The sequence below is a fragment of the Mustela nivalis genome, assembly GCF_964662115.1.
Source record: "Mustela nivalis genome assembly, chromosome: 8".
In the NCBI taxonomy this organism is placed as follows: domain Eukaryota; kingdom Metazoa; phylum Chordata; class Mammalia; order Carnivora; family Mustelidae; genus Mustela; species Mustela nivalis.
The window spans coordinates 28,530,990-28,591,937 of record NC_139027.1 but is presented as its reverse complement, the minus strand read 5'-3'; the positions used below and the strand labels follow the sequence as shown (position 1 = coordinate 28,591,937).

The 60,948-nt window shown below is 39.8% G+C and overlaps 1 protein-coding gene across 3 annotated transcripts; it reads right to left on the bottom strand.

The window, feature by feature from the left end:
- Positions 1–4,473: 4,473 nt before the first annotated feature.
- Positions 4,474–21,260, bottom strand: FAM98A (family with sequence similarity 98 member A). Of its 3 annotated transcripts, XM_082745550.1 has the most exons (8): positions 21,087–21,260; positions 17,285–17,433; positions 13,995–14,129; positions 10,370–10,554; positions 9,280–9,360; positions 8,618–8,734; positions 6,372–6,539; positions 4,474–6,283 (listed from the first exon to the last, which is right to left on the bottom strand). In XM_082745550.1, the coding sequence occupies exons 1-8, from the start codon at positions 21,137–21,139 to the stop codon at positions 5,618–5,620; spliced, it is 1,554 nt and encodes a 517-aa protein (XP_082601676.1). In that variant the 5' UTR covers positions 21,140–21,260; the 3' UTR covers positions 4,474–5,617. The 3 variants fall into 3 exon arrangements, with proteins under 3 accessions (XP_082601676.1, XP_082601678.1, XP_082601677.1); XM_082745552.1 differs by lacking the exon at positions 10,370–10,554 and having other exon boundaries at positions 21,087–21,209; XM_082745551.1 differs by lacking the exon at positions 17,285–17,433 and having other exon boundaries at positions 21,087–21,178.
- Between the last annotated feature and the right edge of the window lie 39,688 nt (positions 21,261–60,948).

Below are 60,948 nucleotides of genomic sequence, written 5' to 3'. Positions count from 1 at the left end.
GCTGGTGTATAGAAATGCAACTGATTTTTGTGCATTGATTTTATACCCTGACTCTTTACTGAATTCTTGTGTGTTCTAGCAGTTTTGGGGTGGAGTCTTTTGGGTTGTTCACATACAGTATCCTATCATCTGCAGAGTGAGCGTTTGACTTTTTCTTTGCCTATTCAGATGACTTTTCTTTCTTTTTGTTGTCTGATTGCTGAGGCTAGGACTTCCAGTACTGTGTTGGTCAGCAGTGGTGATAATGGACATCCCTGCCATGTTCCTGACCTTAGGGGAAAACTTCTTTTTCCCCACAGAATGATATTCGTTGATGGATTTTATGATATTGAGGTATGTACCCTTTATCCCTACACTGTCAAGAAAGGACAAATGCTTTTATCAAATGCTTTTTCTGCATCTATTGGGAGGATCATATGGTTCTTGTCTTTTCTTTAATGTATTGTATCACATTGATTGATTTGTGGATGTTGAACTAAACTTGCAGCCCAGGAATAAATCCCACTTGGTTGTGGTGAATAATCCTTTTAATGTATTGTTGGATCCTATTGGCTAGTATTTTGGTGAGAAGGAAACATGCTTTCCATTACTTTTGTTTTTGCATGGTAAGTACTAAAATAACAGGGGAAGAAGGCAACTGTTCTCGGCACTGGAAGATTTAAAACTATTATATCTCATGATCATTGTAAATGAGATTACAAAATAGCTCACCTTAAGGTTGGGGCTTACTTTCTACTTGTTTCATTAAGATTTTTTTTTCACTAATCTCTGATAATTGAAGATCAGTTAGAATGAAACAAATTTCTCTGTAGTTTATAAATGAGGTTGATTTGTGATTGATCTTCTATACCCCACAACTGGTCTCCATTGAGAAAGAGGATTCTGAAGCTGGAATGCCTTAGGAAACATTAGAGCCAGTGCTGATTAAGGCTGTGGTGAGTGCTGGAAACTATGCAAAACTGGGAGTAAACCCATCTGTTCTGAGGAATTGTTTGTACTTTTCACAACTTTTCCCCATGAAAATCTAATTTATCTCAACCATCTTGTAAATGCCTCATTTAAAAAAAAAGGCATTAAGATATAATCAATGAAAGATAGGATTGCTTTGAATTCCTAGAGAATTATGCAATTGACTATCTCGGGTTCTTGTGGATATTAACTATTTTCTTGAAAATTTCCTTGCCTTTTTGTAACCTCTCAGAATACACTTCATCCCATTAAGCTTTACATTATTGTTTTGCTCTGTCCTTCTCTTCCAGTGAAGCTTCTGGAAAGTCTAAACTTTACTTTCATGTCTTTCCTTCCTTAAACTCCAGTAAGCTGGCTTTAGTTTATTCCGAAAGTTCTATTGAAAAGATCTCAAGATGTAATGGATATTTTACTGAATCTCTGTAGCATCTGGAATTGTTGGTTACTGAGCTCTGGAGCCAGATGGCCTAGGTTTGGTTTCAGCTTCCTGCTTACTGGCTACATGAATGTGGGCAGTCTACTCAACCATCCTGGCCTTTATTCTATGTGTCAAACTGGGGTAACACAAGGCTCTTGAAGTGTATCAAGACTACTGCCCTTACTACTAAACCTAGATTCCCATGCTGCTCTTGATTTCCTCTTGCAGGGGGACCCTGCTCCATCATCCTTTAAGTGATTCCCCAAGATCCTATCATTGGTTGGTGCTATTTTCCCTTCTTGGGTAATTTAATACAGAATCACTATTCTGATTATTCCAATGCAAAATCACTGGATGCTGTTAATTCCCAAATCTGTCTCCAGACATTTCCCCAAGTTTCAGGTTGAAATCATCCCTCATCCCTGTCATTATATACATTAGTTTAAGCTCTGTGCTTCTGATTCCAGTCTTTGTCCCTCCTTAAATTTATTGTCCTTTGGCCAATGATTTATATAGAATCCAGAGCTGACCATGTTGCATACCCTCATATACTGAGGTACATAAACCAGGTAAAAGTTACTCAGGAAGATGTGTACAGCCTCCTAGTAACCAGCCGCTACCACCTTTCCAACTTCTGCCCATTTCCATCTCATATGAGCAATACTGAACACTGCTACCCTAGGTCCCCGGCATAACTTTCATTTCTTATTATTTTAGGTGATGATTATCTGTTTCTGGGTCTGCACATTTTCCAAGGCAAGACTTTCTAACTTACCTTTGTATTTTTTTAATGTTTCCCCTCAAATTCCTGGGGAACATGTGAAAAAAATGTTTTACTCCAGTTCCATCCCAGTCTCTTCATTTACATTTAGTGGGAAGAAAAGGATATACTGGGTAAGTACTCATGCCAACAGCTGTGTTTATGCAACATCTTTACCAACATACTTTTACAGGTGACTAAAAGTACCTGAGGTAAATGAGTGAGTTCAAACACTGACATGCGTATCTGCTTTCATCAGGGGTTTGAACTGTGGGCATATGTTAATGTATCCAAATGTGGAAATGGAGCACTGAACAAAAAGAGCAGGAAAAAAAAAGACATTTTATACACAACATTAGGTGACCCTGTGATATATTTTTTAATTAAACCCAATGGCCCTATTAAAATTAATCAAATACCATTCAAAGTACTTAAGAGAGTTAAATGATATACATACATTCAAAAACTATTTTCAAAAGGATAGAATACAGGTAAATAATACTTCATATTCACTATTTCACCTACCAGGAAGGTAGGTAGGGCACTACCTAAAATAAAAAGAATACAAGTGATTTGAGAAGTGGGAAGACAGGTTAGGTATACATAGAAATGATTTCAAATGCTTTCCCTTAGCAAGAATTTATTTAATTCTTCTATGTCCAGCATAGTTGGACACTAGCTCAGTTTGGATCCAGATCAAGAAATCAAAATGACAGTGGCATCTCTCTGATAATTTTCATAGAGAATGCTGACATCCTGTTTTAGTTCCTGGTGTAGGGAAGAAGCAAAGCACTACCAACAGGCACGGTTTTTCTCAATCTGTCCAAGTAATAGCATTTTGAGATTTCAAACCTTAAAGGAGTTTTTTGTTTTGTTTTTCTTAAAGATTTTATTTATTTATCAGAGAGAGGGAGCGAACACAGGCAGACAGAATGGCAGGCAGAGGCAGAGGGAGAAACAGGCTCCCTGCTGAGTAAGGAGCCTGATGTGGGACTCGATCCCAGGATGCTGGTATCATGACCTGAGCCGAAGGCAGCTGCTTAACCAACTGAGCCACCCAAGCGTCCCCATTTTGAGATTTCATATACCAAAAATTCCCTCCTAAAATTTTTGTTTTCCTGTTTCTCCAAGAAATTCCCACATTCCCACTAAGTTCTTCCTTACTTCAAGTTAAAAAGTTAAGAATGTGTGTAAAATCAAGACACGTTCTACACAAAATGTTAAGAACTTTATTTTGATATAATAACAAACTAACTAGTGGTTTGAAATCCTATCTGAGAACTTAATTTGTGTCAAAAGAGGAGAAACTAAGAGACAGTTCTCTTTTGGTATTATAATGGGGGGGGGTGGATTCTAGTTTGAAACAGTAAATGAAATGCAAATTTGAGCCATCATGGAGAAATGTATAATTTGCTTGCTTGTATGTGCAAATTTGAAAAGCAATCTATTAACCATGAAAATAAATCAATTATATTTGTCAAAAGAATGAAACATATTCATTAGCTATATTGTGGAGTCTTTGGTTACAAAACAGATTAAAGCAAAAGCTAAGGAAAATGTGAATACATTCTAAGATATGAAATCTTGACAATTTTATCTGTAATAGGAAACTCCTATACATACTAAACATATTTAACAGCATGGAGATTAATACAACTTTCAAGACAGACCTTAAAATCTTTAATGATAAGAAAAAGTATTTTAAATTTTCTTCGTTTGAACATTTTAGAATGGTGAAAGCTAGCCAAAAAAATCTAATATACAAGTAAAATTAACAAAATGATCGAGGCAGGCTTTCAAAGTGGTTTTTAGGTACCAAAAGAATGTGCTTATCTCAATAGCAAATAGAATATTGCTATTCTAATGTAAGACATGACTTGATTCTTTACTCTAAAAGGCCTAAATTAGTAGGAAAAGGAAATACTATTTCTGTTTTTACAAATATATTTTTAATTCACTTCCTTTTAAGAGAAATGTCCCTCATTCTTAGGAAAAAGGGAGAAACAAAACCAAAAACATGCTGAAAGATTAGGGTCATTAATTTAGCTTTGCCTAATACATTGTGTAACAACAGCTACACCCAGTGGCCAGAAATGAGTAGTGACGTTTTGTAGCTATAATGTTATGGTAAAAGGTAAATTTAGAAACAGGGATTTTTCAATTTATTTACTGTTGTAGGGTAAGGGTTATTTTTCATTACAAATTGTTTTAAAGAAACACTCAAGAATTTGGGGGGGGCAGATGCCTTGGCTCATAAGCTTGAAACAAGCTTGAAACATGAATTCAGTTTTTAGAAGTAGCTAAAATAAAACTCAAACCAGAGAGAGAACATACAGATACTTTATTGCTCACCTTTCACACAAAGCACACCTCCAGCCATTTTCTTTCACAGCTTGACAATGTTTATGTATACAAAAACCCAGCAAGAAGCTTCATGTCGATTTCAGTAAAGGAGAATGTAAAACATCAACTCAGCCAGGCTTTTGTTTTCTGCAGCAATAATAAAGGGCCTCCTGCACTAAGCAAAAATCTGTCCTCTTACTTGGTAGTGCATTTCTTCCATTACAAAAAAAGTCTCCTGCCCAAGGCAAACTAACTTGTGTTTGTTGAGCCAGTGGTATTAACTCGTGCATAAAACAAATTTCAGTTTGCTGTTTCTTCTAACAGATTTCAAGTAAAAATAAAGTTTAAGGAGGAACTTGTTTTGAATGGATGCAGGTCAGTCTGAATTGCTATACTATATAAATGCCTACATGTACTATAGGTTCACAACTTAGTTTTTGCTTTTATAATCTTTACGGATTTTGGCCATGTTCAAGGTTTTCAGAATTGAGCATATGGTACAGTATTCCATCAAAAGGATAAGGCTACTGAATGTGCTATCTGCAGAAGAGCTCATTTAATAGGAACTGACTTAAGAGTCTATCATGAAGCAAATGTGGCATAACCTCTCTGAATAAAAAGCCAATCAGGGCAGAACTGTGCTTGGAAAATAGGTGTTAGAATACTTTCAGGAAAACACATACAAATGGACTGTTAATATGAGGAAGGTTTCCTAGTTGAAAATCTAAAAAAATCTAGGAGAATCCTCATTTCCAAAAAACCGCTTTTTGAAAACTACTTATTCAAGTAATTTCTTCCCCAAAAAGTATGCATGTTCTGACTGTGGAATTAGTCTACTGGTCAGTTAAAGGCAATTTTAATTACCTTTTAAAAAATTCTTTATATAAAGGAGATGTTGTACGTGTTTCTCAAACTTCATTATGTAAGTCCTTTAAAAAAAAAACAAAAACAACAAGCCCACAAACAAACCCAACTGAACCGAATGAAGACCTACAAATACTTATCCCAAGCAGGAATCTGCCTGCCACCTGTGGTCTCTCATTAATTCAAAATTGATGCTGGACTCAGGATTCTGAAACTAAGTTTCTATTACGTGAGCTCTAGCAAAAGTATAAGGTTTTGTAGCCTCAACTAGTATAATGTCTTCCCTGTCCAAATCCAGAATGATTATACTGATAACCTCCATGCTGGAAGTGCTGTTCAAATTGTCCCCCCTGGTGATAATTCTGGCTCCCCCTTCCCCCCCAACCTCCTCCCTGGCCTCCACGTCCACCTCGGCCTCCGCGACCCCCTCTCCCTCCACGACCACTGCCTCGATCATTATGGTGCCCACCATCTTGGTATCTATTGTCCTGCTGATATCCACCACCCTGGTATCCACTTCCTGTATATGTTGATGTTTGGAAGCCACCATAACCGCCGCCTTGATAGCTACCACTGTGGCTACCACCATGATAGCCACCTGGCTGGAAACCCGAATCCCGATAACCACCATCTTGGTAGCCACCTCCTCCTCCACTCCCTCCATCTGTCCAGCCTCCTTGATGCTTATTTCCTCTTCCTCCCCCTCGGCTACCATGGTCGTAGCCACCACGTCCACCTCTCCCTCCTCCTTGTTCATGACCTCCTCGTCCTCCGTATGAGGAATGTTCATAACCACCTCTCCCTCCTCCTCGGCCTCCTGCTTGCTGCTGGGGCCCATCTTGCCTTTTCTGCCATGGTGGCATCTCTGGAGGTGGAGGTTCAATTTCATTGGGTCTACCTCCTCTGTCAGGCACCCTGCCCATCAACACCTATGGGATAAGAAAGCTATTTTAAACTACTGTATTTTATAAATAGAAATGAATGTATCTGAAAGAAAATTAAAGGTACTTCAATCACCTTATTGATGGCACAGGCAGTTTTTTCTCTTATAGAGCCACTGCTTGTCCTTAAAATCTTCGACAAGTCTTGTCTTGCAGCCAAAAGGTGGGCAACAGAAATAGTACTTTTAGGAGACAAAACTGAACGTTTTGGCTGATAAACCTTTGCTAATTTTTCTGTCTGACTCTGTTGAAACAAAGTGTTCAAAGACAAAAGTCAATTTTCAAAATGACAACACTGATTTTTTTTTTTTTTAGTTTAAGAGAATGAGAGCTAGAGAGAGAAAGGGCATTCTTTCTTTTCTTTTTTAAAGATTTTATTTGAGAGAGAGAGAGAGAGAGAATGAGAGGAGAGATGTCAGAGAGAGAAGCAGACTCCCTGCTGAGCAGGCAGCCTGATGTGGGACTGGATCCCAGGACTCCAGGATCATGACCTGAACCAAAGGCAGTTGCTTAACCAATTGAGCCACCCAGGCACCCAAGAGAGCGGACATTCTTACAGAGGGAGAGACAGAGGGAGAGAAGCAGACTCCCCACTGAGCAGGGAGCCCAGTATTGGGCTCAATCCCAGGACCCCGGGATCACGACCCAAGCTGAAGGCAGACGCTTCATCAATGGAGCCACCCAGGTGCCCCAGAAACACTGATATTAAATAAGCTAAAGACTTCCAAAATGTCTGATAATAATAGTTATTAGGCTTAAGATGGGAGGATAAAAGTTATACTCACCAGTGTTCCTACCTAGTCAAGAAATACTGTAAGACACAGCTGTTAAGAACCACAGTATTACTGCCTCACTCTCTGCACATTATCAAGTAGACAGTTTTTTAGCTAAGAGGTGCAGTCTGTTGTTTTTGAATGATTATTTCTATCAAAGATAACATAGGAAAGGACAGCTGTTTCCTACACGACCGCCACAGGAGAGAACAATTTGCTACTGACTAGCTGTGAGATCTCAGACAAAGCCTCCCATTTACTGGTCTCCAGTTGTTTTTTGTTTTGTTTTGTTTTGGTTTTTTAGTTGCAAAATGAGGGGAGTTAAGAATGATCTTTGACGCCCTTTTCCAACAAATACCCTCCAACAATTTTGCAGCCAAACAGGGCTGTACCAAGGTTTAAAGATTTTAGGCGAAAATAATATATTTAGGAGAACTACATAGGGCACTTGGGTGGCTCAGGCTCAGTTGGTTGGGTGACTGCCTTTGGCTCAGGTCATGTCTCCAGAGTACCGGGTTCGAGTCCCACATGGGGCTCCCAGCTCTGCAGGGAGTCTGGTTCTCCCTCTGACCTCCCCTATCAAGCTCTCTCTCCCTCTTAAAAAAAATAAAATCTTAAAAAACAAAAAGACTACATAAAAAATTTTTTTGGAGTCAACTAAAAAAATAATCTGTTTTCAAACATGAATGCACTATTATGGGAACATATAATACACAAATGGACCAACCTCCCCATAAATTCAAGGATTAATTCCATTTCAGGGTCCTAAGGATGTGAAGTCATTTGTACCAATTACTTTCTGCTCACTGATCATACAGTAGATACTTAATAAATACCCATTGAATGACCAAGATCTTTACCTGGATTATCTCATTTAGTCTGAAGTAAAACTGAAGTCTTACTAGATTCTCCAATTCTCTATAAATATTTAGTAATGTCTGGTCTTGCTAAATCCAGTATTTCTAATTATAATTAGCAAATGAAACTGTTATTTTTAAGTATAATAAATGAGAAATATAAAAATTGTTTTAGTGGAAAAAAATTATTTTAGTGATATTTAGTCTTTTAGTGATTTTTAAATACTCTCTGTTTCTCTTACAAGTAAGTCCTCCCAGTAGGGTCTAAAAGATATCATTTTGTTAAAAAATATTAAAAAGCTGAAAAATAATGTTTTCATTATTCCTGGAAGGCTGAAAGAATTGCTACGCAACAACTCACTGAAGAAAACTTCCTGTGTGTCTCATGCATTTCTCTTTAGTCTTCACTGTACCTAACCTGTGCTATGAATGTTGAAGTCTCATGTCTATAAATATTCTGCTCTTTTAAAATATTTACTATGGGGTGCTGGGTGGCTCAGTGGGCTAAGCAGAAGCCTTTGGTTCAAGTCATGAACTGAGGGTACCGGGGATGGAGCAGTAAATCATCAGGCTCCCCATTCAGAGGGAGTCGGCTTCACCCCTCCTTCTGCCCCTCCCCCCAGCTTGTGTACTCTCTCTCAAATATAAATAAATAAATAAGTAAGTAAGTAAATAAAATATTTAATATGTACCTTAGCTCTATCAGACCAGCCAAAAGACTGGACAGTGACATCCAAACGTTTTATTAGCAGCTTTCTCCGAACTTCATATTCATTGGCTATGGCTTGGTTAATTGCTTCTATCTTTTCCTAAAAAGGAAATTTGAAAGACCAGTTAGAATTTAAATGTGCCTGACACACTGTTCCAAAAAGGCAGAGACCGTGTCTCTTTTATTCATAACTGATTCCCCAGCACTTAACACAAAACAAATTACTTAATATACTACTAAAAGTTATTATAAATTCATTAAATAATAGGCTAAATAATGCCTCAAAACATAATAAAGATTAAGTATGAATTCTTATTTAGCCTTCCCATAATTTGCTGTGTGAAGTTGAGCCCAATGACGGTTTTGGCTTGAAGGCAACCCATTTGGCAATTAAAAACATACTGAACTTCAATTTATTTGGACCAGCTATGTGAAATATTTACAAATTATGAGGTAAGTATTTCTAACCTTCCACAAATGAAATTATTCTGAATAAATCTTCAGATTCACCAAAATGGAGTCTAAGAATGTCCACCTAGGAAGCTACATATTGGAAAACATAACCTCAACAGCACAAACTGTGTCAGCATCATGAGATAGGTAAGTGGTTCTTCACCAAGAGTACTCAAGATGACTGCTACTCACCCAGTGGGCTGGTCCCATTGGCTTCTTCAATAAAGGCTTTCCCACATGGTTAGGTGGAACTTTTGCTAATGTCTCCTTTAACTGACACAAACACATAAATGAATGAATAAACAAATCTAAAAGTACAACATATCCTCCTCATCTTCCCAATTCCCATCATATCTTGCCATCAAAAGAAGATTCCTGACAGAGGCAAAGGTGGAGGATGTTTTGAAATGTACAGGACCCACACGATAAAGACACTCACTTGTCCCACTCCTCACGTGCCTAAGGAAGCATGATTCCTTCACTGTACCTAGAACAGTGCCTGACAACAGTAGGCACTCAATGTGTATTTGTTGAATAGATGAATGAACACACAGAAAGATATGGACTATGGATACAGTGCTGCTCCCCTGTAGAGTTCAGCCAAATTTGTGCATCATGGTGTCCATCTACCCCACAATGCAAATGTACCAATTCTTGGAGTCCAGCAGATATGCATACAGAGAGTAACTCTGCTATAATAAATATCATTCTTACAGTCATTAATTTATTAAAGTTGCTTAGTCCTAGTAAATTATATTTAAAAAACCTCTTAACTATTAATGTGTGGCATAAAAATAATTCTGACTTATTTTCACATACTAGATTATGTTAGTAGTCAATAAACTTAGTTTGCCAATTGAAACATAAGATTCAAATGACTGGATTAAAAACCAACAACATTTACATCCCTTTCTGTCCAGTCAATGAAAGGAGGGTGGTAACATTTAATGATCGAGAACTTAAAAATTGCGTCAAAGTTCAATGATAAGATTTTAAAAAGGACTTAAGTCTTCATTCTTTTTACATTATACCTAGTTTATTTCAGCTTATAAATCAAAGTGTAAATTTTCCTGTTTGAAAAAGAAACATGCTAACAAGTTAAAAAAAAATAGCAAAATACTAATTTCTCTTTAAGGTATTGAGGATTTAAAACCCAAAACTCATTTAGTACAATGAATAATATGCACATTAGGTTCCCATTAAGAGAAATTAACTTGCTTCATTTCAAACAAATGTAGGACTATGCCTTTAATACACTACAATCTGGTACTAAAGGTCTTACTTTTTTTTCAATCCCGCTGAAGAATTGGAACATAGTTATATTGGCTGGAGGTTTGGACATTCCTAGAGCAATACATATGCCTTTCAACTCTTGAAAGACCTCACTACCGCCTCCTTCTTGAGCTTTTTTTGGAGGAGTATTCACACAGAGCATTCTGGCAGCTTCTAGTTCTGAGATGAGGTATGCTGAAGTAAACAAAATAAGATTTCAAAATGAGATACAGCTACAGTTAATAATCATAAGTCTGGAGTCACAACTCTATAGACCTAATGATATGTAACTTTTAAAGCTGCAAGAATGGATAAAAACAAGAAAAGAAAACCATTTTTACCTGCAAATGACATAACATATAAACTGGTTCTGTAATTCAGGTATTTAATCCATATATGTTTAAAGGGTAATTTATAAATAAGTGATTCTTCTTCGAAACCAAAGTATCAAGGTAGATCACATCTAAAAATCTGGATTCTTATAACCCACTATTTAGGAACTCCAGAACAGGGGTTGGCATCTGTTAACAAATCTGCAAAAGGTGGAAGGTAGCCAACTTCAGCAACAGTTGGAACCGGCTTTTATTATTTACTTCTCACCACTGACATGCACCAGTGATACAACTCTCTTGTTCTCTTACCTTCCAATACTTAGGCAGTCTGTTCAGAACTGGCATAAAATATTTACAAGTGGTCAAACTTAACTTACAAAAGGGGGAAGACATGAAACTCCCCAAAGCTCCTTTCTCATGGCTTCCAGTAGCTTAATGCCACCCTCTCTGTTTAAAGAAAACTTTCTTTCATCTATAAAACCCTCTTCTCGGTATTCCCTTTCTTCCTACCTTCCTCACTCTCCCCCAACTCCCGAAAAATAGTATCAACAAAACTTTCTAATCTTTTCTTAACAGAAAATATCAATGGTATCAATATCATCCCCTTGTGTGTTGATTTCAGCCAGGCATAATGGACAGCTGCAATCTGCTTCAGGTAATTGAGGGTATAAATATCCAATCTTATTCCTTTAACTTTTAAACTTTTATGAAAGGACATTTAAATTTTTATGAAAGATCTTTTATGAAAGATGGGATCTCAGGATTTCAGGTTATGTGACAAAGTGAGAACCTTCTGATAACATTAGAATGATAGCTTTGGAAAAAATATTTTCTGGGCTCTTAAGTCCTATTAAAAGTTCAAAAGAATGATCAGCTTGAGTATCTCATTTCCTACACCTAAGATGTAATGCTAGAACAATAAATACAGCTAAGTTTCTGCAAAGGTCACTCTAAATGGCTTTGATAAAATCTTAGTGTGTTCTGTTACAGCAAACTGTAGGAGTTAAAAGATCAAAAAAGTAAAACACTACTGTCATGAAAATAACCACACTTTTCCTAAGTAAGATATTACTGGAACATTACCACACTCGTTTCCATAATCTCTATGACTAGTACATGCTACAATAGTGGAAGTTAAGCAGTTGTGACAAAGACCCTATGGCTCACAAAGCTGAAAATATTTACTGTCCCAACCTTTAAAGTAAAAGTTTGCCAACCCTTGTTCTAGAAAATCATATGATTTAATAAACTGATTCTCTAAATTTGGGACATTAACTCAGGCATCCACAAAATTAGTTCACCAATACAATACAATTACCATCAAAAAACATTATCTGTTACTGATGTGTTCAAAGTACCAGGAAGGGCACTGGAGATATAATATAAAGCAAACAAAACAGATGATCTCTACTGACAATCTAGTTAGGAATAAAGAATATACGCATTCGCGATGAGGAATTCTTCATCTATTAGGAACTCAGATTATCGGACTTTTTTTTTTTTTTTTAAACCTAAGGGAAATAATCTGACAACCAGAGAGGCAATAAATAGCCAAAACTTCTTCACCAGACACAAGAGTTTTTTAGCCACCCATTCAAAGACTAATCTATTTTACTGACAATTCAATGAGATTGGTTATTTTCCCCCTTGGACCAGCATACTAAAAAACTCAAATCAGTAAGGTAAAGGGTGCTGGAGAAATAAGTGAAATTATAGCACCAAAAGATAACAACTGAACTTGGAAAGATGAGAAATATTTATACAGAGAAAATAAGAGAATGAGCACATAAATACTAGCACGACAGAGAATACAAACTGAGGGAAACATTTTAAAAGGGAAACAGCCAAAAGCAAAGAAAAGGAGGAGTGAATAGTGTACGTGTCCATGAATTCCAAGAGCAGCATAACCTTTAGTTGGTTTTAGTCATTCAGTTGAGAAGCAAATAGTTGTGTATTACTGAAGAGCTTCTGAAGTGATAAATTATTAAAGTCTGTAAGTTGTAACCCCAAATCCAAAATAATATTCAGGGCAGTCTTTTTATTTAACAGGAAGGAGTCAAAGGCATTTTATAATGATTTATATTCAAAGTGGTTTTTGTAAGTCAGAACACTAAATAAGGCCAAACTCTGAGCTCCTTGAAAGAATTAGTTATTCACGGTCATTAGCAAGTTTTCCATGAAGTTCTTATCTTCCTATGTAAGATAACATATCCTGAGTGCCAAATGTTAGGTTTTGGTAAGCAGTGTTACAAAGGAAGAATGAGTGAGTACACTGTGGCTGAGCCAGTGACAGAAATCACACAATCTGAAGGATACTGAATGCATGCGTAACAACATGCAGCAATATCAGTATTTAAAGTAGTATCTAACCTATGTATCCACCTCCCGTCCTCCACAATGATTCAACAAAGGGGAAATTATGTGAAGTGACTCTGGAATAACTCGGTGCCTTGGTATAATGGCAATGAATACATTTTCTTTTTTTTTTTTTCAAAAACTGAACCTTCAATATGGGAGCTGTCTCGTTTTCCCAAAACCAGTACAGTTGGAAAGACAGTATTTTAAAAATCCTCTGTACTGTGTTTGTCATATAAGAACTATAATATTCAAAGCTTATTCTGAATGTGTCTCAGACTGCTATAAAAATTCTGAGTTAAGACTATTGGTTGTGGTTGCTGGAGAGTTCATTTAAGGCAATAAAATTTGTGAGTTTACTTACTGTTTTTTGGGGTGAAGAAAGAAATAGTAGTTAGTATATAAAAAACATGGAAGGAAAGAATTTTCATAACAATTTACTTCCCAGAATGATCAGTAAGCACAGGAACAATTCGAATACTATTCTAGAAAATTTTACACTGTAATTTGATATATTTACAAACAAAACCAAAACCTCCAAACAATTACCCAACCACAAAGAAATATCCACAATATAAAACACTTTAATTTTACTAAAAAATCTTCACCATTCCCACACTACCTTCCTAGTCTATTTTAAAATGTGTTTCCAGTCTAGAATGCTAAGGTTTAGTGATCACACACTTGAACCCGTGGCACTAACTTTCGTCATATTAGGTGACGCACAATAGTACCAGCAAAGTTAAATGATAGAGGAGTAGAAATTATGAAACAATGCTGCTACCAGTGCAGAGGCCCTCCACTAGCCTCTAAGTTAGAAATGTAATAGTTTTTTTTAAGAAGCATTCTGAAATAAATCCATAATGAAATAGTGTAACAGTCAGTTTATTAGTCAAAGAAAACATGAATATAAAAATAATAGCTACATTCTAGTAGCCATGAACTTACTGAGCAAAAGGAGGCAGTTCTTCTGAACGAGAAGGCGCTTGGTCACATCCCCAGATGTCAGTGATAGATATGGACAGTTCATCTCCCCTAGTAGCCCACTCACCTCAAGCTGGAATTCTTCAGCTTCACTTGGGCCTTTTAAAAATTAAAAGAACTTTAATAAAAATGACTTTTTCCCATTAGCATAAAAGTTATATACAAATGGAGAGTTCTAATAGTATTTTCCTAGCACAAGTTACTTTACTAATTCATCCTTTCTCACACCACTGCCAATTTTCTTAAGACGTTTTCATTACAGGGGCGCCTGGGTGGCTCAGTGGGTTAAAGCCTCTGCCTTCAGCTCAGGTCATGATCTCAGGGTCCTGGGATCACACCCCACCTTGGGCTCTCTGCTCAGTGGTGAGCCTGCTTCCTCCTTTCTCTCTGCCTACTTGTGATCTCTGTCAAATAAATAAATAAAATCTTTTAAAAAAAAGTTTTCATTACCTAAGTCCCTTATTTGAGAATCTTTAATTATTTCCTAATTTCTACCCCATCTAATCCAATAATTTGTTTGCCTTCAAAGATTTCTTCATAACTTCTATGCTTTACCTTCCCACGCCCATTGCTGTAGTAGTACCTATGACATGTATGTACTAGTTACCTTTTATCTCCATACATATTCTATTTGTGCCAGGTCAGTCTCCTCACTGTCCCAAGAACAGTGTTATTTCTACTTCTGTGCCTTCATTTAAGTTATTCCCTGTGGCTGATATACCCTCTACTTTCCCTTCACCTATCAAATCCCACCTCCCCATTAAAGCCCATTGGCTCCTTGACAAGACCTTCCCCAAGTCCTGTTATACTCACTCATTTCCTCCCCCTGTGAGCTGCAAAGTTAGATTACTGTACTAATCTCCAGTTTCATTTGTGCCTAATATTCCCACTGAGATTAAAGTTAGCAAACATGACTTGTAGTTCTATATTCCCAAACATGTTAAGTAGAGAGTTCATTTTGTGAACCAAGAAGAAACAACGCTCCTTCTCCCTTACTTTCTGATGGTTCTCTATCACGCAAGGGCAAAAATTAACTTGACCTGGGTTCATTTTCTTTTCTTTTTTCTTTTTTTTTTTTAATTTTATTTATTTGCAAGAGAGAGCACACAGTAGAGAGAGCAACTGTGAGCAGGAGGGAGAGGGAGAGAGGGAGCAGCAGACTCCCTGCTGAGCAGGGAGCCTGATGCAGGACTTGATCCCAGGACCCTGGGATCATGACCTGAGCCAAAGGCATTTAATTGACTGAGCCAACCAGGTTCTGTGGGTGCATTTTCTCATCTGTAAAATGGGAAGGCTCTATTATCAATGTTTTGCAAGCTGTTCTGTGAACTCAAATTCCACAGAACTCCTTTAGAAACAGCTGTGGAGGATGAGGAGTGTTGTGTAAGAAGCACTCCCTCTTAACTTCAACTAAACCGGTACACCGTTACCTGTTTTGTATGCTGGCGTCTACGTTTTTGTTTGAACAAAGGGGTTCCAGGTTACAAATAGTTGTCATCTATTGAAGGTGTTTTCCCAAGTCCCTACAATCTCATAAATGTTAGGTCAAGAGGCAGCGTTAAAGAGTACTGGCTCCCAAACTTGACTGCTGGGGTTGAATTCTGGCGGTATCACGTACTAGTTGTGTGACCTCAGGCAGTGAGTTGTGTGTATCATGTACTAGTTGTGTGACCTCAGACAGTTTAACCTAGCTGTGCTTCCTTTTTTAACATATAAAAGAGTAATAAAACCAGGGCACCTGGGTGGCTCAGTGGGTTAAGCCTCTGCCTTCAGCTCAAGTCATGGTCTCAGGGTCCTGGGATCAAGTCCCACATTTTGGGCTATGTGCTCAACAGGGAACCTGCTACCTGCTTCTCTTTCTCTGCCCTCCCTCTTTACCGACTTGTGATCTCTTATCTGTCAAATAAATAAGTTAGTTCTTTAAAAAAAAAAAGTAATAAAACCTGCTTCAGGTTTTAAATGACTTAACAAATGGAAACTGCTAACAACATATTGTTCAATAAATGTAAGCTGCTGCCATCATTACTGTTACCTGATAGTGTCCTTAGTAATCGGAACTGGCTGCAACTAACATGAGCACATTAAATATCCTGAATATGCAAGAAAGTGAGCTCTTCAAAATGGGATTCTGGGGGCACCTGGGTGGCTCAGAGGGTTAAGCCTCTGCCTTCGGGTCAGGTCATGATCTCAGGGTCCTGGGATCGAGCCCTGCATCAGGCTCTCTGCTCAGAAAGGGAGCCTGCTTCCCCCTCCCCCTCTGCCTGCCTCTCTGCCTGCTTGTGATCTCTGTCTCTCTCTGTCAAATAAGTAAATATTTACAAAAAAAAAAAAATGGGATTCTGTGCGGGGAGGGGGGGGGATTATGTGTATAGTTCTCCATGAGGGGAAGTTAACAAGAGAGCATTTTTCTTTGTCTCCTATTGTAGGTTTACCTACAGTAGGAGGAAACCAGATGGTCAAGTGTTGGGTTCCAAGCTTTTGTCTCTTTTGCAGAGTCAACAAACTAGTGCTAATACAATAACAAAATTGGCAAATATAAAACAGCTCTCAATGCCTTATGAGATTTATCTCATAAATCTGACAGAGCTGCATCTGGTTGTGACAGACCTGACAATACATTCCCAACTTCTTAAGAAAGTGTTCTTTCTCCCCATATATAACAGGATTATAATGCATTTATTTTACATGCTATATGTACCTTTGGAATCTAAGAAAAACATCCCAATTTCCAGTTCTAGCCACTGGTTTAAGAACTAACAAGCCAGGGTGCCTGGGTAGCTCATTGGGTTAAAGTCTCTGCCTTCTGTTCAGGTCATGATCTCGGGGGGCTCTCTGCTCAGCATGAAGCCTACTTCCCCCTCTCCCTGTGCCTGCCTCTCTGCCCACTTGTGATCTCTGTCAAATAAATAAATAAAAATCTTAAAAAAAATAAATCTAACTAACAAGCCATGTTTCACAAAGAATGGAAAGTTCATATATGCTATACTTGTCTCCCATTTCTATATATCTTAGTAATGTGGTCTTTTCAACCACTACAATGTTTTAGTACTTGCCCAACTATAATCTGTTTTCTCAACTTCCAAAATCACTTTATCTCTGAAAATAATGGAGGAAGAAAGTATTTGGGTTTCTTCATAAATCTTTTTTTTTAATTCACAAAAACTTAAAAACTTCAGGTTTAGTACTAAAATGTTCAACTGACAATACCCCAATTTTACTTTATATTTTGTATCTAACACTGAATGTTTACTTACTGTTAGTTGCTTGCACATTTTCCTCTAATTTACAGAATACTCTTAATTCAGACACCAGCCAAGCACAGAGTTTGGTAAACTCGGGGGAACTGGCTCCAGCAGAGACTGCCTGAGATAGAGCGCCATCTTCCAACAATGGACCCTTGTAACTGGTGAATAAAAAATTATACTTCAGAAAATAAAAAAAACCACACCTAATATTTTATACAAACACTATGTACATATTATTTGTATGAATAAACAATCATTTCACAAGTTACGAGAACCACTTTGCAAACTTAAAAATGTAAATAAAATTTATAGAAAACTAAATCTAAAATTTAAATTTTAATCTAATAAAATCTATTAGAAAAATAAGTTACACAACTGCATTTCCACCCTTCAAAATATACATAAATATTTAAGAATCATATATACTACTAAATTATGTCAAGTTCTGTACATTATACTGAAAGCTCTTGCTATACAAAGATTTTCTTAACCGAATTGAATATTAAAACCCCAGTAACAAGTAACATACTGTAACATTAACAAGTGATTATACTATAGTTTACGATTTCAGAAATAAAATTTAAGTTACCTTTTCTAGAAATTTTTCCAGAAATCAATTAGGTTAGTTTTGTTTTGTTACTTTTTTTAAAAGCAAAAAACTTTCCAGTTAATCATTTATTTCCTTTTACCATATTTAATGACAGTTAAAGCTATTAAGACATACTAGTACCAGAGAAATGTCTGGATTAATTTAAAAGATTAGTAATTGCTGGCAAGTTGATATCTAGGTGAACTGGTGCATCTGAATCCTATTCCTTTGAAAATGATTCAAGCATAATTCTGAAGTATTATTAAATATCCAAACATTCATAAAAGACAATAGTGATAATGAATCACCTAGAATACATCTAGAACTAAAGATCCTGTCATTTTCAGGCTAATTAAAAAATATATATTTTCCAGAAGATTATTTTAACTTTTAAGTGAAATATTGATAAAAAGTTATTGAAGGTGAAACATTAAATATACTTAAGATGATTTGATGTTTGAAAGTATAGAGATGTTAGAGAAATGACAATACTTGATTCTTTTAAAATGCACCTATGTATTTATACACTGAATGGAATGGGAAAAAAATCTTACAAAAGAAATGAGATTATAGGGGCATCTGGGAGGCTCAGTGGGTTAAGCCTCTGCCTTCAGCTCAGGTCATGGTCTCAGGTTCCTGGGATGGAGCCCCTCATTGGGCTTCCTGTTCAGGAGGGAGCCTGCTTCCTCCCCTCTCTCTGCCTGCCTCTCTGCCTACTTGTCATCTCTCTCACTCTGTTCAATAAATAAAATCTTCAAGGGAAAAAAAAGTGAGATTATATATAGTCTGACATCTAGATTCAAACCACATATAATTAGACACTGTAATAAAGACACTAGGCCTAGAAATCTCTCCTTGTGTTACATATTTATAATTTGTTAGTTTATTCTATAAGTAGATACTGAATTCCCATGTGCCACATTAAAGACAAAAGATAGACATTTAAAATTCTAGTATTTCTCAGTGAATCCTTTAAAAGTACATGTCAATTAATTAAGCCTGAATTTTAATGAGTGAGTACCACCAAACTAAGTGGTTAGGCTTAAAATTTATAGCAAAGTTTTCAGAAAATCTGACGGTTTACCTTATAACCCATCTTGAGTATTTACTTGATTTACAATTACTATAGTAAACTTTTTTTTTTAAGATTTTGTTTATTGGGGCGCCTGCGCAGCTCAGTGGGCTAAAGCCTCTGCCTTTGGCTCAGGTCATGATCTTAGGGTCCTGGAATAGAGCCCCACCCACATCAGGCTCTCTACTTGGCGAGGGTCCTGCTTCCCTTCCTCTCTCTCTGCCTGCCTCTCTGCCTACTTGTGATCTCTCTGTCAAATTAATAAATAAAATCTCAAAAAAAAGATTTTGTTTATTTGACAGAGAGAAAGATCACAAATGGGCAGAGAGGCAGGTGGGGGTGGGGAGAAGTAGGGTCCCCCCCATGCAGGGCTGGATCCCAGGACCCTGAGATCATGACCTGAGCTGAAGGCAGTCTTTGTGCCCATATATGATCAGCCCAACACTGCCACAGAGCAGGTGTTCCTCAAGAAAATGTTTATTGAATGGATTTATATGTGAGCCAGCAATTTAGTCTGAGATGTCCACCAAAGAGACCATTTTGCTAAATGTGACTTTTACCTATGCTCTAATCAAAGAAATAAGTCCCCTAAAGTCTGGAATATTCATGAAAATTCAGAGCAAGTTCCAAAGAAAAGAACAATGGTAATTCACTTAAAGAAAAAAGATTTAAGGGTGCCTGGGTGGCTCAGTGGGTTAAAGCCTCTGCCTTCGGCTCAGGTCTTGATCCCAGGGTCCTGGGATCAAGCCCCGCATCAGGCTCTCTGCTCAGCAAGGAGCCTGCTTCCTCCTCTCTCTCTGCCTACTTGTGATCTCTCTGTCAAATAAATAAAATCTTTAAAAAAGAAAAAGAAAAGAAAAAAGATTTAAGCACTACCACTTCTTTTTCCAAAAACTTCCATCAGGACAGCAAATGACTTAATCAGCAGACGCTGAGAACCTGATGGTGTCCCTTCCTAAAGAAAGGTTCCCCCAAAGGTTTCCATGTCATGGAAAAACTTTTGCGGAGGGTTTTGATGAAGGACTTGTTACTTTATAAATATAGCTAGCTAAATCTATCTATCTATCTCTATATTTTGGGTACCATTTACCTGTAGACAAATATTTAATCACACAATTTGTTTCTGGAAACACACTTAGACCAAAAGTTTCTAAATTCTCATTTTTCATTTTTTTTTTTTTTAAAGGTTTTATTTATTTGACAAAGAGGGAGAGAGAACAGGAACACAAGCAGGGCGAGTGAGAGAAGGAAAGCAGGCCTCCTGCTGAGCAGGGAGCCCATGCAGGGCTCCATCCCAGGACCCTGGGATCACGACCCGAGCCAAAGGCAGACACTTAAGGACTGAGCCAACCAGGCGCCCCTAAATTCTCAAGTTTTAAAGAGAACACTAATCTCAGGGACCCAGTGAGGTAAAAAGCCCTATTTCCAGCTTCTAGGTACCGCATTATGGTTGGGTGATTGTCAGAATGGACGAAATGCACAACAAACATGTAGGGACTTGGTGGCTAAAGATGCCTCATAGAGTAAGGGCTAATGGTGGCTCGACGAAGTACTGTGTCACTGTTAAGGGAAACAGCCAGTGAATGGTTCCCATGAAGGTGGTGACAGGTGAGATGCCTAAGAGAGCTGGCTAGCGGAACAGAGGCAGACATGTGGCTCAGAGAAGCCCGAGTGCATGCAGAGATGACTGGGCAAAGGAGATTTTTTGGAGAGAAATGGGGTGGGGTAGCAAGACGGGCTCAAGAGAGGGGCAGGAAGTTTGGAGGACAACCAGGGAAAAAAGAGAATCAACTTCAGCAACCTCTGGAGTGAGGGGGTAGGGCAAGAAGATGGGGAGCAAGACGAGCAGCTCAGGGAGGGGGGTGGCAAGAACCCAGAGCCCAGACAATGACACGCATGACTGACAAACGCTGCGGGTTAACTCGGCTGCAGGGAGCACACAGCAGGCCTAGGGTCGTCGCTTTAGGAGGGCCCCGACCCGGCAGGGCTGACAGCGGACGTGGCATTGGGGTCCCAGAGCCGTAAGGAGGCGACAGTCAGGAGCCACCGGGTGCGGCGTGCAGAGGCAGGTGTCCCTGACTGGGGCGGAGGACGTGTTCCCGGGGGCCGGCAGTGTGAGGTTTAGGAGACCCGTACCCTGGCAGTCTTACCCTAGATCTTCCAACGACTCCAAGATGTCAGTCTCCATGAGGTCACACTCCATGCTACTGTGGTATTCAAATTTCCGAGTCGTCAGGGTCCCCTCTTCGCCGGCAACGCGTACACTCGCGCATGCGCTGCTTCCCCGGAACTTCCAAATCGACAGCTGGCGCCTCAACCGCTGCACTGCGCATGTCCCGAGCGTGCGCAAGAAACTCGGTCCCGCCTTCCGCCCCACCCCTGCCGGCTAAGGGGGTGCCGGGCGGTACCGTGTTACACATGCGTAGTACTGAATTGCGAAGCCGGCGGCCCGAAGAAGGGCAGGAGGACTGGCTGCGTGGCAGATGGGCGTGGGGACCCACACCGAGGGGGAGCGCTCTAACCTCTATTAATTGGGTGTACGCATGTGCGAATCTTGGGGCGAGGCGGGCGCGGACAGAGCTTGGGGTGAGGGGGTCTCAAGACGTGGTGGGTGTGGGCTGTGAAAACGGAGTCTCGGGATATCTGGGAGTCACCCGAGTGGGTCCCCGCCGCGTGCTGGCCTGTCTCGCCTGAGCTCTGGGTCGTGCAGAAAGGGAAAAGTCCAGTTTAATTTCTTAGGACAGGCGCCGACTGGCCAGCGCCCAGATCCGCGGATCCCATGCCGTTTGTGGCCGCAGTAGCTTTAGTTCGGGATCAGAGAGGCGGCAACTTTCCGTGGCCACGGATGGGTTCAGGAAGTTATTTAATTCCGTTGCTTTTTCTCCCTGATTTCTTAAGCCCTTTCCAGGCGTCCTCGATTTTAAAGAGGGGGTCGAGGGTAGGTGGGGCGTCATACCGTATCCGATAGAGTAACCTACATTTAAATCCACACAATTGAGAGAGAGGAAACTTTTCTGTTTTTGACGTTTGTCTCTCTGGGACATTCAACTCACGATGGCTTATGATTCCTTGTCCGTTATTGATTGGGTATGTACATAGAAATTACTGATAAATGAGGAAAGTTGTTTCAAAAGTGATGGCACATTTGGAAAATTACATTTAACCACGAGTTGGCATAATGTTGAATTGGGTAGGCATTTAGAGAATTCTCACACTCTGCCAGTAAATTTTATTTTATATTCTCAAACATTTTTGTCTTAATGGCTAAATGCTCCTATTCCTAACAGTACTCCTTTTTTATTTTCTTATTTTGCATTATTTGCAGTGGGGAAAGGAATTCATATTTATTATGTACCTACCCTGGGATTGACATGGTATTACCCCTTTGATCCATATTATTTCATGCAACCATAAGCCTGTGTAGGTTTTACTCCCATTTTACAGATAATGACACTAAGGCTCAGAAGCTTAACGATCTGTTAAAAATCATAAGGCTATTAAGGAACTAGATTTTGAGACTGAGTTATATGTGAATCCTTACTCCTTCTGATTTGATTTAACTGGTTTAATAAGGATTTATATGTAGGATATGATAAAATGGGAAGATGTAGCTAGTGGAATTTGTTTAAGCCTATGTACTGTATATACTAATTATAATGCAAATGGAATTATTATTTGTTCTTCTAGGGTTGTTGAAGAAGCTAACAAAAATAATGCTTAATGCAAATTCAACTGGGAAAATAAAGGGTATCATTCTTGACTCACTTGATGTAGGTTGTAACATATAATGTTTGTGAGTGAACAAGTGAAAATTCCCCCTAAATTTCTTCTTCTCTCTCTAATGCAATTAAATTATTTATTTTTTTAATTTTTTTTTTTTAAGATTTTATTTATTTATTTGACAGACAGAGATCATAGAGATAGAGAGAGGAGGAAGCAGGCTCCCTGCTGAGAAGAGAGCAGATGCCTGGCTGGATCCCAGGACCCTGAGATCATGACCTGAGCCAAAGGCAGAGGCTTAACCCACTGAGCCACCCAGGCACCCCTAAATTATTTAATTTAAATTGAGGGTAGCCAACATAGTTTTTATTTTTTTTTTATTTATTTTTAAAGATTTTATTTTATTTATTTGTCAGAGAGAGAGTGAGTGAGAGCGAGCACAGGCAGACAGAGTGGAAGGAAGAGTCAGAGGGAGAAGCAGGCTCCCTGCGGAGCAAGGAGCCCGATGTGGGACTCGATCCCAGGACGCCGGGATCATGACCTGAGCCGAAGGCAGCTGCTTAACCAACGGAGCCACCCAGGCGTCCCGCCAACATAGTTTTTAAAAATACTTTTATATTTGCCTCAATAAAACCGATGCTTTAAAAAGTAAATATTGCCATTCCTATAGGATCTACTAGGAATCTTGTGCACTTTATTTTGAAATATTTTATATTGTAAACTTGTTATCTAAAGACCTCATTCAGGCTGAATTTAATTGAATGAAAAGAACACTGATCTGGGAGTCAAGTAAGGAGCCCAAGTTTTGGCCTCAGATTAGTATGGGAATGAATTTTCTAATATTTAAAGGTATCTGAAATCCATCAGTTATTTATGAGAGATGATCAGTTTTCTGTGTAGAAGGTGTTCCGCCAGAGGCTGGATGATGACTCGTGGAGAGTCTTACGAGAAGGGAGGCACAGGGCTTTTTACTAACCCTGGTGACCTTTGATTAGACTCTTACCCCCAAAAGAATGTAAAATACCAGTTAAAACCCCTCCTAGTATCTATCCCTGGGGAGGGCTGGTTGCTGTCTGTTTTAGTTTTCTGTGGCTACTATAACAGGTGACCACAAACTTAGTGGCTTACAACAAGACAAACTGATTACCTTTCAGTTCCGAAGGTCAGATGTCTGAAAGGGATCACAGGCCTAAAGTCAGCAAGGCTACATTCCTTCTGGAGTTTTTAGGGGAAAAACTATTTTCTTCCCTTTCCTAGCTTCTAGGAGCTGTCCTTATACCTTGGCTTGTGACCCCTCTCCTTCTTCAACAATCACATCACTCCAGTCTCTGCTTCCTTGATGTCAAAACTCTCTTACTCTCCTCCCAATCTTTCACTTATGAGGACCCTTGTGGTTCCATTGGGCCAACCCAGATACTCCAGAATCATCTCCCCACTTCAAGATCCTTAATTAGGGGCGCCTGGGTGGCTCAGTGGGTTAAAGCCTCTGCCTTCGGCTCAGGTCATGATCCCAGGGTCCTGGGATCGAGCCCCGCATCGGGCTCTCTGCTCAGCGGGGAGCCTGCTTCCTCCTATCTCTCTGCCTGCCTCTCTGCCTACTTGTGATCTCAGTCTGTCAAATAAATAAAATCTTAAAAAAAAAAATGTTAAAAAAAAAAAAGATCCTTAATTAAACCACTCCTACAGAGTCTCTTTTTCTGCTTAAAGTAACATATTAATAAATTCTGAGGATTAGGACACAGATAACTTTGGGGGATTCATCATTCTGCCTTTCCTAGGTAGTAGAAATCTTGAAGAATGATCTTAAAGACCAGCCTTTCTGAAAAGGCTTTCCAGATTTTCTTGAGAAGTGTAAAGAGAAATCGTATTTCATACTTGTGAAAAAAAATACAGAAGGGAAAATTGAAATGAAAACTGATTTCAGTTTTCAGAGGAAAAATTTTTTATGTCATAATCTTGAAGAATATTATAAGGGAAGTTTTGAATTATATAGTACTTAAAAATTTATGCAGCTCACCTTCTTAAGAAAATTACTTCTAAAATCTATAAAAAGGTAACTTGTATTATGGCAATGAAGTAGGTACAAACTTGAACATGAGATTTGTCGTTTGTCAAAGAATGGTCTTCTAAGAGTATCTAGGAGTCAAAAAATAGGCACCTAAAATAAATTATTTTTCTTTTTCAAAAGAATTTGAACAATAACAGCATTTTCCAGTTTTAATGAAATTTCCTTTCGAATAACCTTCCAACAAGGAAAAAATAAAGACCATAGATTTGTTCATATTGCTTATGAAATGAGAGTTTATATATGCACTAAATAAAGTCCTTTTCAACTTGCACAGCAGAACAGTACTCTTCTCCCCTAACTATTTGCATTTAGAATTTATCTTATAGGGTCTCAAGTACTCCTACTTTATTTTTTAAATATTCTATTTATTTATTTATTATTTTAAAAAGATTTTATTTATTTATTTGACAGACAGAGATCACAAGTAGGCAGAGAGGTAGGCAGAGAGAGAGGGAGAGGGAAGCAGGCTCCCTGCTGAGCTGAGAGCCCAATGTGGGACTCTATCCCAGAACCCTGAGATCATGACCCAAACCGAAGGAAGCAGCTTAATCCACTGAGCCACGCAGGTGCCCCTATATTTATTTTTTTTAAGTATGCTCCATACCCAACATGGGGCTTGAATTCAACAACCCCAAGATTAAGAGTTATATGCTACACCAACTGAGCCAGCCAGGTGTCCCTTAAATACTCTTCTTACTTTAGTGAAGAATGCTTGTTTTCAAATCATTCCCCTGGCTATATCAGTATATTTTCAGTTAGTATATAGTTAGTCTTAGTATATTTCTGACCACGTTAGTAAATAGTTGGGCAATTTTAAGAGACTGCTAGGAAATTTGAGAACAATTTGTTGTCTGTGTTTGAGGAAGAGGTATAGGTGTTGATGATATAAATGATATAACCAGGTCTTTAAAAAAATTTTTTTTTAATTAATTAATTAATTAGGTTGGTTGGTTTGTTTATTGAGAGAGAAAATGCCAGGGGGAGGAGCAGAGGGAGAAGTAAAGAATCTTTTTTCTTGGGGCGCCTGGGTGGCTCAGTGGGTTAAGCTGCTGCCTTCAGCTCAGGTCATGATCTCAGGGTTCTGGGATCGAGTCCTGCATCGGGCTCTCTGCTCAGCAGGGAGCCTGCTTCCCTCTCTCTCTCTCTGCCTGCCTCTCCATCTACTTGTGATCTCTCTCTGTCAAATAAATAAATAAAATCTTAAAAAAAAAAGAATCTTTTTTCTTTTAAAGATTTTAATTTATTTTTTTAAAAGATTTTATTTATTTATTTGACAGAGATCACAAGTAGGCAGGGGGGGGGGGGCGGCAGGGAAGCAGGCTCCTTGCTGAGTGGAGAGCCTGATACACCCTGAGATCATGATCTGAGCCAATGGCAGAAGCTTTAACCCATTGAGCCACCCAGCCCCCCCCCCCCTTAAAGATTATTTATTTATTTATTTGAGAGAGCAAGTGAGAGAGCATGGGTGGAGAGAGTGGCAGAGATAGAGGGAGAAGCAGATTCCCTGCTGAGCAAGATCAAACCAGGGCTTGATCTCAGGACCTGAGCCAAAGTCAGATGCTTAACTTACTGAGCCTAGTTGCCATGTCCTGCCAACATGTAAATCAGGCACTTGGTGAACCAGACAGACACTGGTCTAATTTGGGTGCAGTAAAGAGTTTTTTAGACTCTAGCCTAGAAGTAATAAACTAGTATCCGAATCAGCCCAAGAGTCATTTTTTTGTGTTTGGCGTAAGTAATATCTTAAAGAATTTTGAGTCGTTTAAAAGTTTGAGGATATTATCTAAAAATGCAGATTGCTGGATTTTCTTGAAAACATAACTCAGAGAACTTGGCAGCACCAAACTCCTATTGCTCATGAAGGCAATGAGAAGGCTGACCCTTATAGATCTGGCACGAATTTACCACTTCTGTATGGTTTTTGGAGCCTATCACTCACACAATATATAATATACATATATACCCAGCAATTTACTTGCCTTCCTGTGAGTTTGAGATTTCCAATTCTTTTTATTTGTTTATGTCTTCATCCTGTTGATCACTTATCCTACCCTACCTCTCGTAGGGCTCCTCTCCTTACTTCTCTGCCTATTCTAGTGTAGAGGAAGGAAATTTTTTCCTCTGTACTCTCAGTTAATGAATGAGACCTATAAATTAAACTGACAAAGACAGATTAATAGGAGAAAAGTCCTACACATTTTTATTAATGTTGCTTTTTTTTTTTTAAAGATTTTATATATTTATTTGTCAGAGAGAGCGAGTGAGAGCAAGCACAGGCAGACAGAGTGGCAGGCAGAGTCAGAGGGAGAAGCAGGCTCCCTGCGGAGCAAGGAACCAGATGTGGGACTCGATCCCATGACGCTGGGATGATGACCTGAGCTGAAGGCAGCTGCTTAACCAACTAAGCCACCCAGATGTCCCTAATGTTGCTTTTTTTAATGTTCATGGTGCTTCACAGGAAAGAAGTGAAAACCCCCAAAAGATAGACTGGAGGGTTTGTAGACCATTTTAACAATGAGTGATAAATTGTGGAAAGTGACTACAGAGAGGAGGGATTGGAGCTCCTGGGGTGGTAATTGTGGGAAGCTGAATATATGGGGAAAACTAATGGAAGATAAGGGTTATTTTAGAAAGGTTTGTGGTGACTCAACTTGGTGGCAACTTTCTTGACGGCTGTAAAACTCTCCAGAGGGGGATAAATGGCAGGCCTAGTTTCTCAGAGTTTCTGTTTGTAGTCAGCTACTGGAAGCTCTGAGACTTCTTTCTGCAACTGTTGAGTCTCAGTTGCCTTCAGCTCAAAATAATCCAAATGCCAAAGTGGCACAGTTTGATTCTTTTCACTAGTTACATGGAACTTCTACTATTCACTCAACACACCTTGCCCTTCCATTCCTCTGTACTTTGTACAAGTTGTTTCCTCTGCCTGGCATCCCCTTTCCCTCATTCTCGGACTGGCAGTTCAATCTTTAAGACTTGGGTGCCTGGGTGGCTCAGTGGGTTAAGCCGCTGCCTTTGGCTCAGGTCATGATCTCAGGGTCCTGGGATCGAGTCCCGCATCGGGCTCTCTGCTCAGCAGGGAGTCTGCTTCCTCCTCTCTCTCTCTCTGCCTGCCTCTCTGCCTACCTGTGATCTCTCTCTGTCAAATAAATAAATAAAATCTTTAAAAAAAAAAAAGAACAATCTTTAAGACTCCGTTTGAGGGAAGCCTTCCCTGACTGCAGTAGGCACTCAGTCTCTACCTCTCAAAGATTCCTTAGTGTTTCATCCCAGATAACATTCCTGTTCCAGACAAGTGCACAGAGATCCTCTCTACTCTCTCTGCTTACTTTGCTCACATTCTACCAGATCCTCAAAGTTTAGTTCAGCTTCACTGCCCCATAAAGAAGGAGCTCTCTCACTGCACTGATTAAAATTAACTTTCTTCTTTGGATTTCTAAGGTGGTGGTCCCTAACGTGATTGACTATCATGACTATCTGGGCGACTTAAATGCAGATTCCTGGGCCTTGCCTCTGATGCATCTTATGGCAACATTTCTGAGGTGGACTTAGAAATCTATTTTTCTTGGGGCGCCTGGGTGGCTTGGTGCATTAAGCCTCTGTCTTCAGCTCAGGTCATGATCTCGGGGTTCTGGGATCGAGCCCCATGTGGGGCTCTCTGTTCAGTGGGGAGCCTGCTTCCCCCTCTCTCTCTCTGCTTCTCTGCCTATCTGAGATCTCTCTCTGTGTCAAATAAATAAAAATCTTAAAAAATATATATTTTTCTTAAAGCCACCTCAAAAGGTTTCATAATTAGTCCTTCATAATTTAACATATATTAATATATTTTTATGTTGCTTATTTAATATGTTCTGATTTTTTCTATCCAGTTGTGATAAAACCATGCATATCCTACATATTGTCTAGTACATTGATGCATACACAATAGGCATAAAAATGTTGATTATTTGATTGACAAGAAAATTTTTCCTTTCTCGTGACCAGATTTTGCTTTCTTCTGAAAGAATAAAGTGCTTCTTTGAAAGGAATAAATAAGTATACAATGATGAATTATGTTCTGAGCTCTTGTATCATCCTGGAACTCATTCAATGCCTATTTAACACTAGGCTATTCTGGTAGGATGGCATGTTCTCTGCTGACTTAGATTATTATTAGCAACTTTGTCTCTTATCCTAGTGTAGCGATTCTTTATGGTATAAGGCATTAGAGTCTTTAAGGATTCAAGCCCACCTCCCCCCCCCCCCCACCAGCCATAACTCCCCAGGAGAATCACAGCACTGTGATGAGAGATGCTGATTGGCAATGTGCTGTGAAGAAAACAGGGTGGAAACAGAATAAAGGCTGTAAATCACTGTCCTAAGGCGAGCATATCAATATGGCCATTATGATTAGATAAATGAACATGATGCTAATTCTGCATATCCTCAGAAATCTTAGTTTCCAATTGTTAGTAATAATTATTTACTTAATTTCTTTTTTTAAAAGTTTTTACTTAAATTCCATTTAGTTAACATACAATGTAATATTAGTGTCACATGTACAATATAGTGATTCCATACTTCCATACAGGACCTGATGCTCATCACAGCCCGTGCCCTCCTTAATCCCCATCACCTGTTTTCACCCATACCCCCACCCCTCTCCTTCCAGGTCAGTTCTCTATAGTTGGGAGTTAATTTCTTTATTATCAGATGAGATCATTGTTTACAAACACAATAAATATAAGTAGAAAATATATTTGAAGCAGAAATAATGGTACTTTTGTTGTTGTTGTTGTTGGGTCACTTTATGTTTTGGAAAATTTGGGTAAAGTCACATGAATTTGACTCTGTAGGGAATCTTGGGACAGTATTCTAGAGCAGTTGTTCTCAGTCATTTGCAAGAGAGAATTAAGCCCTAATGCCCTAAGGCATCCAGCATATGTAATCATTAGCTTTTCTTGTATGCATCTAGAATACACTCTGTCTGTGTATCATACTTGGAGAAATGAGAAAAAAGTCACTGAAATCATTTTCTCTAGGGCTCTAACCACTTCCGTGATTGAGAAAGGCTGTATCATATAAAGCCCAGTGGTTTTCACACTTCTGTATCAGAGTTACCTGGAGGATTTTTAAAATACAGATTTCCAGGCCCCATGCCTAAAGGTTTGGACTCAGTGGTTCCAGGATGAAGCCCCCAAATTTGTATTTCTAATGAGTTCCCAGGTAATAGCTGACACTGCTGGTATAGCAACCATAACTTGAGAACCACTGATCTAGACCAACACTTACCTTATTAAAAAAGGCTGATGTCAGGTACCTGGGTGGCTCAGTGGATTAAGCCTCAGCCTTTGGCTCAAGTCATGATCTCAGGGTCCTGGGATGGAGTTCTACATCGGGCTCTCTGCTCCTTGGGATACCTGCTTTCTCCTCTCTCTCTCTGCCTGCCTCTCTCCCTACTTGTGATCTCTCTCTGTCAAATAAATGAATAAAATCTTAAAAAAAGACTGATGTCAGTCGGTAAGAAAATAAATATGTGACCCAGGACACACAGGTGTATGCACACACACCCACACAGCTGAAACAGTTTCGTGGTAAAGACACACTCCTTGCTAAGTGCTGTGCCCTGATTTACTTGTTTTTTAAAACTATTCTATTTATTAACAAATGCTGATTGGAAGCCACTAAATTGATCTTCCAGGTCACAAACAAATTGTGAGCAGCAGTCTAAAAAAACAGTAGATAAGGAAGTCTCAGTGTCTTTTTGCTTTAGTATTTTCACCCTACGGCTTAACGGCCTTCATTTTACAGGTAAGTACAAGAGGCTCCAAGCACAAGAGTCTAGAAGATGGCTACCCATTACGGATTCAGACACCTATGGGGAGGCCAATGGGAAGATATTTGGGACCCATTGAGCAAACACCTGAGACAGAAAGCTCACCTTCAGCATGGTTTAACAGTGAAAAACCAACATCCAGGTGCTCAATTAGATTGGTCAAACAACTTACCTTAATAGAGAGCATAACCGTACAGACTTAATCAGAGACTGACTAGAGCTTGTCCGGGAGAAATGGTTCTGAGTATATTGTAAGGCAATGACTCCTAAGTGGACTTCTGACTTGGCTTAAAGGAAAACCGAGTCTAATTCTAAATGTAGGAAAAGAGAGCTACAGGAGACCTGTAAACAATCTTTAAAAAAAAAAGACAAACATTATAGGAGTATCATACTGTGACCTTGGAAATGGGAAACTATGGATGATGATGTTGATGAAGTTTTAGAATTTAAATGAGGTCTGGAGCCTACAATCAAGAAAGAATTCTTGAGACATTTGTGGTGCAAAATATTGGTTTATTAAAGCACAGGGACAGTACTGGTGGGCAGAAAAAGCTGGCTGTCCTAGGGTTGTGAGGGGTGGCTGATCATATATTATGGGGTTGTGGGAGGTAAGGAAAGGGGAGGTTTCAAAAGAACTTTCATATGCTGAAGAAGACCTACAGGATATCAGATGCCTTGCCATTGTCAAGTTAAGGTTGCTTTTCCCCTCTAGCAAGGCATTAACATTGAGATAGTTGGGAGATTCCAGGAAGAATGTCACACCTGTCCCACTCAGGAGTGGGGGGTGGGGAGAGGTTGCAGGGTGTTAGCATCTTCTTTGTCCTCAGCTAGCCTTCTGTTCCCTCATCATATCAGTAGTATGTGAACATTGTCTGCACCAGAAGTGATGTCAGGAGCTATGCTAAGATGTAAGAATGAATGGCCATCTGGATTTCATTGAGGACTGTCTAGAGACTGAGGATTTTTAGGGAGATTCGCAATCTGTGATTGTTCACCAGGCTGATGCTGGGCAATATATTTAGTTAGGAAAGAGAGTTCCTGCTTTGTGCGAATTGACTGACAGAGGCTGCGCGTAATAATGAACCGATACCTAAACCTATAATCGCTGATTCTCAGTTTGTGCATAGGGACCCTGGCAGAACAGCGTGACCCCCAGTGCTGCCTGCTTGTGACTGTGACTATCCCTCCACCACCGCCAAGAGCGGACGGATTCCTTGGAGCCGGAAGGCCGCGCACACGCGCATGCGCAATCGCAGTTCGCTCTGCAAGCGCTTGCCCCACGACCCCTAGACCTGTGTGAACGTGGGCGTCCCAGCTCAGCAGCCCACCTTCTCCGACCTTGGAGCTGCAGTACAGATGTGGAGCTGGAGCGGGGAAGTTGGTTTGGTCGGATCCCCTCTGGCTCTAAGTAGGGAAGATACCCAGGACCTCGGTGGGCATTGGGTGTCCCCAGTGTCTCTCGTAAGCGGACTTCCCGCCAGGCCAGGGAGTGCTGGTGAGATCCCGCTCCAGAGAAGAAGTAAGTAACAGTTTGGGAGCGGGGTGGAACTTGGCACGGACGTGTGTCCTCTGGACGTTTCTGCCGATGGCCTGATCGTTCTCTACACGTCCGACCTCAAACAGATCCTGGGTACCTGGGTACCCACGTGGGCTGCAAAATGTAGTTTGGTCTTCACACTTGCCCTCGGGCACTAGGCATTTTAGGCCAACTAAACAGGGCCTGCCCTCTCCCTCCAGACCACCCTCTTGGTGCTGTGGTTCCCCTCACTATGCCATTGATGAGAAGGTTTGAATGATAGTTACCATCGGGCCCCATATGACTTTGCTCTTCTAATGGTATAGGGGCCAGTCTGGCAATTCTTGTTTTTAGTCCGGAGTGTTTTCCCTGTGTAAAAATACTTCCTCGTGAGTACAATTTTTTGTAAGATACTTAGTTAATAGAGTAAGATTTTGGGTTGTTGCCTGGCTGGCTCACTGAATAGAGCACGAGCCCCTTGATCTCCGTGTTTCAGGATTTCTTTTCCTTTAGTTAGTGCCCCCAGTTCTTGGTCATGCAGCCTGGAAGAATGAAGAGCTAGACCAGGTGAAGAGTGGTGGGCAGCAAAGCAAAGTTTATTGAGCAATAGTACAGAGCACCCAAGCAGAGAAAGAACCCTGAGAGGGTTGCCGTTTCAGTGGTTTTATGGCTTGTTCGAAGGCTACTTTAATCTGATTAACCCTCCCTGAGCCTATCACCTGATCAGGTGTTTGTTCATAGGCTCACCTACGTAAAGGGTGGAGTCCCTCCAGGGTGGTGTCAAATCCTTTTAAGGGTGGTTTCGTTTTAGGGTGGGGACCACTGGTCCCTGCTTAAGTTTCTTCCAACTACCCTTCATCGGGGTTGTGAGTTCAACCCCATGTTAGATGTAGAGATTACTCAAAAAATAAAAATCTTTGAATAAAAAGCGTTTTTGGGAAAGCGAAACATATGACATGCACATGAATTTCTTCACATTAAAAAATCTGCAGGATCACAAAGTTTGAGTTTAATTCTTTTATACATTTACTATCTAAAAATTCTTCTGGGTTACTTTTTGCTGTTGACAAACCTGCACAGCCCCTGACATATTGAGATCAATTGGATAGAGTGATTACGCAATATTGGGGGATGAAGAATGGCTCTCTAGGATAACTGTTGTGTGACTGGAGGGTGATGCCTTCACATGATAGAGGGACCCATGAAAAAAGACCAGATTTGTGGAACAAGAATATGAGATGAATTCTGGACATGTGGAGACATTTTGACACATTCCCTTGAGACATTCAGATAGAGCTCTTGAATAAACAATCAGTTAAGAGTTTGGAGTTGGAGGCACTTGGGTGGCTCAGTGGGTTGAAGCCTCTGCCTTCAGCTCAGGTCTTGGTCCCAGGGTCCTGGGATCGAGCCCCGAGTCGGGCTCTCTGCTCAGCAGGGAGCCTGCTTCTCCCTCTCTCTGCCTGCTTCTCTGCCTACTTGTGATCTCTGTCAAATAAATAAAATCTTTAAAAAAAAAAAAGTTTGGAGTTGAGTATAGAGTCTGGACTAGAGTCAACGTGTGAGTTACCTCTGAAAGAATGGGACTTGGAGGTGAAGTATGGGTACAATTAATTACCTAAAGAGTAGAATGAGAGGGGAAAGGGAGACCTTGAGAAACACTGGTATTTCATGGCAGATTAAAAAAACGGTGAAGCTACAAATGAGAGGAGAGGAGTCAAGTCAGACAAGTGTTGTGCAATGGATGGTAGGAGTAGATTTAGGATGGATGGAATGTAGGGACAGCTGTGTTAAATGTTGCGGACAAGACTGATAGGATGAAGATCAGAAATGGTCTGGTGAATTTAGTTACATAGAGTCATTAATGACTCAGGAAGAGCTGTTTAAGTGTAGAAGTGGAAGCTAAAGTAAGACTGAAATATGTTATTCAGTGAATGAGAGCTGAGGAAGTGAGGATGGTGAGCCTAGAGAAAAACTGAGAGGTTTGACTTTGAAGGTGTAAAATTGAGAGCAACAGAGATGCTGCTAGGAAGATATGTAGACTCAACAAAGTTTTTTGATTACATTTACATTGAGAACTTTTTTTCCCCCAAAGATTTTATTTGAGAGCATGAGAGAGCCAGCACAGGAGCATGAGGGGGTCAGACTCCCCGCTGAGCGGGGAGCCTGATGTGGGACTCAGTCCCTGGACCCTAGGATCATGATCTGAGCCAAAGGCAGATGCTTAACCCACTGAGCCACACAGGCACCCCTACACTGAACACCTTTGAAAGCCAATGAAAAAGATCTGAGAGTGAGTGATTTTATACAAACAAAAGAAGACCAAGTTCATAATGTTCAAAGTTTGAGAGTGGGGAGGATCCACAGTATTGACAAAGACTCTTTCCGTTGACCAAACTTGAGTTAGGCTCCTGAGACCTCTTTCTAACTAGGCCCTGACCTTGGACTCCATCCTTATCCAGAGGCCCTGCCCATTTAGTCCAGTTTTCTTTTCTTTTCTTATACACACACACACACACACACACACACACACACACACACACATATATATATATATATACACTTTTTTTTTGGTCATAGAGGGAGCACAAGCAGGGGGAGTGGCAGAGGCAGAGGGAGAAGCAGGCTTCCTGCTGAGTAAGTAGCCTAATGTAAGACTCCATTCCAGGGCCCTAAGATCATGTTCTGAGCCAAAGGCAGACGCTTAACCCACTGAGCAGGGCATCCCTAGTCCGGTTTTAGCTAGAATCCTGCTAATTCAGTTTAGCACATATCCCTTACCCTTGATATCTGTTCAGATCTTTATTCCCTGACCTCCATGTCTTATCACCCTGCCTTGAGCAGAAATCGTTTCAGTTTACCCAATATCCCTCCAGCCCTGATGTTCCCTCTTAGTAATTTTCCATCCACTGACCCCCATTCTGCTCCTAGGCTGTAAAACTCCACCTGTCCTTAATGTACTTGTGACTCGGGAGAGCTAAGTTCTTGTCTCATGGAGTTGAAGAATGAATCTCCTGGAAAATAGAGAGTGAGTAACGTGATAGAAATTTATTAAGTGAAGATAAAGAAAAAGCTCTCAAGAGGGAGAGGGGTCCCATGGGGTGCCTGGGTGGCTCAGTCGGTTAAATGTCTGTATTCAACTCAGGTCATGATCCCAGGGTCCTAGGATCCAGTCCTGTATCAGGTTCTCTGTTCAGCAGGGAGCCTGCTTCTCCCTCTGCCTGCTGCTCCCTCTCTGTCAAATAAATAAATAAAATCTTTAAAAATTAAAAAAAAAAAAAAAAGCAAGAGAATTCCTGACAAGGTTGTCAATGTGGGCGGGCCTTTAGGGTTGGTCTTGTATAGAAAACTAAGGAAGGGACTTAAATCTTTTTTTTTTTTTTTTTAAAGATTTTATTTATTTATTTGACAGGCAGAGTTCACAAGCAGGCTGAGAGGCAGGCAGAGAGAGAGAAGGAGGAAGCAGGCTCCCTGCTGAGCAGAGAGCCCGATGTGGGGCTCGATCCCAGGACCCTGGGATCATGACCTGAGCCGAAGGCAGAGGCTCCAACCCACTGAGCCACCCAGGCGCCCCAGGACTTAAATCCTTTTAACATCTCTGTTGATAACATTGAGCAAGGCCTAGTGATAGCACCTTCAATGGCTTTCTTCCTTTTTAGGGTCTGGTTATGATTTGTTGGTAACAGGTGATTGTCATAAAAAAGTACCCCCCCCCCCCCCACCTAGGGCATGGTGGTCCAGTCTGTTCCCTTATCTCTGGTTTTCCCCACACCTCCACATTTGGGGGATTTCTGTGAGCCTGATCACATAGTCCCCTATCTGTCTTTCCCTACTTAGACCCACCTGTCCCTTACTCACTCGGAGTTGAGCTCAATCTATTGCCCTTCCTGCTAAGACCCTATTGTAACAGTTCCCTTGAATGAAATCTAAAGCATCCTGAATAATTTTTTTCTTTAATGCTACTAGGGTATGAATGAGCCCTGGAGCCAGAAGGATGGTAATCCACGTTATGCAGTGGTGACAGATTTGATAAAACTATTCCTTGCAATAACTCGGAAGGCATATAGCTAATGAGGCTTAGCTCTAGGGAATGACATGGGAAAACAACATTAGAAGCTTATGTAGGTTTCTAATGGCTGAATTTACAAGGTATTATTCAGAAGAGATGAGCTCAGAAAATAATTGCTATGTTTGCAATCAGAAATGAAAAAGGATAGAGAAAGTCTTAAAATTCTGGGGTTTATTCTTGGATGAGACCACTGCTTTCAATCTCAACCAGCAAAAGCCCATACTAAGAAGGCCTCTGGGGAATAAAAGTCAATTAAACCTCAATTTTGTGTCAAGGGTCAAACTCTCCAAGTGTTATAACAGTGGGAGGAGGAAAGATGCTTCAGAGTAGGTGACCACCTAAATGTGTTCTGCTCAGTAAATCCCCTCAATGCCTCAAGGAAAAAAGCTAAAATGTCAGGCACTCCCACAAAAACCTATAAACGAGATCTGCACAATTAACTTATGTGAGGGAGTCTTGAGGTCAAGAAAGCAAAGGAGGAGCACCTGGGTAGCTCAGTCGGTTAAGCCTCTGCCTTCGGCTCAGGTCATGATCTCAGGGTCCTAGGATCAAGCCCCAAATTGGGCTCCCTGCTCAGCAGAGATCCTGCTTCTCTCCTTCTCTCTGCCTGCCTCTCTGCTTACTTGTGATCTCTGTTTGTCAAAAAAATAAATAAATAAAATCTTAAAAAAAAAAAAAAGAAAGAAAGCAAAGGTATGTAGTGCTTCTGAGAACTCTACAAAAAAAAAAAAAAAGAATAAAGAATAAAATTAGAAACATAGACTTGAGAAGAATCAAAATATCGAAGAGATGTTTAGGAAAGTGAATTTGGCAATGGAGTCTGGTCGAGGAAGCCTGTGACTGACTCATCTGTAATGATCTTGGGTCCTGAACTTCCTGAAAAAGCTGCTCCGACTGCAAGGAAGGGCTTTTACCCAGTCCTACTTCAGGTCTAAGCTGGTTAATGACTAGAAAGGACCTCCCAGAGGGTAGAACCAGCATGGAGACAGTTTGAGAGGCTTCTTCAAGACCTTGCCCACCATAGTGGCTCTTCTTCCACAGTTCAGAGAGAAGTGTGGGGGTTCTTTCAGCTGTTGAATATATGGTCTCTATTATAAGCTGGGAAATGACTGGAGAGTGGACCTATTTGATTACCTGGGGGATGGACTTGAGCTGTGACTCCATTACTCCCATCCTAAAGGGCAGTGGGCGTGACAGCATTTCCATTTTTTTTCTTTAGTTCCAGTTTAGACTCTGTATCTAGCAGATCTGGATTTACTCTGTATATAGTTATTTTGGAAAATGGCCTAATGTGTATCTGTACATTGGAATACCATACAGAAATGAGAATGTAGAATCTGTAATTACAACTATATCAAGGAGTCAACAAAATTGAGTAACAAAGGAAGACGCAAAAGAGTATAGAGTGTGTGAGTCCCTTTAAATAGATTAAAAAACCAGGCAAACCTAATCTCATCTTTGAAGTCAAGTGGTAACTTTTATGTGGTAACTTTTGGGGGGGCTTAGAAAAAACATGGGTTTGAGAACTTTCTGCACATTGATCAGTCTGTATACGTATGGCTTGTGTACTTTATGTATTCTATAAATATTTTTATGTAAGTCTTTGGATCTATTTGTGTGTATTAATTTTTTTTAGGTATATACTTAGGAGTAGTATTCCAAGGTCATAGAGTGGTTGTCTGTTTAATTTTTTTTAACTACCACGTTTTCCAAAGAAACTGGCATTTTATATTCCTACCAGGAATAAGTGAGAATTTGAGTTCCTGCACATCTTTTTTATCGCCAAGCCTTATTACTGTTTGTCTTTATCACCTTAGCCATTTTTGGGATGTGTTTCTGGTTTATCTCATTGTGGTTTAATTTTCATTTTTTTCATGGCTAATGATATCAAGCACCTGTTTGCCACTGTGAATATTTATAATGCAGTCTGGCACAATGTAAGCCTTAAATATATGTTTAATCAATGAAGGAATGGATATCAGAAGGTTCAACATTGTGCTTCTTATTGAATAGGCTTCTGCCTTGAAACACTATGGAACATAGGGCTTTTCTTCATTCTTCTTTAAAATATTGTATATGTATGTATTTATTTATGAGAGAGAGAGTATGTATGTATGTATATATTTATGAGAAAGTCAGTGAGCAAGTGGGGGAGGAGCGGAGGGAGAGGGACAAGCAGACTCTGCAGAGCATGAGTCAGAAGCAGGATTCTATCTGCCCATGCTGAGATCATGTCTGAGCCCAAACCAAGAGTCAGAGGCTGAACTCACTGAGCCAACGAGGCGCCCCAGCTTTTCTTCATTCTTAAATGTAAAGTTCATGGAAATGGTCTTACTTGTCCTCTTTTCTTTATATGATGTGGTATATCTAGGTTCTAGTAACAGATTCCCTGGCTCTATCACTGATTGCTTATATGAATTTAGGAAATCATAAAACTTCAGCCTTCTCATTCTGTCTAATGGGTGTTATAATAGAAAAATTTGAGGTGCTGTTTTAAGTTTTTTTCCCTCAGAAATCAACACAATTTCTACTATTTTTTTTTTAATTTTTGGCTTCATTCCCAAGATAATTTTTAAACTCATCATAAAGCACTTTTGATCATCCAGATCAGCTCCAAACCAAAATTTCATTCATTCATTTGCATTCGTGTTTACAATGCCCTTATTTATTTTTATTTTTTAAAGATTTTCACTTATTTATTTGACAGACAGATCACAAGTAGGCAGAGAGGCAGGCAGAGAGAGAGAGAGGAAGAGGAGGCAGGCTCCCTGCTGAGGAGAGAGCCCGATGCAGGGCTTGATCCCAGGACCCTGGGATCATGGCCTAAGCCGAAGGCAGAGGCTTTAACCACTGAGCCACCCAGGTGCCCCTACAATGCCTTTATACTTACAATACCTAATACATGCTTTTAAAAAAATTATTAAAATTTAAATTCAATTAATCAATATATAATATATTCTTGCTTTCAGAGATAGAGGTCAGTGACTCATCAGTCTTCTATAATACCGAGTGCTCATTATATCACATGCCCTCCTCCATCACCCAGTTAACCCATCCCCAACACCAGTTTGTTTCCTATAGTTAAAACCCTATTATGGTTTGTCTTCCTCTCTGGTTTGTTCTTGTTTGATTGTTTACTCTTTCCCCATGATTCTTTGCCTTTTTTCTTAAATTCCACATATTAGTGAGATCATATGATAATTGTCTTTCTCTGATGGACTTTTTTTTTTTTTTTAAAGATTTTATTTATTTATTTGTCAGAGAGAGATCACAAGTAGACAGAGAGGCAGGCAGAGAGAGAGAGAGGAGGAAGCAGGCTTCCCGCTGAGCAAAGAGCCCGATGTGGGACTCGATCCCAGGACCCTGAGATCATGACCTGAGCCGAAGGCAGTGGCTAAAACCAATGAGCCACCCAGGTGCCCTCTGATGGACTTATTTTGTTTAGCGTAATAACCTCTAGTTACACCAATGTGTTTGCAAATGGCAAGATTTTATTTTTTGATGGTTGCATAATATTCCATTGTACACCACATCTTCTTTATCCATTCATCTGTCAGTGGTCATCTCAGCTCTTTCCACAGTTAGGCTATTGTGGACATTGCTGCTATATACATTGGGGTGCGTGTCCTGTTGGATCACTGCATTTGTATTTTGGGGGTAAATACCCAGTAGTGCAATTACTGGGCTGTAGGGTAGCTCTATTTTCAACTTTTTGAGGAACCTCCATACTGTTTCCCAGAGTGGCTGCACCAGCTTGCATTCCCACCAACAGTGTAGGAGGGTTCCCCTTTCTCCACATGATTGCCAACACTTATTGTTTCCTGATGTGTTACTTTTAGCCATTCTGACTGGAGTGAGGTGGTATCTCATTGAGGTTTTGATTTATATTTCCCTGAGGCTGAGTGATGTGGAGTATTTTCTCATGTGTCTATTGGCCATTTGTATCTTTTCTTTTCCTTTCTTTTTTTTTTTTTTAAACAGATTTTATTTATTTGTCAGAGACAGAAAGGAGAGAGAAAACAAGCTGGGGTAGTGGCAGGCAGAGGGAGAAGCAGCTCCCCACTGAGCAAGGAGCTGGATGTGGGACTCTATCCCAGAACCCTGGGATCATGATCAGAGCAAGACAGATGTTTAACCCACTGAGCTACCCAGGCTTCCCCAAAAGCTTTTTATCTTGATGAAGTCTCTATAGTTCATTTTTGCCTTTGTTTCCCCTCCCTTTGGAGATGTGTCTGGCAATAAGTTGCTGAGGCCAAGGTCACAGAGATTGTTGCCTATGTTCTTCTCTAGGATTTTGATGGATTCCTGTCTCACATGGAGGTCTTTTCATCCATTTCAAGTCTATTTTTGTATATGGTGTAAGGAAATGGTCCAGTTTCCTTCTGCATGCAGCTGTCCAGATTTCCCAACACCATTTGTTGAGGTGACTGTCTTTTTTCTGTTGGATATTATGTTCTGCACTGTCAAAGATTAATTGACTATAGAGTTGAAGGTCCATTTCTGGGTTTTCTATTCTGTTCCATTGATCTGTTTGTGTGTTTTTTTTGCCAATACCATACTGTCCTGATGATTACAGCTTTGTCACAGAGCTTGAAGTACAGGGTTGTAATGCCACCAGTTTTGGTTTTCTTTTTCAACATTCCTCTGGCTATTCTGGGTCTTTTCTGGTTCCATACAAATTTTAGGATTATTTGGTCCATTTCTGTGAAAAAAGTGGGTGGTATTTTGATAGGGATTGCATTGAATCTGTAGATTGCTCTAGGTAGCATAGACATTTTAACAATATTTGTTCTTCGAGTCCAGGAGCATGTAATGTTTTTCCATTTCTTTGTGTCTTCCTCAATTTCTTTCATGAGTATTCTATCGTTTTCTGAGTATAGATACTTTGCCTCTTTGTTTAGACTTATTCCTAGGTATCTTATGGTTTGGGGGCAATTGTAAATGGGATCAGCGCCTTGATTTCTCTTTCTTCTGTCTCATTGTTAGTGTATAGAAATGTATAGTGTATAGAAATGCAAATGTATAGTGTATAGAAATGCAACTGATTTCTGTGCATTAATTTTATATCCTGCAGCTTTGCCGAATTGCTTGGTGAGTTCTAGCAGTTTTGGGGTGAAGTCTTTTGTACTTTGCGCATATAGTATCATGTCATCTGCAAAGAGTGAGAGTTTGATTTCTTCTTTGGTGATTCAGATGCTTTTAATTTCTTTTTTTTGTCTAATTTTTGAAGCTAGAACTTCTAGTACTATGTCGAACAACAGTAGTGATAGTGGACATCCCTGCCATGTTCCTGACCTTAGGGGAAAAACAATTAGTTTCTCCTCACTGAGAATGATATTCACTGTGGGCTCTTCATAGGTGGCTTTTATGATATTGAGGTCTGTTCCTTCTATCCCTACACTGTGAAGAGTTTTAATCAAGAAAGGCTGCTGTACTTTGTCAGATGCTTTTCCTGGATCTATTGGAAGGGTCATATGGTTCTTGTCCTTTCTTGTATTTATGTGTTTTATCACACTGATTCATTGGCAGATGTTGAACCAACCTTGCAGCCCTGGAATAAATCCTACTTGGTCGTGGTGAATAATTCTTTTAATGTACTGTTGGATCCTACTGACTAATATTTTGGTGAGAATTTTTGCATCCATGTTCATCAGGGATATTGGTCTATAATTCTCCTTTTTGGTGGGATCTTTGTCTGGTTTTGGGATCAAGGTAAGTAATCCTGGCCTCATAAAATGAGTGGAAGTTTTCCTTCTCTTTCTATTGTTTGGAACAGCTTCAGAAGAATAGGTATTATTTCTTTTTTGAATCTTTGGTAGAATTCCACTGGGAAGTGATTCGGCCCTGGGCTCTCATTTTGTTGGGAGATTTTTGATTACTGCTTCAGTTTCTTTGGTGGTTATGGGTGTGTTCAGGTTTTCTCTTCCTGGTTCAGTTTTGGTGGTTTATGTATCCATTTCTTCCAGATTGCCCAGTTTGTTGGCATATAGTTGCTCATAATGTGGTCTTAAAATTGTTTGTGTTTCTTCATTGTTGGTTGTGATCTCTCCTCTTCGATTCATGGTTTAATTTATTTAGGTCCTTTCTCTCTCTCTCTCTCTCTCTCTTTGACAAGTCTGGCCAGGGGATTATTGATCTTATTAATTCTTTCAAAGAACCAGCTCCTAGTTTCATTGATCTGTTCTTCTGTTCCTTGGTTTCTATTTCATTGATTTCTGCTCTAATCTTTAATATTTCTCTTATTTGCATTTAGGCTTTATTTGTTCTTTCTCCAGTTCCTTTAGATATAATGTTAAGGTTAGGTTGTATATTTGAGACCTTTCTTACTTCTTGAGGAAGGCTTGTATTGCTATATACTTTCCTCTCAGGACCATCTTTGCTTTCGCAAAGATTTTCAAGTTGTGTTTTCATTTTCATTTGTTTCCATGAATTTTTTAATTCTTTAATTTCCTGGTTGACCCATTCATTCTTTTGTATGATGTTTAGCCTCCATGCATATGAATTCTTACCAAATTTTGTGATTGAATTCCAATTTCAAAGAATTATGGTCTGAAAATGTTCAGGGAATAATTCCAGTCTTTTGGTACTGGTTGAGACCTGATTTGTGACCCAGTATGTGATCTGTTCTGGAGAATGTCCCATGTGCACTAGAGAAGAATGTGTATTCTATTGCTTTGGAAAGGAATGTTTCAAATATATGTGTAAAGTCCATCTGGTACAGTATATCGTTTCAAGCTCTTGTTTCCTTGTTGATCTTCTCTTAGATCATCTGTCCATTGCAGTGAGGGCAGGCGGTGTTAAAGTACACTACTATTATTGTATTATTATTGATGTGTTTCTTTAATTTTATTATTAATTGTTTTATATAATTGGCTATCCCCTTGTTAGGGGCATAAATATTTACAATTATTAGATCTTCTTGGATAGACCCTTTAATTATAACATAGTGTCTTTCCTCATCTCTTATTACAGTCTTTGGTTTAAAATTTAATTTGTCTGATGTAAGGATTGCCACTCTAGCTTTCTTTTGATGTCCATTAGCATGGTAAATTGTTTTTCACCCCCTCACTTTATTTTTTTTTTAAAAAGATTTTATTTATTTATTTTTGACAGAGAGAGATCACAAGTAGCAGAGAGGCAGGCAGAGAGAGGGGGAAACAGGCTCCCGGCTGAGCAGAGAACCCCATGCAGGGCTTGATCCCAGGACCCTGAGATCATGACCTGAGCCAAAGGCAGAGGCTTAACCCACTGAGCCACCCAGGCACCCTTCACCCCCTCACTTAAAATGTAGAGGTGTCTTGCATCTTAAATGAGTCTCTTGGAGACAGTGTATCAATAGGTCTAGCTTTTTATCCAATCTGATACCCTTTGTCTTTTTATTGGCCCATTTACATTCAGGGTACTATTATAAGATACGAATTAAGTGCTATCATATTACCTGCTTTTGTATATTTTCTCTGGTTCTTTCTGTTTTTTTTTGGGGGGGGGCTCTCTGCTTCTAGGATCCCTTTTAATATTTCTTGTAGGGCTGATTTAGTAATCACAAATTCTTTTAGTTTCTGTTTGTCCTGGAAGCTTTTTTTCTCTCCTGTTTTGAATGATATCCTAGCTGGGTAACATATTCTTGGTTGCATATTTTTCTCATTTAGCTCCCTGAATATATCATGCCAATCCTTTCTGCACTTCTCTTTCATTAGGTCTGCTGCCAGTCTAGTGTTTCTACCTTGGTAGGTTATGGACATCTTGTCCCAAGCTGCTTTCAGGATTTTCTCTTTGTCTTGAGATTTGCAAGTTTCACTATTATATGTTGGGGTGTTGACTTATTTTTATTTTGAGGGGGGTTCTCTGTGTTTCCTGGATTTGAATGCCTGTTTCCTTCCCCAGATTAGTGAATTTCTCCACTATAATTTGTTCCAGTATACCTTTTGTCCTCCTGCCTCTCTCTTTCCTCATTTGCAGTCCCAATTCTAATATTGTTCACTTTATGGTATCAATTCTCTCTTGAGTCCTGTCCTTATGATTCACTAGTTGTTTCTCTTTTTCTTATCCTCTTTATTCTTCATCATTTTGGCTTCTAAATCACTAATTCTCTCTTCTGCCTCATTTATCACAGCAGTTAGAACTTCATTTTTTTATTGCATCTCATTAATAGCCTTTTTTTATTTTGACCAGATTAGATTTTAGTTCTTTTATTTCTCCAGAAAGGGATTCTCTAGTGTCTTCCATGATTTTTTCAAGCCCAGTTAGTATCTTTATAGTCATTATTCTGAAATCAAATTCTGAAATCTTACTTATATCCATACTGAATATGTTCCTGGCAGTCAGTACTTCCTCTTGCTCTCTTTTTGAGGTGAGTTTTTCTGTCTAGTCATTCTTTCAGAAAGTGATACTTCACTATTTGTAGAGTTGCAGCTATTCTTTTCTTAGATACCTGGTTGAGTTTGCAGGTGTTCGGAGTAATTTGATAGCTACCTTGCTAAATTTCCAGGAGCAGATGAAACTAAGGTCTCCTATTCCTCTGCCATCTTAGACTCAGACCCTGTTTTGATGCTTAATGACACAGTCTATGCAGTGTGTTAAGAACAGTGCCTGGCATTTAGAAGCTATCAGTGTTACAGGATTTCTTTTCCTTTAGTGCCCTGGTTCTGGATCAGACCACTTGAAAGAATAAAGAGGTAAACTAGACAGAATGGTGGGCAGCAAAGCAAAGTTTATTGGGTGATAGTACAAAGCTCCCAAAGAGGAATGGGACCTGAAAGGGTTGCCACCAGACTCTCTAAGTCTAAGGGGTTTTATGGGGTTGTTGCAGGCATATGGTGGCATATGAGGTTGTTGTTGTTTTAATGTGATTAACCATCCATGAGCCTATCACACAATCAAGTTTTTGTCATCTACCTATCATGTGGGGAAAGGGTGGAGGGCTCCTTCCAGGGTTGTGTAAAATCCTTTTAACAGTGGTTTCCTTTTGGGGGGGGGGGCAGGGCTTTTGCCTTTCTCCTTTCTTCTGACTGCCCTTCATTATCAGTAAATGATTTTATTATTATTTTGCAGCAATGTAAAACAAAGCTTACAGCTCTTTTCAGTAAACTGTCAAACAGTACATTTGAATAAGAGGGGGAAAATCCCATATTCCTTTTTACAGATAAGAAACTGAGTGCAACAGTAAGCCTCCCTAAAGTAGAAAGTAGAAAACGTATAGAAGGGTTATTTCTCTCGAATAGTGTGGCGAATTCATCTGGCCAACTTTCTTGTTAGAGAAATTTACCAGTGAAAGAGTTTATTGATAAGGCATCACATTGGATTACATTTTAATATATAAAAATGCTGTGGGAAGTTAAGCCAGAAAAAATAGAACCAGTGGAGAAGGAGAAAATTCAATATGCATGATTGGCTTTCAAAATGGCAGCTTGTTTTATGGATGGAGGTGGAATCTCCTCTTCTTACTGGCATTGTGTTCAAACTTGCCTTTCAGTCCTTCAGTATCCACAGAGTGAACCATCTGAGATGTTAAAACTGCTGATACATTGAATTTGGGTCTTTGAACTATGAGGCTCCTTGTATGAGGGGCCAAGAAAAAGACGAACACTTGGTGCTCAAATACCTTTTCCGATCTCCACAATCAATGCTAGCCTGTGTTCCGAATGTCAGAATACCAATAGCTAATGTATCAAGCATGTTTAGTGTTCCAGGTACGATTCTTAGAGACTCACAAATATAATCTCACTCATGCCTGCAAAACTATGAGATTGGTACAATTATTATCACATTTTACTAATGAGAACATTGAGACATAGGGAGGGTAAGTAACTCACACAGAGCCAGTAAAGTGACAGTGCCAGCCTAAGAACCACAGCCTAATGACTCCAGGAGCAAACTACCGCCTTGCTTTGCATTGGCAGAATGGTTCTAGAAGAGACAGGTTTGAGATAGGGGAAAGGAGGTGTGGGTAAGGTGAAAAGAACAGAAAAAGATGGGGGTGTTGAGATCCAGCATCTCTTTAGACCCTAGCTCTTGTTGTTGAGACAGGATTGCTCCCTGGAAGGCCTAGTTGTCTCTGCTGGTTATGCAGAGATGCTGTAAAACTGGGCTCTGATTTCCTGGAAACCACCTTACTAAGCAGCTGAGACACATGCTTTCTCTTTGACAGTATAATTCTTTGGTAAATTCATTCACACTAGGGCATACCCAAGCAAGACCACACCTCCCATCTTTGCTTGTCATATGCTTCTCCCCACCTGGGCCAGATCTTGCCTAGTTAAAGCCACCTCTTCAGTTTGCATTATAAACTATTTTTTAAAAAATGACTTTGCATGAGAGTCCATCTTAGGGGCAGCTGGGTGGCTCAGTTGGTTAAATGTCAACTCTTGGTATTGGCTCAGGTTGTGATTTCAGGATCATGGGATCAAGCCCTGCATCCAGCTTTGGGCCCAGTGGGACGTCTGTTTCTCTCCCTCTCCCTCTGTCTCCTTGCTGCCACCTCTTTCTCTAAAAATAAGTGAATAAATCTTTAAAGAAAGAAAAAATTTCCATCATAGTTAAGACTATCTAATTGCTTCACTTTGCCAAAGTAAGAGAAAACCAAAAGCATTGATTCATTAATGCATTTGACAAGCATTTACTGAGTACCCATTATGTGATATCATTTTTGATGGAGATCCAGGGCCTGAGCAACTCTGTGCTCCCCTCCACAGCTGTCTACTAGAAGAGACCAAATAGTACTCACAAATAACTGGGTAGCATTTGGGGGTTGAGATTGGAAAAAAAAAATCTGTCCCAATAAATAAATAAATATTGGTGGTTTTTTTATTCATTGATCATATTATCTATCAGATCTCAAACTATAATATTCTAAAGTGACTAACATTCTCAAATTTTGAGTTGCCTTGACTTTTTTTTTTTTAAGATTTTATTTATTTATTTGACAGACAGAGATTACAAGTAGGCAGAGAGGCAGGCAGAGAGAGAGGAGGAAGCAGGCTCCCTGCTGAGCAGAGGTGGTGCTCGATCCCAGGACTCTGAGATCATGACCTGAGCCGAAGGCAGAGGCTTTAACCCATTGAGCCACCCAGGCACCCCAGAGTTGCCTTGACTTTATTTCTTTGTTTCAATTTTATGAAACTTCATTATTTTTAGTTCACTATGTCAAAAAAGATACCTTACAGATTTTTTAAAAAATATTTATTTATTTCTTTGGGAGAGCTGGAGAGAGCGAGCATATGCAAGGGGGAGAGGCAGAGAGAAACTCAAGCCGACTTCGAGCTGACCACAAGCCCAGTGCCAGCTGGATCCCACAACCCTGAAATCATGATCTGAGCTGAAACCAAGAGTTAGAGGCTTAACTGATTCTGCCACCCAGGCACCTTACCTTCCAGATTTTTGAGTATTGAAAAGTGTTAAAGAAATTTTAGAAACATTTATTCTAAATGTACTGTGAATAGATTTTTTTTAAAAAGATTTTATTTATTTATTTAACAGAGAGAGAGAGAGAGATCACAAGTAGGCAGAGAGGCAGGAAGAGAGAGAGGCGGAGGCAGGCTCCTCGCAGAGCAGAGAGCCTGATGCGGGCCTCTATCCCAGGATCGTGAGATCATGACCTGAGCTGAAGGCAGAGGCTTTAACCCACTGAGCCACCCAGGTACCTGTGAATAGATATTTTAATAGAAGTTTTAAAATATTTTATTGTTAAGAAAAAATTACTATTACTATTCCAGAACTATGGATTATTGCCTGCCCCTCCCCAACCCTCCTTTCTACTGAAAGTTTCTTTGTTGTTGCTAAACCAGCAACAAAATGACTTTGCGTGGTCCCACCTCAGTTGTACTTGACTGTGTGAGAGGAGAATATGGGACTTAAGAATACTGTTACCCAAGATCTATAGCCTCATGTGAAAAGATGAGCTTTCCCAAGCATTTCTCTGTGTGGTGAGTCTGGAATTGGAAAAACCAGGGAACTCATATTGAGCCACATGGCCACAGGGGAAGCATTGTAAAGGATGTATGGAGGGCTCCTGGGATGTAGCATGGCCAGGGGCCGGAAGTTAAGACAGAGGTGAGGATGCCATTTAGACAATGTGGAGAGTGTAGGTGTTTCCTCATCTTTATAGATAGAACTGTAGCTCGGAGAGCTTGAGTTAGGTCATCCAAACGTGAGAACTAATAAAGAGCTAATAAAGATATACTGTATTCACAGCTTTCTCATACTCTCTCTCTATTAAAAATTAAAACAAACACCTCCCCCCCCAAACTGGCTTGGGCAGTACCAATGAAATAAGATTCTTGAGGAGTCTCATGCTCCTTTTTTCCTTTATGAGTTTCCTGGACACTCTGTAACTGCTCTCTCTATATCTTCAATAAACTTCACTTTCAGCTCAAAAAATTAAAAAAAAAATTCTAGAAATGTCTCCATTTCTTATGGCCTACAATTTCTATTTCTCTCAAAGTACTTAGAGGCCATATACACATATTTCTATGGGTTACCTAATTTGTAGTTTTACAAATAGTAATTTTAAAATTCCAACCTAGGAATATACTATATATTCTTTTTACTTCACTATTAGTAAGACTCCATCCATTTCTCACCTCATTCTTAACAGTAAAATCAATCTCTACAGCCTGCTTTTTACTTCTAATTGTAGTGCATGCACATCTTTCTATTGAATGAAGGAGGTACAGAAAGAGGAGGAAGAGAAAACCGCTGCCGTGTGGCTTCTGGGGGAGAGAAACTTTCTGTTCCATAGAAAACAGTCAAATAATCTCATGTGATAAAACATTGGAAACATTCATTAGACTGTCAGAGATTTCTGTCAATATCCATAGTGGTTGCTAACTTGTTTCCTACTAATAAAATTCTGGCCTTGAAAGCAAAATTGAAACAAAGGGTCTTGTAAGATTCCAAGGACTTTAAAAATAGAGCCATGTCCTGTGAAAATAACCTTCAAAAAGAAACATGTAATTCAGGTTGTTTCTATTACTTGTTATTTATTTATTTATTTTACCCTGGTAAGAATGTTGAGATTAACATCTCTATAGTCCTCTAAAGAAAAAAGTGTTTATAAGAGCCTTTTCTCAGATCATGGCCCTTTCTTCCTCATGTGAATGGGGGAGTATGTGTGACTGCTAGTTTCCATCATTTAAAAATGGTTAATAGTTTTATTTAAATCAGTAGTGGTAAGATACACACTTACTAATTCAGATAACTCAAAATAACCTTCCTGAAATTGATGTGACTTATTTCACCAGCTTCAGGAAAAAGTCACTTCTTACTCTTCATCCTCATGTGCTTTATTCAAAAAGAAATCAGATATAATCCCACTGTGGGGTGTTTTTTTTTTTTTTTTTTTTTTTTTTTTTTTTTTTTTTTTGTGCCCTTCACAGCTGTGCAGGAACAGTTTGGATCAAAGCTTCCTTCTACCGGGCAGAGCTTGAGATGGGTGTCCAGTCAGGCTGTTAGCTGTCTGTTGCTTCAGATAGTACTACTGAGTTCTGCTTCTGTCTGCCTTGTACAGCCTGATGGACTTAGGCCCATTCCTTTAGTCATGCCCTTCCTGGCATACATCCTTAAAAAGTCTCATGTCACATTCCAAGGTTATATCAACATGTTGGGTCACAGATATTTTTTCTGATTTTATTTTTTTAAGATTTTTAAGATTTTATTTATTTGAGAGAGAGAGAATGAGAGAGGGGGAGCATGAGAGGGGAGAGGTCAGAGGGAGAAGCAGACTCCTTGCTGAGCAGGGAGCCTGATGTGGGACTGGATCCTGGGACTCCAGGATCATGACCTGAACCAAAGGCAGTTGCTTAACCAACTGAGCCACCTAGGTGCCCACAGCTATTTTTTTCTGACACTGTGCTGCAATAGCTCCCAAGGGGCTTCACTTTCAAGCCTACTCAATACCAGGGTCAGTTCCCACACTTTACCTTTGGGTGAGCCTGGACTACTAGCCTAGAATCTCCAATCCTCTATGATACTACTTGGGGCTCCTCACAAATTTTCCCACCAGTGGACTATTGTCTAAGCTTATCTCGATCAAGCCAGGTCACGTGGGGCTTCAAGTATCTTCTCTCCCAGGGGTCTTGGGATCCTTAGCAAAGTGGTTATCCTCTCTTCCAGAGTGCTGCATACAAAGGGGTCTTAGATGTGGGACCTTTATTCATAGGATTCTCTTACCTTTCCCCCCAGGACATGGTTTCAAGTCTTCCTTTATTTGCATCACTTGAATAGTTGCCATTCTGGTGATAAGCTCATTTAACAAGACAGTCTGTCCCTGACTTGTATTGTTTTGGACCCAGTTTGGGACCCAGTTTTGGGTCCCAGAAGCAGTGGCCATAATCTAAAATTTTTTTTTTTCTTATCTGAGGCTTCAAGACCTATGCAAGGGCCTGTGCTGCCAGTGACAACAGAGGAGTACTTTGAGGGTCTGCAAAGGAGATAGTTTTCGAATTTATGTGTGTTCATGTTTGTTGAGTAGAAATCTCTGTGTGGATCCCCAAACAAGCTGGACCTCTGAAAAATGTAGGGGAGGAAAAGACTTTTTATCTACCCATGCTCTGTTGTCTGGGAGCCTGTAGATTAAACTGACAAAAGACACATTAGCAAGAGGGGAAAAAAATGTTTATTCATGAGTACAAAATGAGGGTACCCAGGAAAGAGTAACTCAAAGGGTGTGATTAGACTCTGGGGCTTATACACCATCTTAAATGGTGAAGGGGAAGGGGGAAAAGGGCAGTGGGAAACCAGATGACTTTGTAGAAGGGGGATGGGTGGGAGAAAGGGCATTTATGGAAGATAAGTGGCTTTTCAGAGAGATAAATGGGCTTTTTAGGAGAACAGATGGGAGATAGGAGAGCCTTGAGTCTTGAGTCTGTTGGAATGTAGTGCCTACTTCTTGAGTTCTAGTCTCCAAAAGATTAGAGCTGTCCTCGTGGAAGGGATTTGTTATGGACAAGTGAAGTCTTTGGAGAGACACTGCTTTTAGGAAGATGAGGGATTTCAGGAACTCAGATGCCTTCAGCTCAAAATAATTTTTATGCCACAGTGGCATATTTTGGGGTGGCATGTCCTAATACCCTTCAAAAAGGACTAAATCATTTGAACATTATAAAGAATAACAAACTTTTAAAATACGCAAAGGATAGTTTCCTGTTCCTTTTGAAGAAAATTGTAATTCTCTTTAAGAAAGTTGAATTTAAAAAAGAACCCAAATATCCCCTGATCTCCCCAGAAAGCCAACCATAATTAATTTTAACACCAAATATATTTCACTCCAGTGGATTGTGGATGAAGCAGCTTTGTGATCTTGGAATTCCCTTTACTGTGAAACCATAGCCAGTAACAGGAATAAATTCTTGTTAGTGGACCTTGACTGGTGTCTCTCATTGATCAATTCCCTGCTGCCTCCTGCCACGGCAGGGAGAGGGTGCTGGTGGCCCACATGGCACACTGGTATAGGGAATGAGCATGTAGTCCATGTGCCTGATAAAAGCTTAGTTTCTTGCTTTTTAATTTTTCTTTCTACTTTCTGATGTTAAGTGTGCAGTCACTAACATCTACTTGATGACTTCTTGGATTGGTTTAGTCTCTACTGAGGGCTGGATGTATAATATTTTTTTTTTAATATGAAAGGTAAACTTAATCAAGTTAATTGTGTGCCTGTGGACCAGGAAAAGACAAAAGATGAGTTCACTAAACCCCAATGAAGTGGAAAATATTTGTATTTTTTTTTTTTTTTTAATAACCAAGCCCTAGAGCCTGTGGGGACCCTTGGTTTTTATTCTTTGCTACAGCAGGTACTCAACAGTGGGTTTGGAATAGTCTCTTTGTTCTGTGGCCAATTAGGTTTTCCTACTGGTGGCAGATGGCAATTTGTTTTTGAATTGGCCTGGACAGGGATACCTTCCCCCCCTGCCCCCCCCCCCTGGCTATGGTGATGATTTTGGGAAGACAAGCCTCCGTAGAATGTTAATTCTGGCAGGTTAGATTTTTCATGTAATCCTAATTGGAAGAATCAGGAAAAATGACTGTAAGTTGGCCAATAAATACTTCCCACAGGGGAAAGATCTACTTGGAATTGTTGCTAATGATGTCAAGCCTCTTCTGTAGCTGATGACTGTTATAAATTCTGACTTCTCTCTTGTGCCTTATCCCGGTAGATACGCTTTGAAGACCTTCCTCCCTGTGCTACCACCAGGCCCCTAAACATTCTTGCATAGCTGCTATTTTATATTTATGTATCCTTGATGGCTCTCCTGAGCCAATAACAGCATCTGCTCCCACAGTTTGTAGGGCATTAAAGCGAGAGTCCTCTTGGTTCTCTATGATCTATGACGGACACTTCTTATTGACTGCATTTTAATCAGGTTCCCTCTTCCCTTCCTCTGAGTAGAGGTGTTTTCTCATCGTGCCATGGACAGATAGATGCCCTCATGAGTTTTGTTCATAAATTCATAAGAGCATTCATTTACAGTTATGAAATAATACACTATGTTTTCCTAGTCAGATTTGTTTCTATCAAAAGGGGAAGGTTTGTTATTTGTGAAGGACCGAATTGGTTCTGTTCTCTGTTCGAACACGGAATGACACTTTGGCAGTGCCTCTACGTGTGTGTTTGTTCAATTTCAGATAAGAGGACATTTATCTATTACGTAGCTTAGGCCACATAAAAAGTTTTAGATAAAACAATTTTGTAGATCCAAGCTGTGCTTTGAAACGATCATTTTATAGGAATTTTATTTCTGAAGTGACATTCATAACCTCATATTAAATGCCTTCTTATGAAGTTATCTCACAGCACTGAAGAAAGAAATCAGAGAAAGAAATTATTTAAATTTACCCAAATCTATCATTAATCTAAGGGCCGTGGTATAGGTATTGCTGTGGAGTTTTATATATAATGAAGGAATATGAAAATATTCAACTTAGAAATTATCTTGGAGTAGTGTTGTAGACTGAATATCTGTGTCTCCTCTCCACCCCTATTTATATGTTGAAATCCTAACCTCCAGTGTGACGGTATGAGAAGGTAGGGCCTTTGGGAGTTAATTAGGTCACAAGGGTAGAGTCCCTCCTGAATGGCAATAGTGTCCTCGGAAGAGGGATCCCAGAGTGGCCTCTTTCGCCCTCTTATCTGCTGTGTGAGGCCATAACAAGACAGGAGTTGCTTCCAAGAAAAGGCCTCCCCAACAACGTGACCACACTGAAAGAAGCCCTGGTCTCAGACTTCTAGTCTCCAGAACTGTGAAAAAATAAATTTCTGTAGGATATCCAGTCTGTGGTTCTTTGTCGAGTAGCCTGAACTGACTGGGACAAGTGGTGTTTCCCTAGGTTTTTCACAGAACAGTTGTTGAAAGAACTGTCCATAGCTTTAAAGAAAAAAGGCTGTGAGGAGAAAACATCGTCTAAGAGATTTATGAAGCAGGTTAAAAAAAAATGTTAGATTTTCTTTTTTTTTTTTTTTAATTTTTTTTTAAAGATTTTATTTATTTGACAGAGAGAGATCACAAGTAGGCAGAGAGGCAGGCAGAGGGAGAGAGGAGGAAGCAGGTTCCCTGCTAAGCAGAGAGCCCGATGTGGGACTCGATCCCAGGACCCTGAGATCATGACCTGAGCCGAAGGCAGCGGCTTAACCCACTGAGCCACCCAGGCGCCCCTAGATTTTCTTTATTAAAAGATTTCACACATCCTTTAAGATGTTAATGTGGGCTGGAGTCTCCAAGAGGCAGTTATGTTACATTGTGCTTCTTCCCAAGTTTATTTGACAAATTAATGTTTTAAAAATTTTAAACAAATTTGATTTTTTCCCCAACATGTTTTGTGGGGCTCATGTGTAGCCAAACCACATGGGAAAGTGCTGGCATAGTGTGGCACCTTAGTTCTTATGTAGAAGATAGTGGCATCCAGAAGAGAGAAGTGGCATTCCTAAGATTACCAGAGAAGTGGCATTCCTAAGATTACCAGGTGATGAAGAGTCAAAACTGGAACTAAGCACCCCATGTCTTTTTTCTTTCCATGATTCCACACTGGCTCCACCTGGTTAAACTTTCAATGTGAAGACCACTCTTAGAGTAGGTCCTATGTACTTTCTCTTTTTATGCTTTTTTTTTTTTGGCAATATACATTTAAAAAGTAAACTTTACTTTTTATTTTTTATTTTTTTAAAGATTTTATTTATTAATTTGACAGAGAGAAATCACAAGCAGATGGAGAGGAGGCAGAGAGAGAGAGAGGGAAACAGGCTCCCCGCAGAGCAGAGAGCCCGATGCGGGACTCGATCCTAGGACCCTGAGATCATGACCTGAGCCGAAGGCAGCAGCTTAACCCACTGAGCCACCCAGGCGCCCCTATTTTTTATTTTTTTAAAGATTTTATTTATTTATTTGACAGAGGGAGATCACAAGTAGGCAGAGAGGCAGGCAGAGAGAGAGGAGGAAGCAGGCTCCCCACTGAGCAAAGAGCCCGATGCGGGGCTCCATCCCAGAACCCCGAGATCATGACCTGAGTCGAAGGCAGCGTCTTAACCCACTGAACCCAGGCGCCCCTAAACTTTACTTTTTAGAGCAGCTTAACGTTTATAGTGAAATTGAGGTCCTGTGTCCTTTTCCTTTGCATGCTTTTTGCAATATGAATTTCAAAGATAAACTATTTTCTAGAGCAGTTTTAGGTTTACAGCAAAACTGAGCAGATGGTACAGAGATTTCCCATATGCTCCCTTCCCCCACACATGCATAACCTACCCTGTTATCAACCCCCCCCACCCCCGCCAGTGGTACATTTGTTACAATGGATGGACCCACGTTAACACATCATTATCACCCAAAGTCCCTTGTTTACACAGGGATTCGCTCTTGGTGTACATCCTGTGGGTTTTGATAAATGTATAAGGACACGTATCCATCATCTAGTATCATACAGTGTAGTTTCCCTGCCCTAAAAATCCTCTGTTCTTTTCTCATTCATCCTTCCTTCCTTGTCAACCCTGGCAGCCATTGGTCCTTTATTGTCTGTGTAGCTATACCTTTTCCCAGATTGTCACATAGTTGGAATCATGTAGTACGTAGTTGTATGGGAGGAAAAACTCAACTTTTTCCTTTCTGCCCCCCTAGTTCTCTAGCTGGGACCTATAAATTAGACTTACAAAACAAATTATCAAGAAAACAAAAGTGTTTTAATATCACATATCATGCATTCACATGGGAACACTCCCAGGTAAATTCAAAGGGATGGTTCAGACTTGGGCTTGTACAGGGTCTTAACAAAAAGAACAGACCATTTTTTAGAGAAGTAATCAGACAAAGGATTAAGATTTAGAGTTTTTAGGGTGGCAGACTGTGGGAGGGCAAATGTATGGGGAAATCAATGGAAGATAAAGGCTGGTTTTAGCAAGGTCTTTTTTTTTTTTTTTTTAAGATTTTATTTATTTATTTGACAGAGAGAGATCACAAGTAGGCAGAGAGTTAGGCAGAGAGAGAAGGGGAAGCAGGCTCCCCGCTGAGCAGAGAGCCCGATTCGGGGCTCTATCCCAGGACACTGAGATCATGACCTGAGCCGAAGGCAGTGGCTTAATCCACTGAGCCACCCAGGTGCCCCTGGCTTTAGCAAGGTTTGTTACATAGTTTCCTCTGGTGCCATCTGTAGTTGATTCTGGTGATTAACTGTGTGGTTTCTGATAGGGAGGAGGCAAGGGCATCTTTACGAGGCCATCTTTATAAATTTATGTCCTGTTTTTAAGCAAGTAAGGAAAGGGCAGAGAACTTTCTTGAATCTCCTACTTTTTTTTTTTTTTAAGATTTTATTTATTAATTTGACAGAGAGAAATCACAAGTAGATGGAGAGGCAGGCAGAGAGAGAGAGATAGGGAAGCATGCTCCCTGCTGAGCAGAGAGCCGGACTCGGGACTTGATCCCAGGACCCTGAGATCATGACCCGAGCCAAAGGCAGCAGCTTAACCCACTGAGCCACCCAGGCACCCTTGAATCTCCTACTTAATTGTCTTTAGCTCAAAATAATCCTTAGGCCAAAGTGGCACATTTTGGATGGAATATTCTGCTACCCTTCATAGTCTTTTCAGACTGGCTTCTTTTTCTCAGTACTATGCATTTCATGATCTCCCATGTATTTTCATGCCTTGACAGCTCATCTCCTTTTAGCTCTGAATAATATTTTAAAAAATTTGTTCACCTGCTGAAGGACATCTTGGTTGCTCCCAATCTTTGGCAATTATGAATAAAGCTGCTGCAAACATTCGCGTGCAGATTTTTGCATGGAAGTAAGTTTTCAGCTCATTTGAGTAAATGCCAAGGAGTACAATTGCTGGATTTTATGGGAAGAGTATATTTAGCTTTGTGAGAAACTGCCAAATTGTCTTCCAAAGTGGCTGTACCGTTTTGTATTTCTACCACTAGGCAATGAGAGTTCATGTTCCCCATCCACATTAGCATTAAGTGGTGTCTAATAGAAGGATTTATTTAACAGATGTATAGTTCCTTATACTTTTTAAGTTTATTTTTTCTAATATGGTTTTAACATTTAAATAAAATAGAAGTCTTTTTTATTTTTTAAATATTTTATTTATTTATTTGACAGAGAGAGAGAGAGCACAAGCAGGGGAAGAGCAGAGGGAGAGGCAGAGGGAGAGGAAGAACCAGGCTCCCCGCAAAGCAGGAGAAGCCCGATATGGGACTGCATCCCAGGACTCTGGGATCATGACCTGAGCCGAAGGCAGTGGCTTAACCAACTGAGCCACCCACACACCCCAAAATAGAAGTCTTTTAAGGAAAAAAAAAGTCAATCTATTATATTCAGTTCTTCCCAATCCCCAGTCTTGTTCTCAGAGGCAAACACATTTAACTCTCACCTTTTTCTTTTGCTATCTGCCTCCATATTTTAGAGTTACGCTGTATTGTCTTAATTTATTAATTCTATACATTAACTGTTCATTTGCTATTATGAGGGATGATAATTTAACACTTTGATACTTTTCCTCAGCATAATTTCATTGCTCAGTTTCTCCACGTGTGTATTTTTTTGTACACTTTTTTTTAATGTATCCTGAAGTTCATAATTGCATAGCTTTTTTCATTTGTTTTGTTTCATATGTACATAGAAGTATATTAAAATATACAAATATATTTATATACATATGAGTAAGATATAAATACAAATATGCGTATGAATAAGAAGGAATAACGGAGGGAGTTGGAGGGAGGGAGAAAGAAAGAGAGAAAATATCTCAATATAATTTTGCTCATAGACAGGCTTATCAGATATTTTGTTAAGACCTCTTTTTCTGGGGTGCCTGGGTGGCTCAGTGGGTTAAAGCCTCTGCCTTCGGCTCAGGTCATGATCTCAGGGTCCTGGGATCGAGCCCTGCGTCGGGCTCTCTGCTCAGCGGGGAGCCTGCTTCCTCCTCTCTCTCTCTCTCTGCCTGCCTCTCTGCCTACTTGTGATCCCTGGCTGTCAAATAAATAAATAAAATTTAAAAAAAAAAAAGGACCTCTTTTTCTTTGGAGACTTTTCTTGAGCACACAAATTTCCAGTCTCTATCTCTAGGCCTGTTGCATGTAGTCCTATTTTCTGGGAATATTCTTTGTCAGCCTTTTAGATTCATTTCATGGATACGTTGTTTCTTGGTTTACTTCTTATTTGATGAAGAGCATTCTTTTTTTTTTTAAAGATTTTATTTATTTATTTGACAAACAGAGACCATAAGTAGGCAGAGGGAGAGGAAGGGAAGCAGGCTCCCTGATGAGCTGAGACACCCCCCCGCCCCATGCGGGGCTTGATTCCAGGACCCTGGGATCGTGACCTGAGCAGAAGGCAGAGGCTTTAACCCACTGAGCCACCCAGGCACCCTGATGAAGAACATTCTTAACATATCTACTATCTTAAATTTACTATTGTACTTGATTAATATTTTGACTAAGTATAGAAATCAGGTTGAAGGTAATTTTCCCTCAGAATTTTAAAATTATTGCTTCCAGATTCCCTTGTGGTTTTTGAGAAGTCTAATTTAGTCATTCTAAAGTTCTCTCTCTTTTTTTTTTTTTTTTAAGATTTATTTATTTACTTATTAGACAGAGATCACAAGCAGGCAGAGAGGCAGGCAGAGAGAGAGGAGGAAGCAGGCTCCCCACTGAGCAGAGAGCCCAATGTGAGGCTTGATCCCAGGACCCTGGGATCATGACCTGAGCCAAAGGCAGAGGCCTTAACCCACTGAGCCACCCAGGCACCCCTAAAGTTCCCTTTTATGAGTGACCTTTTATATGTTTTGTTCTTTCTGAAAGCTTTTATAATCTTCTCCTTAATCTTGGTGCTCTGGAATTTCACAATAGTAATGCCTTTATTGTGGGTCTTTTCTCATTTTCTTGTTTGACTCTTGGTAGCCTTTTCCAATCCCTGGATTCATGTTCTTCATGAGTGACAATCTTCGCTCATATTTTTTTTTTTTGTATATTTGTTTAATAGTGGTAAAAGACACATAACATAATATTTATCATCTTAACCATTTTTAAGTGTACTGTTCAGGCCTTCAGCTGATTAGATGAGGCCTACCCACATTTTGCAGGATAATCCGCTTTACTCAAAGTCTGCTGGTTTAATTGTTAATCTCATCTAAAAAAATACCTTCACAGCAACATCTAAACTGATGTTTGACCAAATATCTGGGCACCATGACTAGCTAAGTGGGCATATAAAATTAATCATTGCTGTTAGATAGAATCATACAGTGTTTGCCCTTTTGTGACTGGCTGATTTTACTTAGCATCATGTTAGGAAGGTTCTTGTATGTTATGACATGTGTCAGGATTTCCTTCCTTTTTAGGACTCAATAATATTCCATTGTATGTACATACCACTTTTTATTTATCTGTTCATCTGTCTATGGACACGTGGGTTGCTTCCACCGGTTGGCTGTTACCAATAATGTTGCCATCAATCTGGAGGTACAAATATCTCTTGGAGTCCTTGATTCTAAGGCTTTCGGTGTATAGACCCAGAACTGGAATTTCTGAATCCCATGGCTCTCACTTGTTTTTCATTTGAAATCCTGTTAGTTGGATCTTAAAATTCTTAGATTGATTCTTTAATTTTTTTTTTTTTTTTTTTTTTTACCTTTTTTCTTGTCTCATGTGACTTTCTTTTTTATTCTACTTTTTGGAAGTTTTCCTTCACTGTGGGTTTCAATTCGTTTCCCATTCCAGTTTTCCTCCCTTCCTCCTCCTTTCCTTCACTACTTCCTTCCTTGTCTCTCTCCATGCCTCCGTTCCTCCTTCCTTCTCATTTCCTTCTTGAAGTTCAGCTGTCTCTCTCTCTTGTTGAACAAGCATTGCTTTGGAATTAAACCATGGAGCAGTTTATTTTTGTCTACTACTCTCCTTTTGTTATTTTGTGGGGCTGGTTTTTGTTCTTTGCCCTCGAACGAGATTTAACACCATAACTTTCTCACATTTTCAGATAACCAAGGATGCTTTCTTTCCCATTGCATGTAATAGTTAAATAATTAATCTTGACTTAAAGTTAAATCTCATTTTCTTCAGCGTAGGCTACTGGAGATGTGAAGTGTGAATCAGAAAAGGGAGAGTACAGCCTGCTTCTTTTCTCTTTCTACCTGACACTTTGATTCCTTCTGTCCCCTCATTCTAATAACACTTCCTGATCTCTATCCCCTCCAGGATAGGAATCCTGTAAATAGAAAGAGAAGGAATCAGAGACCTGTCTGTAATGACAGTAGGGCCAAAGTGTGTGGTTTCTTATGTGAGTCATTATTTTCTTCTTCTTCTTCTTCTTCTTCTTTTTTTTTTTTTTTAAGATTTTATTTATTTATTTGACAGACAGAGATCACAAGTAGGCAGAGAGGCAGGCAGAGAGAGAGGAGGAAGCAGGCTCCCTGCAGAGCAGAGAGCCCAATGTGGGGCTTGATCCCAAGACCCTGGGATCGTGACCTGAGCGGAAGGCAGAGGCTTTCCTCTGCCTCTGAGTCACCCAGGCACCCCAGGAGTCATTATTTTCTAAACTGGTTTATATATTTTACAACCCCATTAACAGATATGAAATGGTAGTATTTAATGCAGTCATAATACATCATTTCAGTTATGTTTATATAAGCGCCTTCTGAGAGCCCTTCCACAGTAGCCCACCTGTCTCCAACAGGGCTGACCTCGTCCTCATCCCATACCTCTGCTTGTGCTTCTGTTGTGCTCCTAACAGGCTACGTTAGAATCATCTATTGGCTTCTGTTCCCCTCTTAAACAATAAGCTCCTTGAGGGAGCTCATTATTTCCCCAGTGCCCAGATTATAGTGTTATTCAGTACATTTCTATTAAATTGAACAGACAGAATTGAAATAGTAGAAGATCAAAGATTCAGAGATTCAGCAAGAATCCCCCTAAGTGAGGACTGATTCCAGAAGAGAAGCTGTTTGTCTGTCTGACATCTCTTATCCGTGATGATGACCTCGGGTCCCCTCCTTTCCTCCTACTTACGTGAGTAGGGAAGGGAGCTACCATTTATTTCTGTTGTCAGCCCAGGGCCACCTCCACCCAGCAGGTGTTAGACAACAGTGCCAAAACCATTTTCCTCTTCATAAGGAAATTCTGGTTACCTTGATCATGCTTGGATACCTACAGGATTGCTGGAACCTGACCTCCAGATACCCAGGGAATTGCCATATTGTGAATAAAATCAGTCTGAAAAAAAAAAAAAAAAGATAATGAGATAGGCTTGTTTGTAAATATTTGGTTCACCTTTTTGAGAGACACATCTTTAAGCTATAAAACTGTACAGTATGTTTTATGGGTTTTATCTTCCTTCCTAGCTCTATAAAACCAGAGTTTTAT

Excerpts from the sequence above, each read along its gene's own strand:
- FAM98A (XM_082745550.1), bottom strand. The coding sequence starts at position 21,139 with ATGGAGTGTGACCTCATGGAGACTGACATCTTGGAGTCGTTGGAAGAT. Across the intron at positions 17,434-21,086 it reads GAGTCGTTGGAAGATCTAGG|TTACAAGGGTCCATTGTTGG; the intron begins GTAAGACTGCCA and ends TTTATTCACCAG. Across the intron at positions 6,540-8,617 it reads GCTGGTCTGATAGAGCTAAG|AGTCAGACAGAAAAATTAGC; the intron begins GTACATATTAAA and ends TTGTTTCAACAG.